This window comes from Coregonus clupeaformis, chromosome 3, assembly GCF_020615455.1.
Source record: "Coregonus clupeaformis isolate EN_2021a chromosome 3, ASM2061545v1, whole genome shotgun sequence".
Classification (NCBI taxonomy): domain Eukaryota; kingdom Metazoa; phylum Chordata; class Actinopteri; order Salmoniformes; family Salmonidae; genus Coregonus; species Coregonus clupeaformis.
Genome location: NC_059194.1, coordinates 6,386,838 through 6,457,677, shown reverse-complemented (window position 1 = coordinate 6,457,677; position 70,840 = coordinate 6,386,838). Strand labels below are relative to the sequence as shown.

The 70,840-nt window shown below is 45.2% G+C and overlaps 5 protein-coding genes across 5 annotated transcripts in view; 1 reads left to right on the top strand and 4 right to left on the bottom strand.

The window, feature by feature from the left end:
* The window catches only part of LOC121540215 (zinc finger protein ubi-d4), a 4,307-nt gene extending 1,603 nt beyond the window's left edge, over positions 1–2,704 (bottom strand). The window contains exons 1-8 of the mRNA XM_041848903.2: positions 2,637–2,704; positions 1,901–2,061; positions 1,700–1,807; positions 1,402–1,595; positions 1,103–1,280; positions 886–1,020; positions 407–538; positions 1–76 (exon numbers count right to left, since the gene is read on the bottom strand). The exon at positions 1–76 is cut by the window's left edge and continues 37 nt beyond it. Coding sequence (XP_041704837.1) covers positions 1–76; positions 407–538; positions 886–1,020; positions 1,103–1,280; positions 1,402–1,595; positions 1,700–1,807; positions 1,901–2,061; positions 2,637–2,668 — 1,016 coding nt within the window. The 5' untranslated portion in view covers positions 2,669–2,704. The remainder of the gene's footprint in view (positions 77–406; positions 539–885; positions 1,021–1,102; positions 1,281–1,401; positions 1,596–1,699; positions 1,808–1,900; positions 2,062–2,636) is intronic.
* A 149-nt stretch (positions 2,705–2,853) lies between these two features.
* pola2 (polymerase (DNA directed), alpha 2) lies at positions 2,854–8,236 on the bottom strand. Its single transcript, XM_041856908.2, has 17 exons — positions 7,807–8,236; positions 7,562–7,686; positions 7,378–7,469; positions 7,190–7,247; positions 6,874–6,983; positions 5,996–6,195; positions 5,739–5,827; positions 5,383–5,598; positions 5,163–5,226; positions 4,871–4,995; positions 4,738–4,776; positions 4,545–4,618; positions 4,297–4,405; positions 4,068–4,174; positions 3,882–3,938; positions 3,394–3,520; positions 2,854–3,250 (listed from the first exon to the last, which is right to left on the bottom strand). Exons 1-17 carry the CDS (start codon positions 7,892–7,894, stop codon positions 3,098–3,100), a joined length of 1,833 nt encoding a protein of 610 aa, XP_041712842.2. The 5' UTR covers positions 7,895–8,236; the 3' UTR covers positions 2,854–3,097.
* Positions 8,237–26,353: 18,117 nt separating this feature from the next.
* LOC121545968 (thiosulfate:glutathione sulfurtransferase) lies at positions 26,354–27,761 on the bottom strand. The gene is made up of 4 exons (XM_041856928.2): positions 27,655–27,761; positions 27,078–27,206; positions 26,675–26,837; positions 26,354–26,579 (listed from the first exon to the last, which is right to left on the bottom strand). Exons 1-4 carry the CDS (start codon positions 27,665–27,667, stop codon positions 26,525–26,527), a joined length of 360 nt encoding a protein of 119 aa, XP_041712862.1. The 5' UTR covers positions 27,668–27,761; the 3' UTR covers positions 26,354–26,524.
* Positions 27,762–27,979: 218 nt separating this feature from the next.
* On the bottom strand, positions 27,980–30,003 carry LOC121545978 (LRRN4 C-terminal-like protein). Its single transcript, XM_041856939.2, has 2 exons — positions 29,810–30,003; positions 27,980–29,186 (listed from the first exon to the last, which is right to left on the bottom strand). Exon 2 carries the CDS (start codon positions 29,179–29,181, stop codon positions 28,381–28,383), a length of 801 nt encoding a protein of 266 aa, XP_041712873.1. The 5' UTR covers positions 29,182–29,186; positions 29,810–30,003; the 3' UTR covers positions 27,980–28,380.
* A 7,326-nt stretch (positions 30,004–37,329) lies between these two features.
* LOC121540223 (monocarboxylate transporter 8) lies at positions 37,330–70,367 on the top strand. Its single transcript, XM_041848916.2, has 8 exons — positions 37,330–38,467; positions 58,469–58,613; positions 58,928–59,165; positions 59,308–59,562; positions 62,941–63,084; positions 63,547–63,775; positions 65,737–66,003; positions 66,130–70,367. The coding sequence occupies exons 1-7, from the start codon at positions 37,951–37,953 to the stop codon at positions 65,985–65,987; spliced, it is 1,779 nt and encodes a 592-aa protein (XP_041704850.2). The 5' UTR covers positions 37,330–37,950; the 3' UTR covers positions 65,988–66,003; positions 66,130–70,367.
* The last annotated feature ends 473 nt before the right edge of the window (positions 70,368–70,840 follow it).

The following is a 70,840-nucleotide window of genomic DNA, read 5'->3' as shown; positions in this document are numbered from 1 at the left end:
CACTCGATACACTGCCAGCGGTACGTCTTTACAGCTGCCATCATCACATCTGTGAACTGCAGGCAGGACGGGTGACCTGAAGGGAGACAGACACAGGTCTGTTGTCAATGACTTACCAACCTGGCAAAATAAAGGTTGAAATACATCCACAGAACACTCAAATAGAGCCAGAGGACTACACTAAGGAGTTATAGAGCAGCATTGATAACATCAGTTTGGCTGTTTACATTCATGAATTTTGACGATGCTAACTCCTGGCTGTGGCAGAAATAAATAATGGATTATTGTGGATTCTGTCACCCTGGGCCTTCAGACAACTCAAGGTAAGGGTCATTCCACCCAAATATAGGTTTTGCCTGAACTATCCCTTTGATGGAAATGTGGGGTGTGGGTAGGAGGTTCCTACCTGAGCGTCCGCAGTCTGAGCAGGACACCAGCTCCTCTGACTGGCCGGTCTTCTGGTTGTGGGCGGAGTCTCCCAGACAGAAGTCGCAGTAGTCGTTGGGCAGGGCCAGACCGTTAGGGCCTTTCTTAGGAGCTGAGATAAGAGAGGAGACAGAGAACAATGAGAATGAAATACACTCAACCTGCCCTAGAACACTGACATCCCTCTGAAACTAGAGTAGAGTGACTCTTTAACTTTGTAATAGTTTGACTCGCTCTTGAGGTGTGCTTCATTTAGCTTTGGGTATGCACTTTTGGGACTATTCCATTGATTCCATTGTAGTAAATGAAGCGCACCTCAACTGTTAAGACATGCATTTGACCCAGGTCTGGTATCATGAGATAAGCAGGAGTTTCTAGATCTATAATAGAAATGTGACCAGCTCTATAGTAGAATGTGACTCATGATTCCAGTAGCTATCATTCCAGACAGTGACTCACTCTTGTGCTCCTCAGGATGGCGCCGGGGGGGAGGGGAATCTATCTCCTCTCTGTCCTCCCCCTCTTCCTCCGCCAGATGGGAGTGTGTGTAGTGGTAGCTCAGGCCCGGACGGTTCTTATAGCGCTTCCCACAGACTGCAAACACACACATCATTATGGAGTAAGTCATCATACATGCACATACACCAGAATTTACATCGAATAAATCTATACTCACTGTCACAGGCGTAAGGTTTGTCCTGCTCCTCCAGGGCTGCAGCGGCTGCCTCCATTTTCTTCTTTCCATTGGCCACTCCACGACCCTTGGACTTGCCCTTCCCTCGTCTCTTTGGGGTCTCGTCCTCAAAGTCCTCATCGTCCAGATCATCCAGGTAGTCATCGTGGTCCAGCACCCTCTGAAAGCAGAGTAGAGTTCAAGATAAGACAGGTGCACTGACAGAGCCTCGTTTGTAAAATGTGCATTAAAAAATATATATTTGGTTCATTGATCTAGGGAGGTCAGAGGTTCCATCTAACCTTGCGGATGCGTCCAGAGGAGGTGTGGCTGGAGACTGTGGCGGCCACGGGTTCAGGTGTGGCTGGGTTGTCCTCCGGGGCCCGGGGGTCCGGCGGGCCCCTCCTCTCCAGGGGCTCCCCCTTCAGCAGGGCCTCTAGGCTGCTGCCGTCCACCGCGCCCACGACATCCCGTTTCAGACCCAGCTCCAGCTCCGCTACACAGAGCGGGAGAGGCTTATTCAATACTGAAGAGGCAGAAGACTACCGGGCCACACTGTGCCCTCTGACATTAAGAACAAACAATAAAAATGAATTGTACCTGATTTGATAGGGGGGAAGGCCAAACGGGGGTCCTCAGGAGGGTGGGACCGACGTCTCTTCCTCCAGCGTCGAGATGGATAGCTATACAGCTGCCCAGCAGCCATGCCTGAACAAAATATATATATGGATGAAAAAGTGTTGATCATTAAAGTGTGCTTTTGAGGGAGTGAATGTGTGTGTGTGTGTCTTCGCTACAGACCTGCACTCCTGTGTCTCTTCTCCATCCAGATGTAGCAATTGCTTTGAGCAACACCAGTCTGAGAGTCGATGAAAGGCATAAGGATGCTCCTCTCCGCACACAGACGAGCATTATAGCTGTGGCACTGTTCCATAGCATCCTTATAGTACTGCTCCCCGAGCCTGAATCAATAAAACACAAATCACACTCATGCTAGACTAGAAATGATCATAGTCGTTATTCTAACCATTTCAAAACGAATAATTATGTATAGTTGTACAGGACCACTCCGTTCACTGTAATATTACAGGATAATACCTAGCTACAGTAGGTAGACAATGCAGAACCGCAGACAGGGTGCGCTTCAATTGTTGGCAAGCTAGCTACGTTGGGCCTAGCTATAAAGCTAGCTACGTAGCTATTAGTTAACGTTAGGTGCAATTTAAATTCACACCATAATCTTTATGTCGACCGTTTATAAACTTCCGTCTTGTTTACAGTAAGTTAACAAAGGACAACCATTTTCAATTGAAGCATTGTTGTCTAACATAAGCTAGCTAAACTTGCTAGAGAAACAATAGCCACATAGCTAGTTGGCTAGCTACGTGTAGACAACGCTTTGCTGTAAAGATAACTAGACGGCAAATAGCCATGTTCTACATAGTTTCCAATACATTGTCAACTCCTACGTCGGGACTTAAATCTCTGAAAGTGTCAAATGCACCTACTCGTTAAAAATAAACAAAGGACAACTTACACTTTCACAACACTATCTACGGCCGCCGCCATGTTTGCTCAGTGCGGCTGTCAAAATATCCACTGCGCCTGCGCGTATAGCTGGGTTGAAGATCCGTTTCCATCTTATCAAAATGAAAGGCCCCCTTTTGAGCATTCTCATGTAAACTTAAACAAATTGCAGTGGAAAAAATCACTGGTTGAACAATGGCAGCTGAAAATAAATACAACACAATAAGAAGATTGAGAAATAATTATTTATTGACAAGAAGAGTGATAATCAGAATGGATGACTGATAATCAATATCATCTCTGGAAAACTCCACTGTAAAATAAGGAGTGATTCAGTAGAATACCAAGCACATACATGACTGAGCAAATTATCAAATTAAATTACAGTAAGAAGCTACATTGATAGTCGTTGTAGAATAGATCATTTTGTAATATGAAGAGGAATCAATCTTCAGTCAGTCTTCAATCAGGTTAGATCTTGACCACTTGGCCGGCCACACAGGGACTGACTCTCTTCCCATCTATCGATGTGGCGCTCCTCTGGATGAGCAGCCTGCCGTAAGTCCCTCCCACCTGCCCCTTGGTCAGGCGTCCAGGATTGACACATACGCAGCCAATCACATCCTGTGAAAAATTACATATTTTTTTAAAGCTTCATTGTAAATGTGTGTGATAGCGAGAAAGATGGAAAGAGAGAAAAAGATGGGAAAGAGAGAGAGAGCGAGAAAGAGTGAGTTTCCACTGTGTGAACCAGCCTTGTTGTTCACCTTGATGAAGAAGCGTAGCTCTGAGGGGACGATGAGCATATCAGGACTGAGGGGCATCTGGCCGTAACTCTGGAACTTCTCATAGTCCATGTTCACCTCCTCCACAGGTGGGTACAAGGGGTAGTAGCTATATATATTACACAGAGAACAGGGAAGAAATTAGTTGTTCTTGCCCTCAAACGAGTCCAAGAATAGCCAGGAAGTGAAATAATTACTGTGTGGACACAGGATAGTAGTGTGTTGAATCTATGCCCTTCAAGCTTAACACTCTCCTCCCATTATTTTGGCCATGCGGTGTTTACTACAATTCAGCTTTTAGCTTCTAATGTGTAACATGTTTTATGTTTTTGAACACAATGGAAGTTTAACTTTGTGTTATCCTAGACAAAACATTTTATGCATTTTATCCACATTTGTGGTTGTATTGTGTTTGTAAATTGTCAAATAGAATCAATCACTAAGACCCTTCTGTCCCTGTGCTCACTCACTTTCTCTGGGTCAGCATATGTTTTAAGATGCGTGAGAATCTGTCCGACCCAGCGGCACTGAAACACAGAACAGTATCACCATATAAACACTTTGATCGAAGGAGCAGTCATGGTAAGCAATATGAATCTGTGAACACCAAAAGAGATACAGTGTAGAGGTCTGGAGCCGAACACACATGCACTCACCAGCTGATCTCCTCTGCTCCCATGTGGAAAAGGATGTCTGTAGAGGTCAGGCCAAAGGTCACGCCCTCGATGAGCAGGGTGCAGGGGTCAGGCACCAGGGTCACACGCTGAAGAGCCAATGCAAAAACAATTTAACACATTATTGAGGTAGGGCATGCCGTTTTTCTATGACAGAAGATTTCCTGTATGATAAAAAAAATTCTGAGTGACATCATGTGGGCCATTTCACCTTTGCGTCGTCCTTGCTGAGGTCCGGCAGGGTGAAAGGGGGTTGTGGGTAAATGAAGTGATGGTGGACATCTCTCTGGGAGGGAACAAATACCAACCGACATCCAACTCTGAGGAGGAAGCAGAACTATGTTTACAAAAGCAAGGGAAGAGATTGAGCTAATGTGGTCGGGATGTAGGGGGTAAAATGAAGCAGTGTGTGGGTGGGGTAACAGTGTAGTGGATAGGTAAATATAAAGTCATATTTACCCTTTGGTGCCTTCCACAATGCTTCCCAAACATCTGGAGAAGATGGCATCAAACGTCTCAGTCACCAGAGATTTCTGTTACACACAAAAAAAGAAAAAACAATCAATTTCTGATAGAAAATACAAGTCAACATCCTAGATATGGAAAACTAACTCGAGAGTCAGTAGCCAAGACAGAGAGAAGGAAAAGGTACCTCTATCTGCTGATGTTTGGAGTCCACGAAGGGTCCCAGCTGTGGGTTAGAGAGGAGATGTGAGGGACAAACATACAAACTTTAGTCAGAGAGCAAAAAAGTGGGTCAGTGAGTGAGACCTCTTGATACTGACCAGTATGCAAACGTCAGGGCGGTCCCTGACGATGATGTTGATGAGGTCCACCAGGGGGTCAAAGATCAGGCCGTCAGAGGGGGTGTAGGGACCACAGGCCACCATCACCATCAGCTGCTCTGGTACTGAGGGACAGCAGGGACGTTAGGGTGTGTGTGAGTGTGTGCCTAAGAGAGCTGTCGGGGGGATGTAGGGGCCGCAGGCCACCATTACCATCAGCTGCTCTGGTAATGTGTTAGAGCAGGGACATTAGGGTGTGTGTGTGGTGTATACTCATAGTTCCCTTCCTTACCATCAGGAATGTCCATGTCCATTTCCTGTTTAATGGGATTAGAGTAGAATGGGAGAGGGACTCCCTAAGAGACAGAAAATATCAAACAATTAAACAAAGAAACAAGAACTTAGAAGTCATACTGGTCAGCTTGAGAATCTCCATCAGTTTTTAGTCCTGGAATAGGCTTGATCAGGATCCAGGAAATCGAACAAAGGTGTTTTAGAGGAATCCCACTGACCTCATAGAGTTTAGATGCCACCAACTTCCTCCCCGAGGTATTCATCCCCTCCATGACGACCACCTGTCCAGGGAAGAGTGAGTACTCTCTGAGTTCAGACAGGTCTACTGGCACCTGCCGCCCACCCTGATCAGGCCCTGCCTCCAACAGCACTGATTGGGCGTTAAGCTTCCCATTACTGTCACAGCACACCTGTCCCAGTACAGTCACACTGTCCTACAGAGAGGGAGAGAGAGAGAGAGAGCAGGAGAGAAATTAACAAACATACCCACACACAGCACTGAAAGTAACTGGGGGAACAGGAGGGAACATACTGTGTGAGTGACTGGGAGGCAGAGTGAGCTGCCTGTAAGTACCTGAGCAGGTAGAGACACAGGGGAGAACTCTTCTATGTTGAAGTTTGTCCTCAGTTCCTCTCCCAGCTCCTCAATCTTCTCTGTCAACACTGGCAAAGACAAAAGACAACATTCACGTCGGCACATAAAAAATGAAATGGACTGATCTAACAGTCAAGATTAATGATGGATAAGGAAGTAGTTGTGTCATCACAATTCTACTATAATCCAATAAAGATGTTTAAAATAACTACCGTAGTTGTAGTTTTGTTGCCTACCGTTGCGGACGTCCCTCAGCCTTTGGAACATGTACTTGTAGTTGTCAATCAGAGAGTCCTCTGATCCCTCCAGGAGCTCCAGCTGAACCCCGTTCTGCTGCCCTTTCCTCCCCGCCCAACGTGTGCCCTGGACGGCCCCGAATGTAGACACCACCTCCCCCCGACCTCCACGCTGACTGTACTTCTGAGAGGGGGTCACACTGCAGAGAGGAGGACACACATTTGGGGATAAGGGTGAGTGAGTGAGTGTGTATTCACAGATGATTGTAGCGGTGTATCCATGTACACTACATGACCAAAAGTATGTGGACACCTGCTTGTCGAACATCTCATTCCAAAATCACGGGCATTAATATGGAGTTGGTCCCCCCTTTGCTGCTATAACAGCCTCCAATCTTCTGGGAAGGCTTTCCACTAGATGTTGGAACATTGCTGCAGGGACATGCTTCCATTCAGCCACAAGATTATTAGTGAGGTCAGGCACTGATGTTGGGCGATTAGGTCTGGCTCGCAGTCGGCGTTCCAATTCATCCCAAAGGTGTTCGATGGGGTTGAGGTCAGGGCTCTGTGCAGGCCAGTCAAATTCTTCCACATGAACAGTTATTGTGCTGACGTTGCTTCCAGAGGCAGTTTGGAACTCAGGAACTGACTTGTTGGAAAGGTGGCATCCTATGACAGTGCCACTGTGAAAGTCACAGAGCTTCAGTAGGACCATTCTACTGCAAATGTTTGTCTATGGCGATTGCATGGCTGTGCACTCGATTTTTTACACCTGTCAGCAACAGGTGTGGCTGAAATAGCAGAATCCACTCATTTGAAGGGCTGTCCACATACTTTTGTATATATAGTGTCTGTAGTTGTGTGTGTGTGTGGTGTACCTGGGGGAGAAGCTGGCTGGGCACAGCAGCAGGCCAGGGCTGGCTATGAGAGCTGCACTCCTCTTAGACTGGGGGTGTTCTGGGGTGGTCAGGGCACGCTTCTGAGACCCCTAAAAACACACAGAGCAGAGATAATGCTTTGTACAGCACATACAATACCAACAAACAGACACCTCAACGAAAGGAGCATTCGCACAGAGACATACACACCGGACAGTTTATCAGGCACACCACTGGAGGCAAGGGGGTAGGGGGGTCCAACCCGGTACTAGATGGGTGTACCTAATAAACTGGCCGGTGAGTATGTGTAAAATACCTTAGCTGGGGTGGAATAGGTGTCCAGAAGACTCTCCTCTTCTTCTTCAGCTTTGATCCTGGAAAGGCAAAGTTAAGGGACACCACCAGAGTCCTGTATTGTTCCAACTGTCATACATATAAACACACTGAAATAGTTATTCATCAATCCTAAGCGAAACATAACACTGAGGTAGAGATTGTGGATACAGGTCCTGCAGCGAGTTGATATCCCTGGTTCTGTTGAGTGATTCCTCTCGCTTTGCGATGCCCGGTTTGGCCTTGTTTTTCTTGTTTAGAACCTGCAACACACCAAGACCAGACATGCAACAATGAACACCAAGCGAGTGTGTGTGAGAGTGAGAAAGGGGTCATGGGTCTTTCTTTCTCCCACCTCATGCTCAAACTGCTCCAGTGTGTTCAAACTGAGTTTCAATCCTCCCTTGGTGGTGCTGAAAGCCACCCACTCCAGGACTATCTCATTCCCCTGCAACCTGTTGCACAGACACTGCTCCAACACTGGGAGAGAAGTAGAGCATGCCAAGATCACTGGTAATTTGGCTAACAAAACATTCGCAAAGCAAGTTCGTTAGCTATCTTAATGGGATAAGTCTGAGGGCAGAAGAAAATTGCACCTACTCTTGTCCAATATTATGTCTTCGTCTCCACAAGAAATGCCGAACATTTCCAGCTCCGATTTGATGCTATCTGCATTTACTAATGCCATTTTATAAAACTAATTAACTGAGCTAATTAACGTGTGTAATACCTAATAAGAAAAAAAACGACAAATAAAAAAATCTAGTTAGCAAGAGCGATCAGCCACCTGCTGCCAAGAACAATGTTGTGATAGTTTCTTAGCCTGCTAGCTATTTTAACAGCCTTGCTATCACCTCCGACATCATTAATATGATTCCAATATGCTAACAACCAACTAAAAGTTGACTAGCTAACAGTTAAACAACATACAACGATAACTTAATCAATAACAATAGCTGCTGGCAAAATACCATTACTTTTCCCGTACACTTCTCATCGACTATATTTTGCCGCGAAATTTCGTCGCAGATGTTGGCGGCCGGATTATACGTCACAGATCAAACATAGAGCTACAAAACCTAGATAATCTAGGGGTGTTTGCTAAACTGCACTGCCATCTACTGTTTATTTTTGATAGTGGCGCTTAATTTTTTATCCATAAAATACATGAATACCGAGGAAAAAAGAAATGGTCAAAATAATGTCTCGGTGTGTCTTCCAGTTTTAATTTACCTTCATATCATAGAAAAATACATATCTATATTGCACTTAATAAATATCACAATATACAATCCAAAACAAATACAATGAATTGAGTGATACAAGAAAACTGAAATGTCAGCATGTTCAGATTTCATTCCCACTTGCAAAGTTTTTGGAAGGTCTGCTGCAGGTGAGCTTGTCCGCCTAAGGAACACAGTAGTTAGTGGTTAAGAGCGTTGTGCCAGTAACCGAAAGGTCGCTGGTTCTAAACCCCGAGCTGACTAGGTGAAAAATCTGTCTATGTGCCCTTGAGCAAGGTACTTAACCCTAATTGCTCCTGTAAGTCGCTCTGGATAAGAGTGTCTGCTAAATGACTAAAATGTAAACATAGGACTAGTAAATCATATGCTCACATGCCATGGCTACAAGGGTATTTATAATACTCAACTCCAGCACAATATGGAACATTTCAAAGCAGTAACACAGCCATAGTGTTAGGCTTGGCCACTTATCATGATAACACAACATATCATTTTATGAAATGTTTACATGGCAACATTTATCAGTGGACTTCCACAAGTACTGTATCATAAGTCATGATAATATGCCATCATTTAGGGCCCTGTGTTTTGCCCAATCATATGGCATGCCTGGATTTTAAGCTTTATTTAAAGCTTTTTCATCAAACTGTCCCCTTTTCTTTTCATGTCAGATGGTCCAGCTCCATCCTCAGACAACTGCTTTATTTTCTGGTGTAATTCACATCTCTGGATAAGGTTTAAAATAAAGGTTAAAATCTTGCTATGTCACATGATTGCGCAAAAAAGGGCCCTAGCATAATACACTGGACTCAACTCAACACCTGTAGAGAGTCATGGAGAGAGGCTGACAGCTCATAGGTGTCCTGCACCTAATACACACACACACACACACACACAGTGAGTCACCAGTCACATACTGTGAAATCGATCTAAATGTATTGATCAGGCTCTGTCACAGTACAGTAGTTGCAGTAGTTATGTAGCTACCATCATGCGGCCCAGACAGGCAGCTCTGAACTCCATGTTGGTGCTGCTGCTCACCACACAGCCTATAGATCGCAGCATCACCCCCAGGGCAGACCACATCTTCTCCTGAGCCTTACAGACCGACAGACAGGCAGGCAGACCGACAGAGAGACAGGCAGACCGACAGGCAGGCAGACCAACAGGCAGGCAGGCAGGCACACAGAGACAGACAGACAGGTTGGCAGAGAGACTGACAGACACACAGAGAGAAAGACAGACAGACAGACAGAGACAGACAGAGAGGCAGAGAGACAGACAGGTAAGCAGAGAGACTTACAGACACACAGAGAGAACACCAGAGAGACAGACAAGCAGGCAGAGAGACAGAAAGACAGACAGACAGTCATCCAAACATGTACATAGGTGTGGGAAATGCCATACATAAATTGATTAGATGAGAATCTCTGATAGTGAATTTTGTGCAATGTGTATAGATAGAGTCAGAGTACATAGTGCTTTTTGTGTGTGTGTGTGTGTGTGTGTGTGTGTCTGAGTGTGTGTGTGTGTTAGTATGCCTGCTTGTGTAAGTGGGTGAGTGTGTATAGACTCCGAGTACAGAGTGCTTGCCTTGTCTCTCTGCTGCTGCTGGTCTTTCAGTGTGCTCTGCAGCAGCGTGTTCAGGGCTGCTGTTACCACCTCCCTGTTGTAACTCAACACATCCTCCAGGTGGAGCTCTAACAGCTCCTCGCTGGCTACAGGGAAACATGTAACTTTCAGCCAAACCACTGTGATGAGATGAAAGACAATGTACATTTATATTTTTGCAATGTCACCCTGGAGTGAACCAAAATTGCTTCGAATGTCAGAATGCACGATTAAAATAACAATGAGGTCACTGAACTGGTCTTCTAAAGAAAGGGTGCTGACAGGTAATACATTTGGTATATGGGTAATCACAAATATGCCACTCCAACGGTGCTGTTCTTTTGATTACTCATCACATCAGAACACTATAATGCAACACTGGGTTTCAAATTTAAACACTCCAATCATAAACTAAGAGACAAACAGGAGTTTGACTGTGGTCTGCTTCCTATCTCCTGAGCACAGTGAGCTGTAACTGTCTGATAAATCATATTGTGTTGAAACAAGCCTGTGGTAAGACATAGACTAATCTTATCGTTGAGTGAACCACAGCTTCATCAGTCAGGGTAACTAAAGCAGAGGTTTTGTTTGTTGAGTTTATTTCCTCACCCATGAAGTCAGAGAGCTGGGAGTGGAAGGGGTCACTGTGCTGGAGGAACAGGAACAGAGAGAGGGTCTGATCCACAGCGGGGATCCATTCTGGCTCAGTTTCCTGACACTGTGCTCTGTCTATACTGTACACAGTGTCACTGCAGAGGGGATCTGTTGAGAGGTGGTAGCAAGGTAATGTTAATGTCAGATAGTGTTGAAAGAATGACTATGTTTGAAATTAGCAGTTGGATTGTTAACGTCATCACACACTAAATGAGTTTGTCAGCAAGGCCCCTGTCTGAACATAATAATGTGTACATAACAAGCCGTGTTGAGTGGTGTAGCGGGCGATTTGGACAGAGTCAGGCGCAGGAGGTGTTCATCACAGAATAAATGGTTTATTGCACTGGAAAAAAACAAAACACACTGGTGAATAACCAGGCGATACAGTACATAAAGCTCCACCAAGCTATCCACATGAAACAATCACACACAAAGACATGGGGGGCAGAGGGAATACTTATACAGGGACTGATGAGGGGATATGAACCAGGTGTGTGTAAAAACAAGACAAAACAAATGGAATGATGAGATGAGGAGCGGCAGTGGCTAGAAGGACGGTGACGACGAATGCCGAAGCCTGCCCGAACAAGGAGGGGAGGCAGCTTCGGAGGAAGTCATGACAAGTGGACTGGATGGCATTTCAAAACGACTGAAGAATGTAAACATTTCTAAATATTTAGGTCATTCTGATGATAATAATAGGCTAAATGCACCGAACGCCTCTTTGCATAATCATACATACTCAATGCTAAATTATGGAAATGTGGTTAATGCCCGATATACTGAACAGTATTTGCAAAACAATTGTCCAAACTTGACTCAAACCCCTCACTGCAAGGAGTGGGTATTTAACCTGTGTATCAGGACACATTTTACGTTGTATCTATGTTATAACATTACACTTAGATTGTATTTATTTATAATAAAACACTACAGGGTACTGTAGTTCACCCACCTGGAGGGAGAGAAGGAAGTGGAGAGGGCCGTAGATTTCGGTGAAGGCACACAGTTCCTCTGGGTCAGGGTCAGGGGCAGGGCATGGGGAGGCAGAGGGGCCCAGTCTCTGCCAGAACTCTAACACAATCCATTAGAGGGGAAGATAAACACAGGAACTCAGTTGGCAAACAGACAGAAAGCCAAGACACATTAAAGGGCCTGACTTCTTCCATATACTAAAGAACCTAAACACAGAGCTGCAGTTGTGAGTTAATGTGTGTGTGTGTGACACGAAGTCACCCAAAACAGGACCAACTTATCTCAACCTTCTGTGTAATATATGTACTAAACTATTCATACCCTTTGTAGTTCACAACCCACCTTGTTGGACTTCTTCCACTGGGACTCCTGAGCACCAGGTTCCTGCAGCTGCAACTGTACAAAGAAGACATTACCTAGACCCACGGCTAGTCTAACCTCATGTTTTTTTTAAATGATTTAGAAAAGCTTCTAGGTAATTCAGACCTGTCCATACCTGTGCAGTTGACCGCCTGGCCGCTGGGTGGCTGGCCGGGCGTGGCCCACCACAGGACCAGTAGACCCCCTCCATCTACGACTAAGGACCTTTCTAGCCGTTCCCTCCCCCAACGGGCCAGCAACATCAGTGACCGTAAAACCTAACACAAAACAAACGATTATTTGGGATAACAAACTCAAAGACAAAGATACATTGTGGTAGCTGAAGAAAAATGTTGCTCAGCTGGTAGAGCACGGCGCTTGTAACGCCAAAGTAGTGGGTTCGATCCCCGGGACCACCCATACACAAAAAAAATAAAATGTATGCACGCATGACTGTAAGTCGCTTTGGATAAAAGCGTCTGCTAAATGGCATATTATTATATATTCCCCGTAGAGGTTGGTTGTGTGGCGGTAGCTAGCTAGCCGCATGGAAGTGAAAACTGTGGCTAGCTAGCTAACTATAAATAAAAAATAATAATACATTGGTCATTTAGCAGACGCTCTTATCCAGAGCGACTTACAGGAGCAATTAGGGTTAAGTGCCTTGCTCAAAGGCACATCGACAGATTTTTCAACTAGTCGGCTCGGGGATTAGAACCAGCGACCTTTCGGTTACTGGCACAACGCTCTTAACCACCAAGCTACCTGTCAATTTTGGTTTATCTTTATATTTCAACAAATTCACCTGATGTATATTTTTCATCATCTTCACTCTTCACTGAGTTCCCCTCCCTAGCAGAGATGAGACAGGTATGGTAAAATGTGTCAAAGAGGTGCGGAGTTCCATGAATGCGGCTTGACTGGCAATGACTTCAGAACATTTGCACCGCGCCTTTCATCCCTTGGGATTGAAATCTCGCGCCACAAATGGATGCGCTTTGGGTTGCTGCACGTGCAAAGCTATCTGCACATTTTGCGTTCCCCATCCCCTTATCTCATGCTGCAATATTTCGAAATGACAAATCCCGAGTTTATTTAAAACAAGAATAGTTTAATTCAGTATACGACACATTGAGTTCAGGAGTGGTTTCATCCATTTACAAAATCAGCCCTATCATTTGTGTGGGTCATCAAGGGGTCAAGGGAAAATAACATGCTTTAAATTGTTATATGAAAAAGCCCGCTTACTCCTTGACAACCATGGACACCTACATGACTCACAGCCAGACATTTGGGTAAAACTTGATTTACTATGGACCGGTGATTTGCTTTCATTATAGGCCATCTCTTGCAATGATGGTCTGTCCATGTGTATTGTGTAGTCTAATTACTGCTCTCTCTTTTCCATCCTTCACTGCTTCTCTCTTTTTCTCCATGCAGAATACCTCTGTGGGTGGCACCACTGCTCCGCGCTGCCTCGCGCGCTAGGAGTGACCACGCACGGCGAAAGAAAGCCTACAAACTTATTCAGCGGAAACTGGTGAGTGGGATGCTGATCTTATCATACCATTAATTGTGTGTATTTAATATGGAGTGTGCCCTCAGGCCACTACTCTTCAACCACATATCTACAACAGAAAATCCATGTGTACATGTGTGTATAGTGCGTATTGCTACCACTGTATCATCAAAGGTATTATCTAAGTGCGTTTCAGAGATGGTCAGTATATGAATGTAATCTGTTACTAGCAAGTTATCGATTTCATTAACCTTGTTTCTTAGGCTACATATGTTAATATGGGATATTTTTTTTTGCACTTTTCTGGGATTCTTGATTGTTTTTATTGTTTGAATTGGAGGCTTATCAGAGGTAGACATGACAGTGATATTTATGTTTGAGCTGATAGCTCAGGGTGAGCTGCACACTGTGGACTTCCTACTAGGGCAAACCGCCTCAGTGCTAACAGTTCTCTTTGCTTATTTGAGCTGTTCTTGCCATAATATGGACTTGGTCTTTTACCAAATAGGGCTATCTTCTGTATACCCCGCTACCTTGTCACAGCACAACTGATTTGCTGAAACGCATTAAGAAGGAAAGAAATTCCACAAATTAACTTTTAAGAAGGCACACCTGTTAATTGAAATGCATTCCAGGTGACTACCTCATGAAGCTGGTTGAGAGAATGCCAAGAGTGTGCAAAGCTGTCATCAAGGCAAAGGGTGGCTATTTGAAGAATCTCAAATATATTTTGATTTGTTTAACACTTTTTTGGTTACTACATGATTCCATATGTGTTATTTCATACTTTTGATGTCTTCACTATTATTCTACAATGTAGAAAAAAAAAGAAAAAAAGAATACTTGAATGAGTAGGTGTTCTAAAACTTTTGACTGGTAGTGTAAGTATTCAGACCCTTTACTCAGTACTTTGTTGAAGCACATTTGGCAGGGATTACAGCCGCAAGTCTTCTTGGGTATGACGCTACAAGCTTGGCACACCTGTATTTGGAGAGTTTCTCCCATTCTTCTTTGCAGATCCTCTCAAGCTCTGTCAGGTTGGATGGGGAGCGTCACTGCACAGCTATTTTCAGGTCTCTCCAGAGATGTTCGATCGGGTTCAAGTCCGGGCTCTGGCTGGGCCACTCAAGGACATTCAGAGACTTGTCCCGAAGCCACTCCTGCGTTTTCTTGGCTGTGTGCTTAGGGTCGTTGTCCTGTTGGAAGGTGAACCTTCGCCCCAGTCTGAGGTCATGAGCGCTCTGGAGCAGGTTTTCATCAAGGATCTCTCTGGACTTTGCTCCGTTCATCTTTCCCTTGATCCGGACTAGTCTCACAGTCCCTGCTGTTGAAAAACATCCCTACAGCATGATGCTGCCACCACCATGCTTCACTGTCTAGATCATAAAAGAACAACTGTCCAGACAGAGGATTGAGTTTACGAATGGACGGTTTATTAAACCAACTTTACACAGGCTACTGTTTGGCCGTAGCCCACGCCAAATAAATGAAAGATAACCCACAAGCCAATCGTGACCTTCTCTTGTGAAGACCAGACGTAAAGAGAGAGAACAAAGGCTAAACTTGGTCTTAACTTCCCATGCTCCATCCCCCTGCCCAACCCCCCTCCACGCCACTCCGCCAACCGCCAGGATGCCCGGCATCAGAACATTCCAGGCATTCCCGTGATTGGCAGATAGCAGGTTGATTGACATGTCGGACCCCGCGAACACTGGGTACTGGTAGGTACAACACAACCATCTACTAGCCTAACACATAACACACAGCTGTCTGTGCGGGTCGCTACACAGCCCCCCCACCACAAAGTCCCTCGTCCCCGAGGGAACAAACAAAGTCTCTGAAGCGACCCGGAGGTCTCCTTTGCCTGCGTGGCTGTGATGGCCGCAGAGTGCCCCTCTGGGAACCAGGGGATGAAGGCAAGGACATGGGGGACAAGGAAGCGGGAACGGGTAATACAGTCCGTGGCTCTGGGGAACCACGCGGTGACACAGGGGGAGTGGGCTGTCTGGAGCCTTGTCTGCGGCACCTGGGGTTGGGTGCCTGGAGAATGTCATTGCCAGAGAGGGAAATTGTGGGGGTTCCTGGGGTTTGGGGAGAAGAGGCCCCTCTATATGGGGCTAACCTGTCCCGGTGCAGTGTCACCTTTCTCCCCCTGGGAGGAAGCTGCACCCGGTAAACAACCTCCCCTACCCTCTCCAGGACACTGCAGGGTCCCACCCAGTGACTGTCCAACTTGGGGCATCTGCCTTTTTCCTTAGTGGGCTGTAGACCCAGACCAGCTCCCCAGCCACAAAGTGCCTTCCCCGGGTGTGCACGTCATAGTTCCTCTTCTGCCTCACACCTGCATTCAGCAGCTGCTCTCTGGCGAAGGTGTGGGCTGTCTCCAGGCGGTCCTGGAGTCTCCGGGCATACTCCGGCCCCGGGGAAACATGAGGGCTATCCAGGGGCCGACCAAACGCCATCTCCGCAGGGGTACGGATCTCTCTCCCCCAGCATGAGGAGGGCAGGCGTGCAGGAGGTGGAGTCTTGGACAGCGGAGCGGCATGCCATGAGGACCATAGGCAGGTGCTTGTCCCAGTCACGCTGGTGTTTGGAAGAGACGATGGCCAGCTGCTGTCCAAGCGTTTTTGTTGAAGCGCTCCACAAGGCCATCACTTTGAGGATGGAGAGGAGTAGTGCGGGTCTTGTGCATACCCAGCCTCTCACACATGGTGGCGAACACACGGGACTCAAAGTTTCTGCCTTGGTCGCTGTGGATGGACTCTGCAGCTCCAAACCTGCTGAACATCCCCGCTGTCAGGGCGTCGACGATGGTCTCTGCCTCCTGGTCAGGCAGAGCATAGGCCTCGGGCCATTTTGTGAAATAGTCCATGGCCGTGAGCACCCAGCAGTTTCCACTGTCTGTGGTGGGGAACGGCCCAACTACATCCACTCCCACCCTCTCCATGGGAGCCCCCACTGGGAACTGTTGGAGCTGAGCATGAGAGCGGCCTGGGGGGCCCTTTCTCGCTGTGCAGTTGTCACAGCGGCGGCAAAAGTCTTCCACATCCCTCTTGTGCTGCCCCCAGTAAAAGCCCTGACGGAGGCGGCGCAGTGTTTTTGTGACCCCAAAGTGTCCAGTCCCCACCCCCCATGAGTACTCTGGAGCACAGCCTCCCGCAATGCTTTTGGGACCACCACCTGCCACCTCTCCTCCCCCGTAGCTGACTCCTTCCATGCCCGCTGTAACACGCCATCAGCCAGCCGCAGTCGCTCAAACTTTGACCACAACCCTTTGGTCGCGAGTGAGAGCGCTGTCACCTCTTCCCATGGTGGCCTCACCTGCGCCTCTACCCACTGTAGCACTGGCTGTAGGTCTGTGTCCCGTCCCTGCTGCTGCCCCCATTCAGCCACGTCGACAGTCTGCAGCTCACAGCAGACAGGCCCGCTGCGCCCGACACACTGTGGCACAGACCCCCTCCTCTGCACACAGCTCTCTCTCCCGTCCCTCTCTCCGTTCACAGTGGCGGCAGCCGTCTGCAGTACAGGGCCGACGGGACATGGCGTCGGCGTTGGAATTGGCGTGCCCCTGCCCTGTGCACCACCGTGAAGTCATACGGCTGAAGCTCCTCCAACCAGCGTGCCACCTGCCCCTCTGGCTCTCTGAAAGACATGAGCCACTGGAGAGCAGAGTGGTCAGTCCTTACAGTAAAGGGCAGACCACCCAGGTAGTACTTGAAGTGTTTGACGGAAGCCACAACAGCCAAGAGCTCCCGCCGGGTGACACAGTAGCGGCGCTCATGTTTGTCAAATGTTTTGCTGAAGTACGCCACCGCTCTCTCCCCCTCTGGCCCCACCTGGGCCAGCACCCCACCCATGCCCACATTGCTCGCGTCTGTGTCCAGGATAAAGGGCAATGTGAGGTCAGGGGGCGAGCACGGGGGCCTCGATCAGTGCACGTTTGAGGGTGTTGAACGCCTCCTCACACTCCACTGTCCAAGTGAAAGCCTTGTCCTTCGGCAGCAGGCGGTTCAGTGGAGCAGCAACGCTTGAGAAGCCCCGTACAAACCTCCTGTAGTACGAGGCCAGGCCCAGGAAGCTCTTCAGCTGACGCTGGTCGGTGGGGGGTGGGCCAGTCTCTGACAGCCGCTACCTTGTCCTCCATGGTGCTGATCCCCTCCTTCCCCACTCGGTGGCCCAAGAAGGACACCTCTCTCCTCATGAAGTGGCACTTCTCGGGGTGGAGCTTCAGACCTGCGGCAGCCACCCTCTCCAGCACACACCGTAGCGCCCCCCAGGGCTGACTGGAAGGAGCTGCCATGGGCCAGGATGTCATCGAGGTATACCAGACACTGCTGTCGGGGGATGCCATCCAGCACCCTGTCCATCAAACGCTCAAAAGTAGCTGGAGCGTTGCACAGGCCAAAGCACAGGACCTTGAACTGCCAGTGTCCTCTGTTAGTGGAGAACGCAGTTTTGGCTCTGGCCTCTGGGGAGAGGGGCACCTGCCAGTAGCCACTGCGGAGGTCTAGTGAGGAGAACCAGGAGGACCCCCTAACCAGGTCCAGCGACTCATCGATACGTGGTATGGGGTATGAGTCCTTCCTGGTTACCTCATTCAGCCGCCTGTAGTCCGCACAGAACCTCAGCTTGCCCCCTTCTTCGGAACCATGACGACTGGCGCCGCCCAGGGGCTGTCTGAGGGCTCAATGAAGTCTGCCCGCTGCATCTCCAACACAGCCTTGTCTGCCGCCTCCTGGCGTGCCAGCGGGATACGGCGGGGACGCATCTTGATAGGTCGAGCATCACCTGTGTCGATCTCATGCTGCACCAGATGAGTCTGACCCACCTCTTCCTCACTCAGCGCAAAGCTGTCTCTGAATTCAAACAGCAACTGCCTCAACCGTTCCTGCTGCTCGGGGTCAAGACCAACACAGTTCCTCCCCCATATCTCCCTCACTGCAGACAGTGTCCTCTCCCCTCCCATCTGGGGTAGCTGGGCTGGGGGGGCGCGGCCCGGGCTCACAGAGGGCTGTGTCGTGGAGGTAGCTGGGGGAATGTAACACAACGCCGTAGGTGACAGGGGAGCTGGGGAAAAGTCACACCCAGAGGTGGGGGAGGGGGGGCAGCCATGAGTCTCTGCTGCTTTAACTGTTGGAGTAAAGGGTTTGTTGGGTTGAGTGAATGTGACATTAGGGGCCATGGTGACCTCCGGCCCTCCCTGGAAGCTCAGTGTGCCCCTATTTAGGTCTAACTGGCAGCCTGTGCTCCTAAGAAAGTCCAACCCCAGGATACAAGGGTCCTGCACAGCCGCCACCCACACAGGGATGACGCACAGTCCTGCCCCCCTACTGTCAGAGTCATTATTCCCTTCCCTTTCATGGGTGCCAGCTCACCTGTGACTGTGCGGAGCTGCACAGTTGTAGGCTCACACTGAGTCCAACCTGGCACAATATCTGGCCTCACCAGGGTTACTGTGGACCCAGTGTCCACCAGGGCGGAGCAGGGCACCCCCTCCACAGTGACAGGGACATGACAAAAGTCCCCAACACAGGTCCGGCCCACCACAACAACAGGCTCCATCCGCTTGCCCTCGTCTGCTTCTGGGGGGAAGTGGAGCCTTGCTTCCCCGTCTGTGCCGGTGGGCTCCTCCTGAAGAAGATGGTGGTTGGGATAGAAAGCCAGGGGTCCGCACTACCCGGTCTATGTGGACCCCGAGCCGTTTCCCCTGAGCTCTGGGGGACATGGGGCAATCTCGGCGCAGATGGCCTGGCTGGCCACAACCCCAGCAGACCCTGGGACCAGGGCGTGTGTTTCGTGCCGCCTGTAGCGACACAGCACGAATGAGTTCTGTCATTTCAGCCACCCATGCAGGCTTTTCCAGCTCCGGGCTGCTCTGCCCTCCAGCTCGCACAGAGGGTCTGTCTCCTGCACCCCCCACCAAAGCCCCAGCTGAAGCCCCAGCCCACACCAGCTCCCTCTCCAAAGCCATCTCCAAGGCTACCTGCAATGACTCAGGATGAGCCAGCTGGGTCTGTATGCGCAGCTCCGTAGGAGAGAGCGCCTGTATGAACTGGTCCCGTGCTAGCTCGCTCTGCACGGAGGGGGGCATGTGAGCATATGCCCGCCGAGAGAGGCTCTCAATGTCATTAGCTAGCACCCGTAGAGGCTCTCCAGGCTGCCTGCGTCTATTACTCCGTTCGGAGCGCAGTAGCCCGGGCTGTACACACTGTCCATAGCGCCTCCTCAGTGCTCCCACTAAAGCACCATAATCACGTCTGTCCTCGGGGCTAATCAATATCAAACAGGCCAGAGCTTCATCCGTGAGGCATAAAGCCAACTGCAGTGCCCTATCTTCATCCGACCACCCCCTAAAATGAGCTAACAGTTCAAACTGAGCATGAAAAGCTTCCCAATCCGCCTTACCGGAATACTTCGGGGTCTTAACGGATACGGACGCAGCCGGGAACTGGGCGCCGCCATGTTTGTTTACATCCTGAGCCCCAGATTCCTCGTCCCGCCGCGTCGACGTCACCCCTTCGGTCCGCCCACCAGAATCCGCGCGAAACACAGTCGACGAAGCACTCATGCCCGCTTCAGCCGCCATCACTCTAACGTCCTCCCTCAAGCGGCCTCTGGGCTCCGATGCCCTGGCGATCTCCTCAGCCAGAACCCCCGACGTCCATGCACACGCACCTCCTTGGCCATAATCGTCCCCTACCTCCACCTTCACTTTCGGATTCCCTCGAATCATCTTCAACCCTCGTTCTCACCTACGGTAGCTAGCCACAGAAGTCAGCTAGCTAGCTGGCTAACTTTTATCAACGTTTTTACTTCTGACACCAATGTAATGACCTGACTAGATCATAAAAGAACAACTGTCCAGACAGAGGATTGAGTTTACGAATGGACGGTTTATTAAACCAACTTTACACAGGCTACTGTTTGGCCGTAGCCTACGCCAAATAAATTAAAGATAACCCACAAGCCAATCGTGACCTTCTCTTGTGAAGCCCAGACGTAAAGAGAGAGAACAAAGGCTAAACCTGGTCTTAACTTCCCATGCTCCATCCCCCTGCCCAACCCCCCTCCACGCCACTCCGCCAACCGCCAGGATGCCCGGCATCAGAACATTCCAGGCATTCCCGTGATTGGCAGATAGCAGGTTGATTGACATGTCGGACCCCGCGAACACTGGGTACTGGTAGGTACAACACAACCATCTACTAGCCTAACACATAACACACAGCTGTCTGTGCGGGTCGCTACAGTATTATCTAAGTGTGTTTCAGAGATGGTCAGTATATGAATGTAATCTGTTACTAGCAAGTTATCGATTTCATTAACCTTGTTTCTTAGGCTACATATGTTAATATGGGATATTTTTTTTGCACTTTTCTGGGATTCTTGATTGTTTTATTGTTTGAATTGGAGGCTTATCAGAGGTAGACATGACAGTGATATTTATGTTTGAGCTGATAGCTCAGGGTGAGCTGCACACTGTGGACTTCCTACTAGGGCAAACCGCCTCAGTGCTAACAGTTCTCTTTGCTTATTTGAGCTGTTCTTGCCATAATATGGACTTGGTCTTTTACCAAATAGGGCTATCTTCTGTATACCCCGCTACCTTGTCACAGCACAACTGATTTGCTGAAACGCATTAAGAAGGAAAGAAATTCCACAAATTAACTTTTAAGAAGGCACACCTGTTAATTGAAATGCATTCCAGGTGACTACCTCATGAAGCTGGTTGAGAGAATGCCAAGAGTGTGCAAAGCTGTCATCAAGGCAAAGGGTGGCTATTTGAAGAATCTCAAATATATTTTGATTTGTTTAACACTTTTTTGGTTACTACATGATTCCATATGTGTTATTTCATACTTTTGATGTCTTCACTATTATTCTACAATGTAGAAAAAAAAAGAAAAAAAGAATACTTGAATGAGTAGGTGTTCTAAAACTTTTGACTGGTAGTGTAAGTATTCAGACCCTTTACTCAGTACTTTGTTGAAGCACATTTGGCAGGGATTACAGCCTCAAGTCTTCTTGGGTATGGCGCTTTACAAGCTTGGCACACCTGTATTTGGAGAGTTTCTCCCATTCTTCTTTGCAGATCCTCTCAAGCTCTGTCAGGTTGGATGGGGAGCGTCGCTGCACAGCTATTTTCAGGTCTCTCCAGAGATGTTCGATCGGGTTCAAGTCCGGGCTCTGGCTGGGCCACTCAAGGACATTCAGAGACTTGTCCCGAAGCCACTCCTGCGTTTTCTTGGCTGTGTGCTTAGGGTCGTTGTCCTGTTGGAAGGTGAACCTTCGCCCCCAGTCTGAGGTCATGAGCGCTCTGGAGCAGGTTTTCATCAAGGATCTCTCTGGACTTTGCTCCGTTCATCTTTCCCTTGATCCGGACTAGTCTCACAGTCCCTGCTGTTGAAAAACATCCCTACAGCATGATGCTGCCACCACCATGCTTCACTGTAGGGATGGTGCCAGGTTTCCTCCAGACGTGACGCTTGGCATTCAGGCCAAAGAGTTCAATCTGGGTTTCATCAGACCAGAGAATCTTGTTTCTCATCGTCTGAGCGTCTTTTTGGCAAACTCCAAGCGGGCTGTCCTGTGCCTTTTACTGAGGAGTGGCTTCCGTCTGGCCATTCTACCATAAAGGCCTGATTGGTGGAGTGCTGCAGAGATGGTTGTCCTTCTGGAAGGCTCTCCCATCTCCACAGAGGAACTCTGGAGTTCTGTCAGAGTGACCATTGGGTTCTTAGTCACCTCCCTGACCAAGGCCCTTCTCCCCTGATTGCTCAGTTTGGCCAGGCGGCCAGCTCTAGGAAAAGTCTTGGTGGTTCCAAACTTCTTCCATTTAAGAATGATGGAGGCCGCTCTGTTCTTGGGGACCTTCAATGCTGCAGAAATGTTTTGGTACCCTTCCCCAGATCTGTGCCTCAACACAATCCTGTCTCGGAGCTCTACGGACAATTTCTTCAACCTCATGGCTTGGTTTTTACTCTGACATGCACTGTCAACTGAGAGACCTTATATAGATAGGTGTGTGCCTTTCCAAATCATGTCCAATCAATTGAATTTACCACAGGTAAAAAATGTATGCACTCATTAACTGTAAGTCAATCTGGATAAGAGCGTCTGCTAAATGACTAAAATGTAAATGTAAATGTATCTCTCCCATATATCTCCCCATACAGTATCACCAAGGGGTGGGCTGCCAGAAGGGTGACGGTGGCCATCCCACCTATGTCTACCCAACAGAGCTGAAGCAGTTGATGCGCGCTGTGTTCCCAGAGGACGTCTGTGACTACCCTGACCCCTGCCACGCACAGGTCAGACACAGAGGTTAAAGGTCAAATATTTGTTTGAAGCAAAAGCCTTTGCTATGGGTTCTGCTCTTGACTTGGATTGGTATTCACACTAGGTTTATAATGGGTTATATCAGTATTGATTTCCTTTACTTTACTATTTAAATGTTATTCTACATTATAGAATTCTGCTGCTGGCTTTATAAAAGTGCTCTGTTGTGTTCGGAGTATAAACACTCTTCTTCATGACCTACAGTGGGGGAAAAAAGTATTTAGTCAGCCACCAATTGTGCAAGTTCTCCCACTTAAAAAGATGAGAGAGGCCTGTAATTTTCATCATAGGTACACGTCAACTATGACAGACAAAATGAGAAAAAAAAAACCTGAAAATCACATTGTAGGATTTTTAATGAATTTATTTGCAAATGATGGTGGAAAATAAGTATTTGGTCAATAACAAAAGTTTCTCAATACTTTGTTATATACCCTTTGTTGGCAATGACACAGGTCAAACGTTTTCTGTATGTCTTCACAATGTTTTCACACACTGTTGCTGGTATTTTGGCCCATTCCTCCATGCAGATCTCCTCTAGAGCAGTGATGTTTTGGGGCTGTCGCTGGGCAACACGGACTTTCAACTCCCTCCAAAGATTTTCTATGGGGTTGAGATCTGGAGACTGGCTAGGCCACTCCAGGACCTTGAAATGCTTCTTACGAAGCCACTCCTTCGTTGCCCGGGCGGTGTGTTTGGGATCATTGTCATGCTGAAAGACCCAGGCACGTTTCATCTTCAATGCCCTTGCTGATGGAAGGAGGTTTTCACTCAAAATCTCACGATACATGGCCCATTCATTCTTTCCTTTACACGGATCAGTCGTCCTGGTCCCTTTGCAGAAAAACAGCCCCAAAGCATGATGTTTCCACCCTCATGCTTCACAGTAGGTATGGTGTTCTTTGGATGCAACTGAGCATTCTTTGTCCTCCAAACACGACGAGTTGAGTTTTTACCAAAAAGTTATATTTTGGTTTCATCTGACCATATGACATTCTCCCAATCCTCTTCTGGATCATCCAAATGCACTCTAGCAAACTTCAGACGGGCCTGGACATGTACTGTCTTAAGCAGGGGGACACGTCTGGCACTGCAGGATTTGAGTCCCTGGCGGCGTAGTGTGTTACTGATGGTAGGCTTTGTTACTTTGGTGCCAGCTCTCTGCAGGTCATTCACTAGGTCCCCCCGTGTGGTTCTGGGATTTTTGCTCTCCGTTCTTGTGATCATTTTGACCCCACGGGGTGAGATCTTGCGTGGAGCCCCAGATCGAGGGAGATTATCAGTGGTCTTGTATGTCTTCCATTTCTTAATAATTGCTCCCACAGTTGATTTCTTCAAACCAAGCTGCTTACCTATTGCAGATTCAGTCTTCCCAGCCTGGTGCAGGTCTACAATTTTGTTTCTGGTGTCCTTTGACAGCTCTTTGTTCTTGGCCATAGTGGAGTTTGGAGTGTGACTGTTTGAGGTTGTGGACAGGTGTCTTTTATACTGATAACAAGTTCAAACAGGTGCCATTAATACAGGTAACGAGTGGAGGACAGAGGAGCCTCTTAAAGAAGAAGTTACAGGTCTGTGAGAGCCAGAAATCTTGCTTGATTGTAGGTGACCAAATACTTATTTTCCACCATAATTTGCAAATAAATTCATTAAAAATCCTACAATGTGATTTTCTGGATTTTTTTCCCTCATTTTGTCTGTCATAGTTGACGTGTACCTATGATGAAAATTACAGGCCTCTCTCATCTTTTTAAGTGGGAGAACTTGCACAATTGGTGGCTGACTAAATACTTTTTTTCCCCACTGTATGTGTGTAGGTGGTGCAGGTGACTATGGAGGACCTTCAGGGAATTGAGTCCTCTTGACTGAAGAGGGCACTTACATAGCAACAGCATAGCTGCATAGCGATAGCATAGCTGCGTAGCGACAGCAAAGCTGCATAGTGACAGCGTCAGCAATGGGTAAATAAGTCAAAGGCCTTTTTTTGTTTGTCAAAGGCCTTTAAAGTTGTTACCACAAGCACTGTTATTAAAGCATTTTATCCCTCCTCATATTAAGACATCCATGTACTATGTGTGTTTTTGCTTTTGATGCATTTGATTCCAACTAAATCAAAATAAACTGGGAGAACAATAGGAAGTGCTGTGGTTTTTAAGCAAATATTTACATATTACGCATTGATCCAACTAAATATGAAGATGCAAACCAGTTTTAATGACATTTAACAAGATAAATAAGTGTTTTTCAGGTCAAACAGAGTGAGATTTGATCCATTCTGTGAGTGATAACGATGTTAGTAGAGAACAACACTGAACTGGAGAAATATGTAGTCAGTTACAGCTTGATGTCATGTTGGGGCCTCCAAACCTTATTCTAGTAGTATTCATACCTCTGACAGCTGTATGTCTGCCACACTGCAAAAGAGAGGACTATATGTCACACAGAGAGCATACTACTGTTTCAACGTAGTGAAATTATGTTTAAATACAACATGCAAACACAACTAACCACACAGTATTACACAGGCATTACTACTTTTATCTTTGGAGAGCAACTCACACAGAGTTTTATATTTACCATGAGAGCAGTCAGCGTTGGGGACATAGTAGTAGTATTAATGGTCAGAAGTTGTTGTGCCACATCTGTAGACAACTTGGCGATAAAAATGTAAAATAAGATTGTCATCAAAATGTATTCCTTCAATTTCTCTTACAATTTAAAATGCTTTTTGATAAAAACTGAGTGATGATGATAGCAGGCTTTTATGTTGGGATATACTATACTTCGTCTTGAGCACATATGCAGCGTCTGTGCGCAAATCAAAATATCTAATCAAAACCTCCATCACTGTGCACTGTATAAGACATGTATGAGGAACTTGCGCTGTGTGTTTCTGAGGCTATTCCTCTAGCTGCAAAATCTACTGTACGTTAATCAACATCATACTGGCATATCATATTTTTCAATTGCCAAGCCAATAGATGCAACGATCACTAAATTCCACTATGTTAACCAATCAGTCTCAGACAAGTATATTTTACGGTGCCCCTTTACGCTAAATTAGTGGAGAGGTTAATGGAGAATACCCACTCAGGGATTTGATAACAAAGGCATTTCACCATCATGCAAAAACACACATACACTACATGATTTTGAAAGGCACACACCCGTCTACAGTACACTACATGTCCGAAAACTGACTCACTTCAACCATCAGGCAAAGCCGGGGGTTTCCTTCTATGTCTGTGGGATGTAGATGTGTATCACATGGATAAGCCCTATGTGCCACGGTGCAGCCTCAGCGGTACAGGTGGTTTGGGGAAACGCTTACTGAAGGTAATAAGCAGTGTAAGGTTACAGCCGTGGTAGAGGTAGAAGATGGGAAACGTGGAGCTCTTTGGGGAAACATGTTTTTGTTGTTGTTGAAGAAACACAAAACAACTAATTGTACAATCTTATTCTCCATCTTTATTTTAAAACATATAGAACACACCTGTAATAACAAATACAAGAAGCAAAAAGGTGAGTGATATCCTAGTACTTTCATGTTTCAGCAGAATGTGAGCATCATTTGTGCGTGTTTATGCTCTGCTTTCACAATGCAGGCTAATCGTGCGCCTCATTTCCCCTCTTTCTCAGACCACTCCTGGTATCCTCCGGCATAGTTGACGGCCCTGAACCAGAGAAGGAAGATGTCATCATTTACAAAAAGTTCCCAAGGTATCAAACACAGAATACAGAGCAGTATTGTCAAAATGTACACTCATACTTTTGGAATCCCAGGCCTCGTGCCTTGTCTGTGGCCACGCCTCCTCGTCGGCCCATCTGACAGTGAAACACCAGCTCCGGGGCGTCCAGGGGGGGTTTGGGCACCCCATATTTGGCCTGGAACTCAGCAGGGTCCAGCGCTAGGGCACTCTCCACTGTATCAACTGGGAGAGGAGACACAGGAAGTTTGCAATACAGCTCCATTTAGAACGCAATAAATATACCAAAATAGCTGGCTCAGTGACGACAACAACAGTAAATCAAACCTGTTTTGCTCATATTTGGCTGAATTACACCCATGTGAATTGGGGTTCATTATGTTTCCAAAGGTTTGGTCTCCGGACAGCAAATTCCAATTGGACCTGAGAGTATAATTTCACTCCAGGACTCTGGCTGAAGCTCACCTGGAATATGGATTGATCCTGGAATGTGTCCACGGTCTACCTCCTCTTTGGTCCGTACGTCAACCACCAGAAGACCCTTGTTGCTCTTGGCCAGGAGGGCCTTAAGGTCAGAGTAGGATATATCCTTATCTGTGGAGAGGGGAGGTCAGTTTGCTACAGATAACACCATGATGACAAAGCTTTATTTAGCCTTGACCAAAATTAACATAAATGATTTACAACTAACTTCCTGTTGCTTCCTGGCTCTGACCATAACCTCTCTTTGAGGAAATAAACTCGTAAGAAAATATAATTTATTCTACTACAGAGCCAGACTGTGAGAATGCAGAAGTTGGCCAAAAAAATTACAGTAGAAAAGTGCTGTGTCACTGTATGATAACTTGCCCAGCAACTTTCAAACCCCACATAGCCTATCAAATCAACCTGGCGTTACACTGACAAAAATCAATCATTGACATTGTTCCAATGTATTGTCGTATTATGGCTCACAAAGACAGATGACCAGTAACGATCTAGCAGCGCTGCGAACTACACGAAGAAGTCAAATGCAGAATACAATCGTAGCATTCGCACTTACCTGAGTTTGCCATCTTGTTTACTGGTGCGCATTTGAATGGAATATTGATTGTCACATTATTTCCTCATTCGTTCCAAGGTGATTGTTTGAGCGGTAACCATTGGACGAAATTCTTAAAAAGGAGGGACTTTAGACAGTATTGTAGCTATAGCCAATCAGACCGATTCTTCATCTTCAACGGTTCAGCTTACTCAAGTTTCAAAATAAAAGTTGCATTACTGTAATAGGACATCACTTGTATTACTTCCAGCAATATTCATTTAGTTTCATCAAAATATTATGTTTCAGCCATGAAAAACAATCAGTCACACAAACTCAGGCAAAATTATGTAAACACTTTTATTAGAAAATAACAATTGCTTTTTTAAAATTCATAATGAGTATTCAGTCAGTTTTATTTATTCTACACATTAATTCGACTGCCATAACTTTTCCCTGTCATGATCCTATGGTACACAAGTTAATTTGCCAGCAAGCAACCTGCAGTCTCTTTAGTCACAAAGCCTCTTAAGCTTTTGTTAGGGTTATTTAGTCCACAAAAGTCAAAAGTTATTGTTTAATTTCTATATTCATAAGTGCAAGATTCTGAACAACCTGAGCACTATGCTGGTGAGTCAGTGGTGGGTGAAGCCATTTTGGCTCTGTCCCGTTGCTTAACTCCTACATTCTCTCTAAGGGTCGCCTGTGCTACTGAGTCACTGTACCGTGTGTAATCCCAAAACTGGATCACAGCGTTCCCTCTGTGCTGTAGGAGGGGTTCCCCAGTCCCTCTGCAGAGTTTTCCCCAGTTTTACACGTCTGTCGCCTCCAGAGGATCAGGGCGACCAGGGAGAGGAGCAGGAGAAATCCCAGCCCCCCTCCGATGACACCTGCCCTTAGGGCCAGGTTGGTGGCCTCAGGGGGGTCGTAGCGCAGGCAGGAGAGCTCTGAGGGGGCGCTGGTTCCCGCTATGTTCACTGCCTCCACACACACCTTGACACCTGCCTCTAGTTCCTCCAGCACCCCGCTCCGAGAATCACCCCTGAACTGGAGAGGCGCTCCCTTTCGATCTTCGATCACGACCCGGTACCCAGATACCACAGAGGCTGGGGCGCACCACCGTACCTCTGCCCCCCCATCAGAGCCTGGTACTAGCTTCTGGAGGTGTGGAGCGTGAGGGGGCTTGTCTGCCCCACTTAGCCCAGGGCAGAGGCACCCGGTCTGGGCAGAGAGCTGGGAGCAGGGGACCTGGTTGTCCTGGCAGGGGTGGTAGTCACAGGGCCTGGGCTGCATCGGAACCAGAGTAGAAGCTGATGAGGCTTTGCTGTAATTGGGAGGCAAATGGGAAGCATCCTCTTCAGTGTAGTCATCTTCGTCGTAGTTGAAGCCCACGCCGGTAACATATTGGATCTTGGGGAGTGTGACCGGCGGGTAGGTGGGGATGGCGTGTGTGAGGAGGGGGCGGGTGTTGATGAGGTTGGTGGGAAGCAGGTCAGGGGTCAGTAGTAGTAGAAGGAGCAGAGCAACCAAGTTCCAGCAGAATGACATCTTCTCTGTGGGACAGAAATGGAAAGATTATAACCACAAATAGGAATTAACTCCCGCATTATTACCATGTAAACCCATACAGGAGGAGGCACAGGATACAACAGACAGAAAGATACAGAAGGATAATGTACTGTAGGACAACCAGTTCACAGAGAGATAATGTACCGTAGGACAACTGATTCACAGAGAGATAATGTACTGTAGGACAACCGGTTCACAGAGAGATAATGTACGTAGGACAACTGGTTCACAGAGAAATAAACTAATAAGGCTGATTCTCAAGGACTTAAAAAAAGTATCCACCAGCTAGTGCTCTCTTCTCAGTTGGCAGGATGCCAGACAAATCTGTGGGAACCTAAGCTGAACTCTCAACATATGCTAGTCCTCCTTTTAGCTTCCACATACTTTCATCCATAGAATAACACATCAACCAATCTAAACTATTCAAGTTGTTGTATGGCTTTATCTGAGTTGATGTTGACTATGTTAATCAATCATTCATCATATTTTCCGTGGTTGTGAGAAAGTGAGAAACATTAGAACAGTCATGCTCTCAAACTTAGCACCATAGCAACCAAGTGAAAGAAAACTTAAACAAACCAATGCTAGTAGTACTCTTTTACTATACCTGAATTGAAGAATAATAGGATATCTAATGTCTCTTCCCGCTCTCCCTCTTCACTCTTCTTTGTTATTTTCTTAACTCTCACATTCTCTCTCTCTCTCTCTCTCTCTCTCTCTCTCTCTCTCCCTCTCTGTCTCTCTCCCACACCAGCTTCTTATTTTATTCTCACCAAACTTTCCCCTCCTTTTTAACACCCCCTAATTATCTCCCCTCTGTGCCTCTCTCTCTCTCTCTCTCTCTCTCTCTCTCTCTCTCTCTCTCTCTCTCTCTCTCTCCTTGGCTCTTTCAGGAGGGGGGAGGGTGTACTGTTCGTTTGTGTCCCTCCTTGCATACGAATTTACTCATCAGTAGCAGTAGGTTAGCTTGAGCTGGCTTGTTTGTGTGTGTCAGTGTGTTTTTGTATGAGTAGGTATATAGTGTGTTGGCTGTTCATGACATAATTGTATGACAAAGTGCCCATGCATTTCTGTGTGTAATGTATGTGTATAGAACACAAGTTTGGGATCAGATCATATTAAAGCATGTGACTCACATACTCACATTCAGGTGTGTACAGGAGTGTGTCAGCGTCTGTGAGGGTGAATGCTTGAGTGTGTGTGTGTGTGTGTGTGTGTGTGTGTGTGTGTGTGTGTGTGTGTGTGTGTGAGGGAGGGAGTGAATGTTTGAGCGTGCATGTTTATTGTCACAATCCCCATGGTGTGTATTGTTACAGACTTGAAGGAGAGGAGGAGGAGGACAGAGATTTGGCTCCAGTCCTTATACGGTGGAGAGCTGGCAAGGTGGACAAGCTGGGACATGTAACAGCATCTGACTGAGAAAGAGAGAGAGCGAGCCAGGAAACCCGAATCAGAGCGGGAATCACCTAGCTTTCTCTTTGTATTGTACTACATCCCAAAACACAATACTTCCCATTTGTCTTGTACTACATCCCAAAACACAATACTTCCCCTTTGTCTTGTACTACATCTCAAAACACAATACTTCCCCTTCGTCTTGTACTACATCCCAAAACACAATACTTCCCCTTTGTCTTGTACTACATCCCAAAACACAATACTTACCCTTTGTATTGTACTACATCCCAAAACACAATACTTACCCTTTGTCTTGTACTACATCCCAAAACACAATACTTCCCCTTCGTCTTGTACTACATCCCAAAACACAATACTTCCCCTTCGTCTTGTACTACATCCCAAAACACAATACTTCCCCTTTGTCTTGTACTACATCCCAAAACACAATACTTCCCCTTCGTCTTGTACTACACCCCAAATACTACTGCTACCCAACACCTCACCTCACCATACCCTGAAGTGCTATTGTTATCTAGTACTACTACAATCCACAACATGACACCTCATCTTGACTATAAGATGAAGTTACCTAATACTACCCCCAACATGTTACCTTAAGCCCAAAATATTATGAGTTGTAACTTTATTGGTGGGCATATGCAGGGGCTTGTCTATACTTATTTGAAGTTCAAGTGAATCATTTCTGTATGAAGAAATGGAATGTATGTATCATGAAGTGAGACTATAGGTGTTAACATGACATCACATAAATCATGCTAAAATGACAGCTTATAAACCATGCTAACATGAATCACATAAATCATGCTAACATGGCATCACATAAATCATGCAAACATGACATCACATAAATCATGCTAACATGACATCACATAAATCATGCTAACATGACTTCACATAAATCATGCTAACATGACTTCACATAAATCATGCAAACATGACATCAGATAAATCATGCTAACATGACATCACATAAATCATGCTAACATGACTTCACATAAATCATGCTAACATGACATCAGATAAATCATGCTAACATGACATCACATAAATCATGCTAACATGACTTCACATAAATCATGCTAACATGACATCAGATAAATCATGCTAACATAACTTCGCATAAATCATGCTAACATGACATCACATAAATCATGCTAACATGACATCTCTCACTGACAAGAATGGAAAAACACTGACAACACACACGGACACACTTTACCTTCAGCATTTCCTTGTGTTTGTTTTGTTGTTAACTTCTACTTGAGTCTGGTTCTAACCAGATGGAAACATGGCAAGCAGATGGAAACAGTAACTAGATGGAAACATGGCAAGCAGACGGAAACAGGGGACTAGATGTAAACAGGGGCCTAGATGGAAACAGAGAACCAGATGGAAACAGGGGACTAGATGGAAACAGGCGACTAGATGGAAACAGAGCACTATATGGAAACAGGAGACTAGATGGAAACAGGTCCCTAGATGGAAACAAGAGAGCAAATGGAAACAGGGAACTAGATGTAAACAGGGGCCTAGATGGAAACAGAGAACCAGATGGAAACAGGGGACTAGATGGAAACAGGGACCTAGATGGAAACAGGGGAGCAGATGGAAACAGGCGACTAGATGGAAACAGAGAACTATATGGAAACAGGAGACTAGATGGAAACAGGTCCCTAGATGGAAACAAGAGAGCAAATGGAAACAGGGGACTAGGTGGAAACAGGGGACTTGATGGAAACAGGGGACTAGATGGAAACAGGGACTAGATGGAAACATGGAACTAGATGGAAACAGGGCCCTAGATGGAAACGGGGAACTAGATGGAAACAGAACACTAGATGGAAAAAGAGGACTAGATGGAAACAGAGACTAGATGGAAACATGGAACTAGATGGAAACAGGGCCCTAGATGGAAACGGGGAACTAGATGGAAACAGTGAGGAAGATGGAAACAGGGTTCTAGATGGAAACAGGGGGGCAGATGGAAACAGGGGAGTAGATGGAAACAGAGAACTATATGGAAACAGGAGACTAGATGGAAACAGGTCCCTAGATGGAAACAAGAGAGCAAATGGAAACAGGGGAGCAGATGGAAACAGGAGGGTAGATGGAAACAGGGGATTAGATGGAAACAGGGGAGCAGATGGAAACAGGGGATTCGATGGAAACAGGTGACTAGATGGAAACAGAGAACCAGATAGAAACAGGGGTCTAGGTGGAAACAGGGGACTAGATGGAAACAGGGAACTAGATGGAAACAGGGGACTAGATGGAAACTAGATGGAAACAGGGGAGCAGATGGAAACAGAAGACTAGATGGAAACTAGATGGAAACAGGGGAGCAGATGGAAACAGGACATAGATCGAAACATGGGACTAGATGGAAACAGGGGACTAGATGGAAACAGGGGAGCAGATGGAAACAGGGAAGCATATGGAAACAGGGGACTAGATGGAAACAGAGAACCAGATGGAAACAGGGGACTAGATGGAAACAGGGAAATAGTTGGAAACAGTGAACCAGATGGAAACAGGGGAATAGATGGAAACAGGTAATGAAATATAGAAACAGGTAACCAGATGGAAACAGGCTCGCAGATGGAAACATGGCACATGTCAGACAATATCTACCTGCAGGGATCACTGGGTATGTGCATGTTGGTACTGCTAATGCAGCAGGCCTTGAACACTTCATTAAAAACAATAAACACCTATTCAGTCCATTTGTTTTCACATTGATGAACAGCCAACATGGACTTTTAAGTGGATAATTCATCATGTACATTTCCATGAGGGATATTAGATTGTCACAGACAATCATTGATAGCTGCTGTCTGGTCATGTACCCTGAGATGAAACCATACGTCACTTCAGGAAACTGTCTAGCACAGTGTATCACACAAAATATTGTTTTGTCTGAAAGTATTTTCCCCACTGCGTCACCGTGCCAATGACTACAGGTATGAGGGTTAGGGTGACACTTTTCGATAGAAGAGGTTTGCTTCCAATGTGAACCACACCAGGATCACAGACATCAGCTATGTAGTACAGCCAGAGAATATTGATTAGTTTTTGTTCCACTGACAGGCATAAACCAGTGAATTGAATTCTATAGAACAAACTGTATCACTTTCAGAAACCTGAGGGGAAATAATGTGGTGAGTCACAGCAGTGTGATAATGGTTCCGCCAGCACCACACTACCCCCGATGGCTGCTGCATGTTCAGGCATGCTGGACACTACTTACATTACCTCTCTCTCATCCTCTCTCTCTCTCTCACACTCTCTGTCTTACCCTCCCTCTCTCCCACTCACCCTCTCTTTCTTTCCCACTCACCCACCCACCCACCCTCTCTCTCTCTCTCTCACCCTCTGTCACCCACTCACCCTCTCCCACCCTTTCTCAGTCTGATCCCGTCTGATCCAGACAGCATACATCATTCAGCCCTGCTGAAATGAAATGTCTTCCTCCAGACTTCCCCCATATGGCTACATAACATCTCAGTCTTTTCTCTGCTGGGAGACCACCCGACTCCAGTCCCAGTCATTCCTCTGTGTTCTTGAGCCTGGACCACCTGCCCCCACCTCTCAGGGGAATTAAAGAATCCCAGAATCTACAGGAAATCATTGACCAACCTTCTCCTGGGCCCCCTGACCTTTGACCCCTTAAATGTGTGAACTGCCGGAAAGTTCTAAAAACAGTTGGTAGAGCATGGCGCTTGCAACGCCAGGTTGTGGGTTCGTTTCCCACGGGGGGCCAGTATGAAAATGTATGCACTCACTAACTGTAAGTCGCTCTGGATAAGAGCGTCTGCTAAATGACTAAAATGTAAAATGTAATAGGCCTCATAAAGGAGTGGGATGATGCTCCCACTGAGATAAATCCTATAATATAGGGATCTAATTATGAGATCTATGATTATAAAAGAAAGCCACCCATCAGTGCATCGACCCCAAAGGACTGTAAGATCAGGAGAGACAAAGGGTGCTTATCAATGACATCACATCATGCCATACACTGAGATAGGCCAGGTGAGGTATTCATTTCAAAAGCAATTCAGACAGGATGTTATTGGGTATTGGCTTAAGATGTTTTCGAAAGACATCCATAGGGATGCTACCCATGGACGTCGAACACTCGCTTGTTTCTACCTCGACATTGACCGCTTGAAGTGAGGTCTAATTAGACCTACATAAATTCAATCACAGCTAACCGAGAATCATAATTTGGCTAAAGAGTGGTTTCTCCAACTCCCAACATGAGTGGTCAATCAATCCTAACCACACTGGCAACTAAACACATCCTGTGTGTCAACTATTGCTTGTTGGCCCCATCCAATGGTGAAAGTTAGCTATTGTGTCACAGCTTTGGCCTATGATTAGACCAGTATTTTCAGCATTGTCCACTAGGTTTGCTGCAGGTAGAAAATCCTAGGAAATGCTCTATAATTGACACAAACTGTCTCCGATCAATCAATCGTCTGGTTGCGTGAGCATTTGGTGGGAGGTGTCGCTCTACGAATCTTAATTGCACAAAGCCTATTATTTGGCAGGGAATACCATTTGTAGATCAGTGATTCTACACCTCACTTTGCTCAAGCTGATCCTCTCCAGTTGACTTGGAAGTTGTAGCTAAAAATGTGTCAATTAGGGGAAGTTTAGAGCGGAAATAAGCAGCATAAACAATAACAAAGCGTACCTGTTTGAGTAAAAAGCTGAGGGATGGGGCTGGAGAAATGTAACCACTCTCAAATTCATAGAGAGCTATGGATGCAAGGACTGACCATCCATGATATCAAAATGATAGTTTACTTTTAACCATGTTTTGAGGCTATTTAATGTTTGTTTACATTTACTTTGTAAAACAAGCTTATTTTGGGTTCTGATGGGGTATGACCGTTGAACTAAGCTCATGAGGCATTTCTAAGTGATATTCTTGAAGAATATTGGGTACTTATAATTAATTAAGTCCAAAAATGGATATAGCAACTGCTGATTGTCCATTTTAAGGGGAGAGTCAATGAAACCAACTATGGAAGTATGTTGTAGCGAATTCGAGGGGTTTCCCCGACCGGGACTCGAAGGCCTCTAACCCAGATCCACCGACTGTCAAGCCAACACATTAACCTTTACGCCAAGAGGTTTGACAGGGGTTGCCTCTTTAAATGCAGTCATTGAAGAAGCCTGCTTTACATGCCTCAGTCTTCACCATTAGACGTAAATAGCATGTTTTAACAGCATTTTATTCTGGTCTAAAATCCCGATGTATGGGATGTGATGTATACTGTGCATATTTTCACTTAGCACAGGGGCCCCACAGGGTTGTGTGCTTAATCCCCTCCTGTACTCCCTGGTCAGTGACCTGACAGTGTGGTGCCGGAGCAACAACCTCTCCCTCAACGTCAGCAAGACCAAGGAGCTGATCGTGGACTACAGGAGAAGGGGGGGCGAGCACGCCCCCATCCACATCGACGGGGTGGCAGTGGAGCAGATAGACAGCTTCAAGTTCCTCGGTGTCCAAATCACTAAAGACTTAAAATGGTCCAAACACACACAGTCATGAAGAAGGCGCGACAGTGCCTCTTCCCCCTCAGGAGGTTGAAAAAGTTTGTCATGGGCCCTCAAATCCTGAAAAGGTTCTACAGCTGTACAATTGAGAGCATATTGACTGGCTGCATCACTGCTTGGGATGGCAATAGCACCGCCCTCGATCGCATGGTGCTACAGAGGGTTGTGCAGACAGCCCAGTACATCACTGGGCCGAGCTCCCTGCCATCCAGGACCTCTATATCACAGGACCTCTATATCAGGCGGTGTGAAAAGAAGGCCCGGAAAATCGTCAAAGACCCCAAGCCATAGACTATTTTCTCTGCCACACGACAAGAGGTACCGTTGCATCAAGTCTGACACCAACAGGCTCTTGAACAGCTTCTATCCCCAAGCAATAAGACTGATAAATAGCTAACAAAATAGCTACAAGTACCGAGTTTACCTTGTAGCTTTGACCTTTTATTTCAGTATTTGCACTCACTATGCACACTCACAGGGCCCTACACACTCACATACACTGTCACTCCAACACACACACACACAAACACTCACTCCATTATTTTCTCACTCACACATAATATGCACACACATTTATACTGACTGCAAGCTGCTGCTACTCTGTTTATCTTATATCCTGTTGCCTAGTCACCTTACCCCTATACATATTTCCCTCCATCACTCCAGTATCCCTGCACATGTAAATATGGTATTGGAACTGATTTTTTAAATATTTCCTGTATATAGTTGCTTACTTACTTACTTTATTATGTATTTAATATTTCTTATTCTTATTTCTCGTTTTTTTCTCTAGTAATACATTGTTATTGATTATTGCATTGTTGGGTTTTGAGTTTGCAAGAAAGGCATTTCATTGTACTTGTGCATGCGTCATTAAAACTGCATCATGGCGGAGTGAAGTTGAATCAGCTGCGAAACACCCGATACAAAGTTGCGCCGAGAAATTGTTACATTTACACTTTTCCGCGAGAAACTGTAGCCTTCTACAATTGCAACATTGTAACTATAGACCAGAGTTGCTACATTTTGGTGGAGAATGCTGGTCCACTCCATCAACATCGTTCATTGAGTTGCGGCTGCGCTTTCCAATGTAGTTCGAATAGCGTATGGAAGAGACAGCAGAAGGGGTGGGGCGACATTCGAGTCTTTCCGTAATCTCGTACTGCTGGAATTTTAAATCTGTCCCTGAGCTCGGTCATTGGTGACGGAAGGCGGGGGCAATCGTTGAATGAAGGTTATTTTCTGTGTTGACACGGTGGTCCTGAAAGCCCTCGGCGGAGAGATCCACATATTCCAATGTAACATTAAACCAATGAAAGAGGAGGAGTCGACACTCATTTGTTTACAGATTAGTCTACACGATGTGGACCGCGGAGACGAGATCGAGTTGAGGTTGGCGAGCAGCAGACGTTTTCACAGGTTGATGTACATTTTGCACGGAGCAGGAAAGCAAAAGTGAAATATTTTCTGGCGTCATAATTTCCCCTGGAAATAGGCTACGGGGAAATCTGCTGTATACCATGATAAATAAATAAGACCTGCCTGTCCTTTCACTATACAACCGATTTTATAGCCGCACTTCGGATACTGAAGTTGGTGCTGTGACTTCGCTTTGCCTATCATTCTTGGAAGAGCAAAGCTGAAAGAATCCTTTTTTTTGATTTTTTATATATATATATATATATATATATATATATATATATATATATACAATCCTTGTCAATCAATAGGCTACTGTCGCTGTCTGATGCATGAGCGATGCTCCCAGAACACAACAGTAACCCCTCTACTGGACAGGATAAAATGGGGGTCAACGGGATAGGAGAAAATCAGACTGAAGAGGAAGCATCGAGCCGCGAGCCGCCGACTGAAAACTGTGATGAGGCACCTGCAGACTCTGAAATGGAGCAGAAAGGTGGTTCTCCCCAAGACCAGGAGAACCAGCAAGCACAGAAGGAGGACCAGGGACAGGACCTGGGAGATAGCGAATGCAAGATCCCACATGAGGACACTACTATCCAGCTCATCGAGGCTGGATGTCTCGATAGTAAGCCCGGTGTATCCCCGGATTTCCAGTCTCAGTCCCCGGCACCGATGCCAGGGCAGAGCACCGGGTTCGTCCCACCCGAAGGCGGGTTCGGCTGGTTAGTCGTTTTCGCTGCTACCTGGTGTAATGGATCCATCTTCGGGATACAGAACTCCTTCGGTATCCTCCACATGATGCTGGTGATTGACCACGCAGACCCCAATGACCAAACGTCGCAGTTTAAAGTAGGTGAGTCTGTCCTGTAACTGTTGCACCTGTTAAAGTTAGCCTACTGATGCTTACTTACTGTTGAAGGTAAGCGAGAAGGGTCAAATAAACCCAGTCAGAACTATACTGAACAAAAATATAAATGCAACAATTTTACTGAGTTACAGTTCAAATAAGGAAATCAGTCAATTGAAATAAATTCATTAGGCCCTAATCTTTGGATTTCACATGACTGGGCAGGGGCGCAGCCAAGGGTGGGTCTGGAAGGGCATAGGCCCACCGACTTGGGAGCCAGGTCCACCCACTGGGAAGCCAGGCCCAGCCAATCAGAATTAGTTTTTCCCCACAAAAGTGCTTTATTACAGACAAAAATACTCCTCAGTTTCATCAGCTGTCTGGGTGTCTGATCTCAGACGATCCCGCAGGTGAAGAAGCCGGATGTGGAGGTCCTGGCCTGGCGTGGTTACACGTGGTCTGCGGTTGTGAGGCTGGTTGGACGTACTGCCAAATTTTCTAAAATGACGTTGGAGGCGGCTTATGGAGAGAAATTAACGTGAAATTATCTGGCAACAGTTCTGGTGGACATTCCTGCTGTCAGCATGCCAATTGCACGCTCGCTCAAAACTTGAGACATCTGTGGCATTGTGTTGTGTGACAAAACTGCACATTTTAGAGTGGCCTTTTACTGTCCCTTGCACAAGGTGCACCTGTGTAATTATCATGCTGTTTAATCAGCTTCTTGATATGCCACACCTGTCAGGTGGATGGGTTATCTTAACAAAGGAGAAATGCTCACTAACAGGCGACGTAAACACATTTGTTCACAAAATTTTAGACATTTCTGTGCGTATGGAAAATGTCTGGGATCTTTTATTTCAGCTCATGAAACATGGGACCAACACTTTACATGTTGCTCAGCATTGTCTCAAGAAGATATTGAAGTAAAACATAAATTACATTTTTGATTATTGATCATATCCATCTTTGCTCTTCAGATGTTTCAGAGAATTTAGGCTACTACTTCAGTCTCGGCATCATCTGTCTGAAGACTCTTCAGCCTACTTCAGCCTACCTCAAGTCAATGTATAGACAATACATAGACCTAGGCCATATAGCACCAGAGTTGCCTTACATTAACATTCTGGTCACGGCTCTAATTCTCTTATCATGCTTCCTTATGTTCTCCTCTTATGTTGTTAATTTATTTTCCATGTGACAAAGGCACTAGTGTGTGCCTCTATATTGTGGCCTCAATCTTCACCCCCAATCTGTTTAGGATTACTATCAGGCTTTTCTTTTATAGCACACTCACACACACACACACACACACACACACACACACACACACTCACACACACTCACACACACTCACACAGCTCTTTTGCTTCACTACATCAGGGCCGTCACAAAGCATCTCAGATTAGGAGTGATGATCTAGGATCAGGTCCCCCCTGTCCATGTGATCTAATTCATTATGATCTTTAAGGGAAAACTGAGGCTCTTTGTGTATACAGGCCCTGATGCAGGACAGGTGTGTGCTGTTAGTTTGCACTTCTATAAATTATTCACAATGGGTGAGGAGGGACGGGCATTGTGGGATAGGTGAGGCTATAGTCTGTCCACGGCTCAGTTATCATTGAGCTGCAGCTCAGTTAAAGAGTTTTAATGTTTAACAGCTTAGCAGCCACCACACACACTCACCGTGACACCTTGAGTTGTCTCAACCACTTATATTGTTAGGATTAAATGTTTGTGGCTTTAGGATGAAACATGTTTGTGGCTTTAGGATGAAACATGTTTGTTGCTAAAGATAAAGCCAATCGTCTTCTCTCTAACGCTCTCTCAATTCTCAGAAAGGGCCTGACGTAGGCCTAGGTTCATTTTTAGGACCGAGATATGTTTACCTATGTATACATTCTTGCTATGGAAGTGTACACGTTCTCAGGTTTTCAACTGAAACTTTTAGGCCTTCATCCACTGGAGAGGTTTTTCCTCTCTCCCAAAACAACAACCCCAGATGAATGAGTGCCAAGACATCTCCCTCTTATTTTTCCTTCGTTAAGACTTTTTAATGTTTGGGTCCAGCCAAGATCCTGATTTCTAACCTTGAAAAAGGCGTCCACTGTTCGCATATCAGAAGGGATTAGACTAGTGAGCTGTAGTCAGATCCCCCAGCTCGACTAGCTCGCCCAGGGAAATGGTACAGTGCAGAAGGGGCATATTAGTGGAGGCTTCTGAGGGGAGGACGGCTCATAATAATGTCTGGAACGGAGCAAATGGAATGGCATCAAACACATAGAAACCATGGAAACCATGTGTTTGACGTTGTTGATACCATTCCACTTATTTCCGCTCCAGCCATTACCACGTGCCCGTCCTCCCCAATTAAGGTGCCACCAACCTCCTGTGGGGCTTATAGACTGCCTGGCACATAATCACATCTCTCAGCTGAGCCCACACTGAGTGCAGTGCCCAGGCCTGTACCCACTCCAAGACATGAAGGAGAATTTACAGGCCCAGTCAAAACCATATCCACAGTAAGACACACTAGTTCTCCCCATAAGAGCTATGAGGAGGGAAATCAGGTACCAATCGCTGCCCAGTGGTGCTTGTTTTGATCATTGAGTCCGAATCTCTACGAAACAGACGTTATGTCATGTTTAGATTATTACTATGTAATTACACAGGTACAAATAATGGCCTGATATTTTCTGGGGGTATCAACAACAGTGGGCTAAGTGTGTAGAAGGATCCACATGTCAAGATGGAGGAAATCCTCATTTTTAAGTCTTTCATCAAAACAATAGTTTCATGATCTGAACCAGTTGGGCTAGAGGGGAATCCTTATCAACAAAGGAGTGCCTGAGGGGCGAGTTAGGTATCACGGTGAAGCGAAGGAAGGGAGTGAGGGACTTAAAGTAGAGGAAAGAGGGGTGGAAATAGTGAGGGAACATCCAGTTCCTTGAAGTTAACGCTGTCTGCGTCCCAAATGCAGGTTGGCATTTATTGTCATGAATCTTGCCCTGGAGGCAGCTCTGCAGAGTAGTCACTAGCTGGCACAGCCACAAAGTAACAAAATCTGATTTGAAACCTAACCTTAACCACACTGCTAACCCTAACCTCAAATTAAGACCAAAAAGCACATTTTTGGTTTCATGAATTTTTACGATATAGCCAATTTTCACTTTGCAGCTGGACCATCTAGCGGAAATCGCTGTTCTGCCTCCAGGGCAAGATTCATGACAATAAAAATCAAGGTGCGTCCCAAATGGCACCCTATTACCTTCATGATGCACTACTTTAGACCAGGGCAAATAGGGCTCTGGTCTAAACTAGGGCACTGAATAGGGAATAGTGTTCCATTTGGGAGGCGCTCACTGTAAATCTGAGGGCGTCGTCTTAGTGAAAGCAGAATGGTGGAAACTTTGCTTTCTCTTATCAAATCGCATACTGACCAGTGATTAATTACCTGAAGGAGAGAAGGAAGGAAAATGGATGCATTTTCGAACAGGGTATCAATCTAGGAGTGAGGGGAGGAAAGAGATGGAGAGGGTGATGGACATACAGAATGGGGTGAGTGATCCCAGGCCAGGGAATTGCTGAAAGAGATACAGACTTAGGCCTTGTGACCCACAAGGCTTGGAATGGCTATGGGTTCCAGTGAAATAGAGAGTGACAGTCAGTGATTTATTGAGGGGGTGTGTGTCCTGTTATTGTAGCTTTCTGGAGTCTAAAATAACTGTTATGGACGTGCTCATAAGGGTTATTTACTGTTAGCACTTATGCCTTTATTCCAAACCACCGGAAATGCATTTTATGTTGGCTGTATTTGGGGAGTTGATGCCCTCCAGATGTCCTACGGCCTGAAACATGAATAGAGAGCAGACATGACTGTCTGGCGTCATTCATTTACAGCACAACAAACAAGAATCCTCTTGCTCCATCTGTCTGGACCTGCTGGCTCAGTGCATTTTACTACATTTGATTTGCCCTGAAAACGAAATAGCGCATCTGGCTTACAGACTGAGGGAAACGTTTAAAATGCCTCAGATATCTTACGCCTGTTGATCAGGATTTAAACACTTGATGCTTAAAATATTGTTTGTACATAACATTCCTGCGTACAGTACACTACAGCAGTACTAGGACCCCTGGGGGTACTTGGCCTATCCACAGGGGGAACTTTAGAAGACTCATGAGTCCATAGGGTTATTGTTAAAATCCACATGAAGGGGTACTTCAGGGGTACTCCGGGCAGAGCAAAATTCAGTTGGTGGTACAGTAACCAAAAAAGGTTGGGAACCACTGCACTACAGTACAGTATTATGGTCAGTTAAGTAGGAATATAATACAGTAGGATGCAGTAGTGGAACTGTCCCTAAAATGGGCAGTTGGTCCATAATCTCTGGAATAAATCGATTGAACGCCATCTGTATGCGGTCTCTCTCCAATCCTTATAGGGCGTAGAAATATTCCACTCGGTATCCCTTTTGAACCCGATTTAAGGTTTATGATTGATGTGTTTTCTGGGACCTGACAAACATATTACACTAAAAGGAGATTCGATTTCAGATTTCATCTCAGTTTTTTATGTATAGCTGTAATTTGTTTCCGTTATTGAACAAGATACTGTTATTACAGTACTGTACGATAGACTAGCGTCCTGTCCAGGGGGTTTAGTTATACATCAAGCTGCCTCATGCTAGCAAAACAAGAAAAATAAAAACAGGCTCCTTCCTTATGGCTTGGTCAAGACTACTCACTTTGTAAGACAATACATTATCATTACCATGCCTGATCATTTACCCATGAGTAATTAGCTTGTTCCGATACTTCACCCTCTCTGTAGTCTCTCTGGTCTAGAGCAGTGGTCAGCTACAGTGTAAATCCTAACAATTTGCAGTCTAAGGAATAATGTGGCATGTTTGGCATTCCAGAAGGCTGTGGAATAGAATAGATCCCAATCGGATCAGGGCCCTTTGTCCAGTCCACTGCCTCCCCTTCCAACGCATTTTAGACCCAATCAAATACTTGTTGTGTCTGTGTTTGTACTTTAGGACACTTAATTGTGCACAGAAGCTGCAAGGTACAGTAGTTTCACTCCTCATAGTGTATTTAGGCCCATTGAACAACCTGTTTCTGAGTTCTCTATACTGGAACTCCAGGCCTAGGACCGCTTGTTTGTGTTGAAGCTAAGCTACGCAACACATTAGACCCATTGAGCAACTTGTTTCGAAAGCACACTATAGTGTGCAACTGTGCATATAGGCTACTTATGCATACAGTAAATAGTGTGTACACCCAGCAAACCAAAATTGGTTCTGTGAATGTTCCCAGAACATTAATTAGGTTGCCCAAAAACGCTATAATAACACAAAAACTGTCCAATTGTGCTGATGATTATATAACATTTGTCTGATGTTGCAAGAACATTCCCAGAACACATTTTGTTATTACATTACCTGGAAATCTAATAAGAACCTTAGGAGAATGTTCTGTGGTGGTTGTTACAGCATTTTAGCGAATGTTGGAGAACATTCCAAGGATATTTATTTAAAAAATAAAGTGTTTTTGGGATGTTATCCAGGGGTAGGAACAGAAAAATGGAAGATAACATCAATTTACAAGGAACAGAAACGGAACTGGGAACGAAAGTGATCCATACTGTTCTGGAACAGAACCGTTATTTTAAAAGCATGGGAACCGGTTAATAACGTTATTTTACGTTCCAGGCATATTTGTCTCACAGCAAAACACAACAAAGCGCCTATGCAAAGCCCTCACTGTGTCACTCAAAAACGTATTCCAGTGTCTGCCTGCAAGCTGAAAATCTTTGCCTGTGTGTGTTTAGGCTACCTGCCCCTTCCTCCTCCGAAGCATAGGCTACTGTACTGACGTTACAAGATAGGGAGAGAGATTTTTTATTAGCTAGAGAAGAATGGATTAACTTTTTCAATGCTAGTTAATGATACTATAGGCCTAGTGATTACGTTTCACGTTGGATTTATTAACTACAAAAAGGTAAGACGTCTTTTTAATTCTGGTGCCGCTCTGCACACACAAGCTTGTTAGCTAGCTAGCTCAAGCTTGTTAACTAGTTAGCTCAAAGGATATTCAAAGTTCCTCCATAGAAGCTGCTTCTCCTAGGTATAATTCTGTAGACCTAATTCATATAATGCATGTCATAATAAGATGCTCAGAGCTTCAAGCCTCCTCCTTAACCCTCTCTCGCTCTCGCCCCACCCACAAAATGTCAGTCCCATCTTGCGCCATAGGCTACACTTGTCTGTCCATCACGCATGTAAACAACTAGCTTGCCTGCTCTATCCACACTGATTGGTGAAGTAATTCATTGAGCTTAATGTAAAAAAACGGTTGATTTCAAAGGTTAAAAAAGGAACAATATAAACATACTTTTTTTTTTTTTTAACCGGTTCAGACCTTTATTTAGCTGGTCAGAACAGTGGAATGGATATTAATATGGAGTTGGTCCCCCCCTTTGCTGCTATAACAGCCTCCACTCTTCTGGGAGGGCTTTCCACTAGATGTTGAAACATTGCTGTGGGGACTTGCTTCCATTCAGCCACAAGATTATTAGTGAGGTCAGGCACTGATGTTGGGCGATTAGGCCTGGCTCGCAGTCGGCGTTCCAATTCATCCCAAAGGTGTTCGATGGGGTTGAGGTTAGGGCTCTGTGCAGTCAAATTCTTCCACACCGATCTCGACAAACCTTTTCTGTATGGACCTCGCTTTGTGCATGGGGGCATTGTCATGCTGAAACAGGGACAGGCCTTCCCCAAACTGTTGCCACAGTTGGAAGCACAGAATCGTCTAGAATGACATTGTTTGCTGTAGCGTTAAGATTTCCCTTAACTGGAACTAAGGGGCCTAGCCCGAACCATGAAAAACAGCCCCATACCATTATTCCTCCTACACCAAACTTTACAGTTGGCACTTTGCATCGGGGCAGTTAGCGTTCTCCTGGCATACGTCAAACCCAGATTTGTCCATTGGACTGCCAGATGAAGCGTTATTCATCGCTTTTCCACCGCTCCAGAGTCCAATGGCGGCGAGCTTTACACCACTCCAGCGGATGCTTGGCATTGCGCATGGTGATCTTAGGATTGTGTGCGACTGCTCGGCCATGGAAACCCATTTCATAAAGCTCCCGATGAACAGTTCTTGTGCTGACGTTGCTTCCAGAGGCAGTTTGGAACTCGGTACTGAGTGTTGCAACCGAGGACAGACGATTTTTACGCACTACGCGCTTCAGCACTCGGCGGTCCTGTTCTGTGAGCTGTGTGGCCTACCACTTCGCGGCTGAGCCGTTGTTGCTCCTAGACATTTCCACTTCACAATAACAGCACTTACAGTTGACCGGCAGGGCAGACATTTGACAAACTGACTTGTTGGAAAGGTGGCATCCTATGACGGTGCCACGTTGAAAGTCACGGAGCACTTCAGTAAGGCCATTCTACTGCCAATGTTTGTCTATGGAGATTGCATGGCTGTGTGCTCGATTTTATAAACCTGTCAGCAACGGGTGTAGCTGAAAGCCGAATCCACTAAATTGAAGGGGTGTCCACATACTTTTGGTGATGTAGTGTAATGTTGGTTCCAACCCTTGATGTTATCATCCTAATGTTGGATAAAACCTTAACTAGAACTTAATGTGAATGTTAGCTAATGTCCTGGAAATGTTCCCGGTTTGCTGGGACCACTTAATGCCTTGAGCAGAAGCTGCATGGTAGCTTACGTTCTCACATTGCATTAAGGCCAATTGAACAACGCATTGAACAACCTGTTTACTGCAACTATGCTAAGCCTAGTAGGACTGCTTTTTCAGCGAGGGGGAGAGAACAGTGTTGCATCAGGATCAGAAGAAAGTGGACTCTTTGTTTTCAGTTTAGACAAGCAGCAATACTCTGATCATTTAAATTCAACACTTGTGAATGGTATTACTTCCATCACAGTTGTAATAATGAATATGATATCATGAGATGTTCATTATTTAGGAGTTAGTTATGGGATTGTAATAGAATAACAATGTATTGCTGCTTGCTGCTCCACTTTCATTCCTTTCATCATTATTGTGAGTGTGTTCAGATACCCATGCTACATCCCAAATGGCTCCCTGTTTCCCATATAGTGCCCTGGTCAAAAGTAGTGCACTAAATAGGGAATAGGGTGTCATTTGGAACACACACCCTGTGATTCTGTTAATGAGGCCTCGTAAACAATGTTGTCATCACCGGCTTATCTCACACAATTAGTGTCTTCCGTGAGGTCACTGTCTCTTTAAATAGACAACAGCCTCACCCCTGGCATCTGAGGAACAATCATGCAGTCAGGGGCCTAAGAGGAGGGGAGGGGGGAGAGAGATCGAGTGGGAGAGAGAGGGGGAGAGGGGGGAGAGAAAGAGGGGTGTCTTCTCTTTCTGCCAGCCTGTCACTATGCGTCTGTCACTGCTACTGGATCATGCTCCTAGAAATAGTGTTTTTCTCTCCCTCCTCTGCATGTTTTTCACTCACTTTTCTATTCTCTCTCTCTCTCCTCTCTCTCTCTCTCTCTCTCTCTCTCTCTCTCTCTCTCTCTCTCTCTCTCTCTCTCTCTCTCTCTCTCTCTCTCTCTCTCTCTCTCTCTCTCTCTCTCTCTCTCTCTCTCTCTCTCTCTCTCTCTCTCTCTCTCTCTCTCGCTAGCTCTTTCTTTTTTGTTTTGAAGCGTTCATACCTAATTCTTTGAATGCATTCTGGCTGCTTTATTATTAAGACCCTGGGCTGCTGGGAGAGAGGGAGATAAGTGGGGGATGAGGGAGGGGGGGGTGGAGGTATAGAGGGATGGGGTGATGAGATGGAGGGGTGGAAGGTGGGCGAGAGGAAATGTTGAGAAGATTATAGGGCTCGGGCTGGATGGAATGAAGGGGTGTGGAGTTGGTCAAGCATCAAGGGTTTCTACTATATGCTTTCTGTGCCTGCCTCTGAAATGGCACCCTATTCCCTATATGGTGCACTACTTTTGACCAGGGCCTTGACCAAAAGTAGTGCACTACAGTGCCTTGCAAAAGTATTCATCCCCCTTGCCGTTTTTCCTATTTTGTTGCATTACAACCTGTAATTTAAATGGATTTTTATTTGGATTTCATGTAATGGACATACACTAAATAGTCCAAATTGGTGAAGTGAAATGAAAAAAATAACTTGTTTCAAATATTCTAAAAAATAAATAACGGAAAAGTGGTGCGTGCATATGTAATCAACCCCTTTGCTATGAAGCCCCTAAATAAGATCTGGTGCAACCAATTACCTTCAGAAGTCACATAATTAGTTAAATAAAATCCACCTGTGTGCAATCTAAGTGTCACATGATCTGTCACAGGATCTCAGTATATATATACCTGTTCTGAAAGGCCCCAGAGTCTGCAATACCACTAAGCAAGAGGCACCACCAAGCAAGCAGCACCATGAAGGCTAAGGAGCTCTCCAAACAGGTCAGGGTCAACGTTGTGGAGAAGCACAGATCAGGGTTGGGTTATAAAAAGATATCGGAAACTTTGAACATCCCACGGAGCACTATTTTAAAATCCATTATTATAAAATTGAAAGAATATGGCACCACAACAAACCTGCCAAGAGAGGGCCGCCCACCAAAACTCATGGACCAGGCAAGGAGGGCATTAATCAGAGGCAACAAAGAGACCAAAGATAACCCTGAAGGAGCTGCAAAGCTCCACAACGGAGATTGGAGTATCGGTCCATAGGACCAATTTAAGCCGTACACTCCACAGAGCTTTACGGAAGAGTGGCCAGAAAAAAGCCATTGCTTAAAGAATAAAATAAGCAAACACGTTTGGTGTTCGCCAAAAGCCATGTGGGAGACTCCCCAAACATATGGAAGAAGGTACTCTGGTCAGATGAGACTAAAATTGAGTTTTTTGGCCATCAAGGAAAACGCTATGTCTGGCGCAAACCCAACACCTCTCATCACCCCGAGAACACCATCCCCACAGTGAAGCATGGTGGTGGCAGCATCATGCTGTGGGGATGTTTTTCATCGGCAGGGACTGGGAAACTGGTCAGAATTGAAGGAATGATGGATGGCGCTAAATACAGGGAAATTCTTGAGGGAAACCTGTTTCAGTCTTCCAGAGATTTGAGACTGGGACGGAGGTTCACCTTCCAGCAGGACAATGACCCTAAGCATACTGCTAAATCAACACTCGAGTGGTTTAAGGGGAAACATTTAAATGTCTTGGAATGGCCTAGTCAAAGCCCAGACATCAATCCAATTGAGAATCTGTGGTATGACTTAAAGATTGCTGTACACCAGCAGAACCCATCCAACTTGAAGGAGCTGGAGCAGTTTTGCCTTGAAGAATGGGCAACAATCCCAGTGGCTAGATGTGGCAAGCTTATAGAGACATACCTCAAGAGACTTGCAGCTGTAATTGCTGCAAAAGGTGGCTCTACAAAGTATTGACTTTGGGGGGGGAGTGAATAGTTATGCACGCTCAAGTTGTCTGTTTTTTTGTCTTATTTGTTTCACAAGAAAAAATATTTTGCATCTTCAAAGTGGTAGGCATGTTGTGTAAATCAAATTATACAAATCCCCCCAAAATCCATTTTAATTCCAGGTTGTAAGGCAACAAAATAGGAAAAATGCCAAGGGGGGGTGAATACTTTCACAAGCCACTGTAGATAGGGAATAGGGTGCATCTTCAGACGCACTCAGTCTTTATTCCTCCTCTGGTCCGTTCTGGTTTGCTTCCTTTTGGCTGATGTGAGTTACAGTTAGCCCTTTGTCTTAAAACAAACACCAACTAACTGGAAGTTTTACTGTAAAACAGCATGTTGTATGGAAAACATGTTGGATGAATAATAGTCTCTTTCTTCTCATGTACTATATCAGTAAACCCCAGAGAGGCCTAACCTAACCTTTTTTGTATGTACTGTACATTCTTCATGTCTCCTACATTGTAACAAGTTAACTGATATATATTCTACTTTAACCTGGGCCGTGGTCCAGCGTATCACCTGTCAAATCGACAAATATCCATCTGGCATGTTTGCTTACTGCTTTGGCCGGGGAAGAAGAAACATTGAATGGCTGCCAAGGGCAATATGGGGTCTGCTCAGATTTCACATCATTCCGACTGTCCGTTCTAATGTGTAACCAATGACCCAGGACACGTCCCAAATGGAACCATATTCCCTATATGGTGCACTACTTTTTGACCAAAGCCCTATGAGTAGTGCAATATATAGGGAATAGGGTGCCTTTTGGGATGCATTCCTGTTCTGTTGGACCCAGAACAGACTGGAGACATTAAAGCTACCTTTGGCCCTTAAGACTCAGGGATGGTTTGCCCTGGAGGGCACAGCATGTCTCTGTGCACGGTAGTCTGAACACATTAACCCCACTGGGCACAGTAGTACAGCATGTTGTTATCATAGACCAATAGTTATTTTATAAGTTAAATAAGAAGGGTAGGGTACAACATGTTTCTATTCAGGTTAACCCCACTGGGCACAGTAGTACAGCATGGACCTGTATCTCTATCCATGGCTGAGTTTGCTGTCTTATCTAATAATAATAGATTTGATTTTATATAGCTCTTTTCATTACAAACAGAATCTCAAAGTTGCTTTAAAAACATGGTTATTATTAGAGCTGGGACAATAAACCGAAAATGATCGACACCGATCACTTATTGCAGGCATTCTGCTGATATCGTTCATTACGATAAGTAGCCTATACTAGAGAAATGTGAAGTTTGAAATGAAATAAGTTTGCTAATATGGTGGATTGTCAGCGGCGGAAAAAGTACCCAATTGTCATACTTGTCATAGTAAAAGTAAAGATACTTTAATAGAAAATGACTCAAGTAAAAGTGAAAGTCACCCAGTAAAATACTACTTGAGTAAAAGTCTAAAAGTATTTCGTTTTAAATATACTCAAGTATCAAAAGTAAATGTAATTGCTAAAATATACTTAAGTATCAAAAGGAAAAGTATAAATCATAAAAAAAATCTTTATATTAAGCAAACCAGACAGCACCATTTTCTTGTTTTTTATTTACTTACTGATATCCAGGGGCACACTCAACACTCAGACATCATTTATAAATAAAGCATGTGTGTTTAGTGAGTCCGCCAGATCAGAGGCAGTAGGGATGACCAGGGATGTTCTCTTGATAAGTCTGAATTTGACAATTTTCCTGTCCTGCTAAGCATTCAAAATGTAACGAGTACTTTTAGGTGTCAGGGAAAATGTATGGAGTAAAAAGTACATTATTTCCTTTAGGAATGTAGTGAAGTAAAAGTTGTACAAAATATAAATAGTATAATAAACCACAGATACACAGAAAAACTACTTAAGTAATACTTTCTAGTAATTTTACTTTAGTACTTTACACCACTGGTGAATTTTAATGGGACAATTGATGGCCTCAACCATCGAACTAATAGTAGTTGTTTAAAGGAGAATTTAAAAAAAATTGTGTTGTACATTGTTATAAACGTATCGTTCTATTTATCGTTATCGCATAAATTCAGGCAATTTATCGCGATATACATTTTTTTCCATATCACCCAGCTCTATTTAGTGCAGGTTACATAAGGTGGGGTACAACATGGTATTACTATCCCAGATCAGTGGTTATTAAATAGGTTACATAAGGTGGGGTACAACATGTTTCTACATGCAGATAAGCCATATTGAGAAGCCTACCACATGTTTTATACAGGTCCAACTAAGGAGGATTCTGCATGTTTCTATGCAGTGCAGGTTAACCCTATAGATCAATGGTTATTCTACAGGTTATATAAGGAGGGTACAACATTATATTATTATACTGCGCCATCTTGGCGCCGACGAAGATGGCGGCCTCGCGACTAGCTCTTAGGAAACTTTGCAGTATTTCTTTTTTTTTTTTATGTATTATTTTTTACATTATTAGCTCAGAAAGTGTTTTGCATCATTACATACAGCCGGGAAAAACTTTTGGATATCAGAGCGGCGGTAACTCACCAGCATTACGACCAGGAATACGACTTTCCCGAAGCAGATCCTTTGTTTGCTCTCCCAGGGCAACTGAACTGATTCCAGTGGCTGACCCAAAACATCGCCGGCGGAGGAGAGGCACTCAGAGCGGCCTGCTGGTCTGACTTAGGAGGCGCGCACACCACCCACCGCTTCCAAGTATTCTACTCGCTAATGTTCAATCTTTAGCTAACAAAGTCGACGAACTACGTGCAGGGATTTCTTTCCAGAGAGACATCAAGGCCTGTAACATACTCTGTTTCACGGAAACATGGCTCTCTTGGGATATTCTGTCGGAATCTGTCCAGCCAGATGGGTTCTCAGTTCATCGCGCAGACAGGAATAAATATCTCTCCGGGAAGCAGAAGGGCGGAGGTGTGTGTTTCATGATTAATGACTCGTGGTGTAATTGTAGTAACATAGAGGAACTCGAGTCCTTCTGTTCACCCGACCTAGAATATCTCACAATCAAATGCAGACCGTATTATCTCCCAAGATAATTTTCTTCGGTTATAGTCACGGCCGTGTATATCCACCCTCAAGCCGATACCACGACGGCCCTCAAATAACTTCACTGGACCTTATGCAAACTGGAAACCACATATCCTGAGGCTGCATTTATTGTAGCCGGGGATTTTAACAAAGCAAATTTGAGGACTAGGCTGCCGATGTTCTATCAACATATCGACTGTTGTACTCGCGCTGCTAAAATCCTCAACCATTGCTATTCAAACTTCCGGGATGGTTATAAGGCCCTCCCCCGCCCTCCTTTCGGCAAATCTGACCACGACTCCATTTTGCTTCTCCTTTCCTATAGGCAGAAACTCAAACAGGAAGTACCCGTGCTAAGGACTATTCAACGCTGGTCTGACCAATCGGAATCCACGCTTCAAGATTGTTTTGATCACGCAGACTGGGATATGTTCCGGGTAGCTTCCGAAAATAATTTAGACATATACACTGAAACAGTGACTGAGTTTATCAGGAAGTGTATAGGTGATGTTGTGCCCACTGTGACTATTAAAACCTACCCCTAACCAGAAACCGTGGATAGACGGCAGCATTCGCGCAAATCTGAAAGCGCGAACCACCGCATTCAACCATGGCAAGGTGACTTGGAATATGGCAGAATACAAACAGTGTAGCTACTCACTCCGCAAGGCAATTAAACTGGCAAAACATCAGTATAGAGACAAAGTGGAGTCGCAATTCAACGGCTCAGACACGAGACGTATGTGGCAGGGTCTACAGACAATCACGGACTACAAAAAGAAAACCAGCCACGTCGCCGACACCGACGTCTCGCTTCCAGACAAGCTAAACACCTTCTTCGCCCGCTTTGAGGATAACAAAGTGCCACTGACGAGGCCCACTACCAAGGACTGTGGCCTCTCCTTCTCCATGGCCGACGTGATTAAGACATTTAAGCATGTTAACCTCCGCAAGGCTGCCGGCCCAGACGGCATCCCTAGCCGCGTCCTCAGAGCATGCGCAGACCAGCTGGCTGGTGTGTGCATGGACATATTCAAATCTCTCCCTTTCCCAGTTTGCTGTTCCCACATGCTTCAAGAGGGCCACCATTGTTCCTGTACCCAAGAAAGCAAAGGTAACTGAACTAAATTACTATCGCCCTGTAGCACTCACCTCTGTCATCATGAAGTGCTTTGAGAGACTAGTCAAGGATCATATCACCTCTACCTTACCTGTCACCCTAGACCAACTTCAATTTGCCTACCGCCCCAATAGATCCACAGACGATGCAATTGCCATCACACTGCACACTGCCCTATCCCATCTGGACAAGAGGAATACCTATGTAAGAATGCTGTTCATTGACTATAGCTCAGCATTCAACACCATAGTACCCTCCAAGCTCATCATTAAGCTCGAGGCCCTGGGTCTGAACCCCGCCCTGTGCAACTGGGTCCTGGACTTCCTGACGGGCCGCCCCCAGGTGGTGAAGGTAGGAAACAACATCTCCACTTCGCTGATCCTCAACACTGGGGCCCCACAAGGGTGCGTGCTCAGCCCCCTCCTGTACTCCCTGTTCACCCATGACTGCGTGGCCAAGCACGCCAATTAAATCATGAAGTTTGCAGACGACACAACAGTAGTAGGCTTGATTACCAACAATGACGAGACCGCCTACAGGGAGGAGGTGAGGGCTCTGGGAGTGTTTTGCCAGGAAAATAACCTCTCACTCAACATCAACAAAACAAAGGAGATGATCGTTGACTTCAGGAAACAGCAGAGGGTGCACCCCCCTATCCACATCGACGGGACCGCAGTGGAGAAGGTGGAAAGCTTCAAGTTCCTTGGCGTACACATCACCGACAAACTGAAATGGTCCACCCACGCAGACAGTGTGGTGAAGAAGGCGCAACAGAGCCTCTTCAACCTCAGGAGGCTGAAGAAATGTGGCTTATCACCTAAAACCCTCACAAACCTTTACAGATGCACAATTGAGAGCATCCTGTCGGGCTGTATCACCGCCTGGTACGGCAACTGCACCGCCCACAACCGCAGGGCTCTCCAGAGGGTGGTGCGGTCTGCCGAACGCATTACCGGGGGCAAACTACCCGCCCTCCAAGACACATACAGCACCCGATGTCACAGGAAGGCCAAAAAGATCATCAAGGACATCAATCACCCGAGCAAATGCCTGTTCACCCCGCTATCATCCAGAAGGCGAGGTCAGTACAGGTGCATCAAAGCTGGGACCGAGAGAATGAAAAAACGCTTCTATCTCAAGGCCATCAGACTGTTAAATAGCCATCACTAGCACATTAGAGGCTGCTGCTGCCTATTGAAATCACTGGCCACTTAAAGAAATGGAACACTAGTCACTTTAATAATGTTTACATATCTTGCACTACTCATCTCATATGTATATACTGCATTCTATTCTATAATATTATTCTGTATCTTAGTCCATGCCGCTCTGTCATTGCTTGTCCATATATGTACAGTGAGGGAAAAAAGTATTTGATCCCCTGCTGATTTTGTACGTTTGCCCACTGACAAAGACATGATCAGTCTATAATTTTAATGGTAGGTTTATTTAAACAGTGAGACAGAATAACAACAAAAAAATCCAGAAAAACGCATGTCAAAAATTTTATAAATTGATTTGCATTTTAATGAGGGAAATAAATATTTGACCCCTCTGCAAAACATGACTTAGTACTTGGTGGCAAAACCCTTGTTGGCAATCACAGAGGTCAGACGTTTCTTGTAGTTGGCCACCAGGTTTGCACACGTCTCAGGAGGGATTTTGTCCTACTCCTCTTTGCAGATCTTCTCCAAGTCATTAAGGTTTCGACGCTGACGTTTGGCAACTCGAACATTCAGCTCCCTCCACAGATTTTCTATGGGATTAAGGTCTGGAGACTGGCTAGGCCACTCCAGGACCTTAATGTGCTTCTTCTTGAGATGCTCCTTTGTTGCCTTGGCCGTGTGTTTTGGGTCATTGTCATGCTGGAATACCCATCCACGACCCATTTTCAATGCCCTGGCTGAGGGAAGGAGGTTCTCACCCAAGATTTGACAGTACATGGCCCCGTCCATCGTCCCTTTGATGCGGTGAAATTGTCCTGTCTCCTTAGCAGAAAAACACCCCCAAAGCATAATGTTTCCACCTCCATTTTTGACGGTGGGGATGGTGTTCTTGGGGTCATAGGCAGCATTCCTCCTCCTCCAAACACGGCGAGTTGAGTTGATGCCAAAGAGCTCGATTTTGGTCTCATCTGACCACAACACTTTCACCCAGTTCTCTTCTGAATCATTCAGATGTTCATTGGCAAACTTCAGACGGGCCTGTATATGTGCTTTCTTGAGCAGGGGGACCTTGCGGGCGCTGCAGGATTTCAGTCCTTCACGGCGTAGTGTGTTACCAATTGTTTTCTTGGTGACTATGGTCCCAGCTGCATTGAGATCGTTGATAAGATCCTCCCGTGTAGTTCTGGGCTGATTCCTCACTGTTCTCATGATCATTGCAACTCCACGAGGTGAGATCTTGCATGGAGCCCCAGGCTGAGGGAGATTGACAGTTCTTCTGTGTTTCTTCCATTTGCGAATAATCGCACCAACTGTTGTCACCTTCACACCAAGCTGCTTGGCAATGGTCTTGTAGCCCATTCCAGCCTTGTGTAGGTCTACAATCTTGTCCCTGACATCCTTGGAGAGCTCTTTGGTCTTGGCCATGGTGGAGAGTTTGGAATCTGATTGATTGATTGCTTCTGTGGACAGGTGTATTTTATACAGGCAACAAACTGAGATTAGGAGCACTCCCTTTAAGAGTGTGCTTCTAATCTCAGCTCGTTACCTGTATAAAAGACACCTGGGAGCCCGAAATCTTTCTGATTGAGAGGGGGTCAAATACTTATTTCCCTCATTAAAATGCAAATCAATTTATAACATTTTTGACATGCGTTTTTCTGGATTGTTTTGTTGTTATTCTGTCTCGCACTGTTCAAATAGACCTACCATTAAAATTATAGACAGATCATTTCTTTGTCAGTGGGCAAACATACAAAATCAGCAGGGGATCAAATACTTTTTTCCCTCACTGTATATATTCTTAAATCTCATTCCTTACTTTTTTGTGTGTATTGGGTATATGTTGTGAAATTGTTAGATATTACTGCACTGTCGGAGCTAGTAGCACAAGCATTTCCCTACACCCGCTATAACATCTGCTAAACACATGTATGTGACAAATAACATTTTATTTTATTTATAGATACATGGTTATTCTACAGGTTATATAAGGAGGGTACAGCATGTTTCTACATGCAGATGAACCCTATTGAGAAGCCTACTTCATGTTTTATACAGGATATCAGTTACAGCATGTGTATAAATAGGTTAACCTTACTGCTGTGGTCATGAGCACCATGTAGAAGTTAACAGTTTAAATTGGGTTGATGTGTTCTGCTGAAGTGCACACATGTTGGCTTCTGGAGGTTGTCAACAGTTGGTTGTGAAAGGTTGCACAGAGGTTGTAAATATGTTGCAGACAGGGCATAGACAGGTAGTAGACATGTTGTACTTTAGACAGACATCACACATACAGTGCCTTCGGAAGGTATTCAGACCCCTTGACTTTTTCACATTTTGTTACGTTAGAGCCTTATTCTAAAATTGATTAAATTGTATTTTTTCCTTCATCAATCTACACATAATACCCCATAATGACAAAGCAAAAACAAGTTTTTATACATTTTTGCATATGTATAAAAAAAAAAAACGGAAATATGACATTTATATAAGTATTCAGACCCTTTACTCAGTACTTTGTTGAAGCACCTTTGGCAGCGATTACAGCCTCAAGTCTTCATGGGTATGACGCTACAAGCTTGGCACACCTGTATTTGGGGAGTTTCTCCCATTCTTCTCTTCAGATCCTCTCAAGCTCTGTCAGGTTGGATGGGGAGCGTCACTGCACAGCTATTTTCAGGTCTCTCTAGAGATGTTTGATCAGGTTCAAGTCCAGGCTCTGGCTGGGCCACTCAAGGACATTGAGACTTGTCCCGAAGCCACTCCTGTGTTGTCTTGGCTGTGTGCTTAGGGTCGTTGTCCTGTTGGAAGGTGAACCTTCGCCCCAGTCTGAGGTCATGAGCGCCCTGGAGCAGGTTTTCATCAAGGATCTCTCTGTACTTTGCTCCGTTCATCTTTCCCTCAATCCCGACTAGTCTCCCAGTCCTTGCTGCTGAAAAACACCCTGCCATCACCATTCTTCATCGTAGGGATGGTGCCAGGTTTCCTCCAGACGTGACGCTTGGCATTCAGGCCAAAGAGTTCAATCTTGGTTTCATCAGACCAGAGAATCTTGTTTCTCATGGTCTGAGAGTCCTTCAGGTGCCTTTTACTGAGGAGTGGCTTCCGTCTGGCCACTCTACCATAAAGGCCTGATTGGTGGAGTGCTGCAGAGATGGTTGTCCTTCTGGAAAGTTCTCCCATCTCCACAGAGGAACTCTGGAGCTCTGTCAGAGTGACCATTTGGTTCTTGGTCACCTCCCTGACCAAGGCCCTTCTCCCCCGATTGCTCAGTTTGGCCAGGCGGCCAGCTCTAGGACGAGTCTTGGTGGTTCCAAACTTCTTCCAATTATGAATGATGGAGGCCACAGTGTTCTTGGGGACCTTCAATGCTGCAGAAATGTTTTGGTACCCTTCCCCAGATCTGTGCCTCGACACAATTCTGTCTTGGAGCTCTACGGACAATTCCTTCAACCTCATGGCTTGGTTTTTGCTCTGACATGCACTGTCAACTATGGGACCTTTATATAGACAGGTGTGTGCCTTTCCAAATCATGTCCAATCAATTGAATTTACCACAGGTGGACGCCAATCAAGTTGTAGAAACATCTCAAGGATGATCAATAGAAACAGGATTCACCTGAGCTACATTTCGAGTCTCATAGCAAAGGGTCTGAATATTTATGTAAATAAGGTATTCGGTTTTTTATTTTTAATACATTAGCAAACATTTCTAAAAACCTGTTTTCGCTTTGTCATTATGGGGTATTGTGTGTAGATTGATGAGGAAATGTTTTTATTTAATCCATTTTAGAATAAGGCTGTAACGTAGCAAAATGTGGAAAAAGTCAAGGGGTCTGAATACTTTCTGAATGCACTGTACATGCACTGTAACAAGTACCATGTTGAAGGACACAGATTAAGGGATTCATCCTACTTTGTCCTTACTGTAGTTAATGACCCTCTTATCTAGGTAGCTCTCCTGTTGCTTGGAAACAAATTTGTGGTTACCTTACCTTTTGAGTGTATCAATATTGAAAATAACCTTGTATTCATGTGTGGATTATATGAACTATTTTCTCTGTCCCCCAACCTATCCCCTCTCCACCTGCCCTCCTTTTTCCTTACCTGTCCTCCATCCCATCTCACATGACCTTCAAACTCCCTCCCTCCCTCACTCTTCCTGACCTGTCCCTACCTCCCTCCCCCTCTCCTCCCTCCCTCCAGCCTGGGTGGGGGCTCTGGCGATGGGCATGATCTTCTTCTGTTCCCCGGTGGTCTCCATGTTCACCGATCACTTCGGCTGCATGAAGACAGCTGTGGGCGGGGCCACCATGGCCTTCATCGGACTCCTCAGCACCGCCTTCGCAACGTAAGAGAACCCTCCAAACATTCTAGAATCATTAGAACACTCCACACCTTCTAGAACTATTACAACCCATCTACTCTAGAGCCCTTATAGAATCCTCCACAATCTTATGAACTCTCTTTGTATGTTTTGCCACTCCTTTTGCCTATCATTTCTTTTACAAGTCCTGCCCTCAGTGACCTGAGCATTACACGTTCATGCTAGGGTGTCACAGGCTCTGTTCCCTATATTACTGCTCATAAGGAAGGAATGCATTCAATATATATTCTATTCTAGTTTTGCACAGTGTTTACTTACCGCTACCCCTGCCCGCCCAGGTCTCTCAGCCTGCGGTATTTCACCTATGGGATCCTGTTTGGCTGTGGCTCGTCCTTTGCCTTCCAGCCCTCCCTGGTGATCCTGGGCCACTACTTCCGGCGGCGGCTGGGCCTGGCCAACGGCGTGGTGACGGCTGGCAGCAGCCTGTTCTCCATGGGCCTCCCGGTGCTGCTCACCAAGGTGGTGGAGCCGCTGGGCCTCAGCAGAACCTTCCAGATCCTGAGCCTCTTCATGCTGGTACTTTTGTGATGTGTTCAGTGATCATCCATTACACATTGTTTACATCTTACTGTTAAAAAAAAAATGATGCGACTCGTTGAAGTAAATGTCAAATTCGACTTTGAACAAGTGTTTATTTTCATTCTTATCAACAAAACAGGTCCAGGCCCTGCTGGCCCTGACCTTCAGACCCCTGCTGCCCCAGGGAGCTCCAATAGGACCACCAGGACCAGGGGGCCCTGTCGGGTCCGCACCCCAGCCAGGAGCCACTGCCCGGGGAAGCCGCTGGAGCAGGACCCTGACCCAGGTCCGGAAGGCCTTTAACCTGAAGGTGTTCCACATCGTTACCTACCGGGTGTGGGCGTTCGGGGTGGCTACGGCCGTGCTGGGTTACTTTGTGCCCTACATCCACTTGGTAAGGGCTCAGGGACCATCAATATAAATTCTTGAAGATTTTACCATGTTCTTGGTATTGTGTTGTATTTAGGGCAACGTTTTCTGCTCGCAAAGACACCTGCGCTGTGAGTGAAATTATAATGATAGAATTATAATAATCTGCAGCACAACTTATGATGTGTAACTTTTCTTTAACAATTTCCATTTAGAATGTTGCTGTGTGTTAGATCACAGCGCAGCTGTTTTTGCAAGGGGAAAATAATGCCGCCCTTACTGCTTTTAGTGTCACCTTGATTGGCATGTTACAGTTTTTTAGTTCACCAAGTCGACTTCAGAGGAAATCTTCTGTAATATTGTGTTGTGTTAGGTTACATTGTGTGTTGGCATAGGTTGTGTCAGACAGACCCACTTATCTAAAATAAGTAGCTAGGGACATTGTTGCATGGAGACACCTTGTCACAGCAATATGTTGAGAGAGAGAGAGAGAGAGAGAGAGAGAGAGAGAGAGAGAGAGAGAGAGAGAGAGAGAGAGAGAGAGAGAGAGAGAGAGAGAGAGAGAGAGAGAGAGAGAGAGAGAGAGAGAGAGAGAGAGAGAGAGAGAGAGAGAGAGAGAGAGAGAGAGAGAGAGAGAGAGAGAGAGAGAGAGAGAGAGAGAGAGAGAGAGAGAGAGAGAGAGAGAGAGAGAGAGAGAGAGAGAGAGAGAGAGAGAGAGAGAGAGAGAGAGAGAGAGAGAGAGAGAGAGAGAGAGAGAGAGAGAGAGAGAGAGAGAGAGAGAGAGAGAGAGAGAGAGAGAGAGTTACACTTCAGATGTTTTAGGCAGCCTCCCCACTGCCTGTCCTGTTTTCTCAGGCCCAGATGTAAACAAAGCCACCGGCTTTTGTTGTGTGAGCGCCCATGCTGCCAAACTGACTCAGGAAGCTCTTTGCTTTAGGTCAGCCCTAAACATGGGTATCCTATGGCCCTTGATGTTATTCTGGTGCCATGTAGTGCAGTATCAAAGCAGAGGAAACATTTCACATGAACTTGAGAGGGGAGAGAAGCTTCTGGTCAGGAAAGGACTTCAGAGGGTTTTGTGTTTTGGATCAGATTCAGGTGTTCAGAGAAGAGAAGGGAAATCACTCACCTATAGCTCCGTCCCTTCCTGCTTCACTGTGTACAGGTCTTCTGAGGAGGAGGACGTGGATGAAAACATTTGTTATTCCAAAGAATGGTTATGGAAGTTTGAAATGTTATAAGGAGAATAAATTCCAGTTTCTCCATTGAAATCCCTTCACTAAGAATCCCATTGAAATCAATGTCCTCTATGTAAGGTGATTTCAACATGGGAATAACACACATGAAAGAATCCATGATGACATATCAAGAAATTACTACGCCTTTGACTTCCAACCCCTCAAGGTGTTTGTTTCCAGGGGGCTTGGTTTGGCTGCTTCCAACCCCTCAGGGTGTTTGTTTCAGGGGGCTTGGTTTGGCTGCTTCCAACCCCTCAGGGTGTTTGTTTCCAGGGGGCTTGGTTTGGCTGCTTCCAACCCCTCAGGGTGTTTGTTTCCAGGGGGCTTGGTTTGGCTGCTTCCAACCCCTCAGGGTGTTTGTTTCCAGGGGGCTTGGTTTGGCTGCTTCCAACCCCTCAGGGTGTGTTTCCAGGGGGCTTGGTTTGGCTGCTTCCAACCCCTCAAGGTGTGTGTTTCCAGGGGGCTTGGTTTGGCTGCTTCCAACCCCTCAAGGTGTGTGTTTCCAGGGGGCTTGGTTTGGCTGCTTCCAACCCCTCAGGGTGTGTGTTTCCAGGGGGCTTGGTTTGGCTGCTTCCAACCCCTCAGGGTGTGTTTCCAGGGGGCTTGGTTTGGCTGCTTCCAACCCTTCAGGGTGTTTGTTTCCAGGGGGCTTGGTTTGGCTGCTTCCAACCCCTCAGGGTGTGTGTTTCCAGGGGGCTTGGTTTGGCTGCTTCCAACCCCTCAGGGTGTGTTTCCAGGGGGCTTGGTTCGAAAGCAACAAGACACATTTCCGTCATCTTCAATTTAAGCCTACGAGAAAGTGTGTGCCCTCAGGCCTGGAGGGAAGCAAAAGTTATTCCCCTACTAAGAATAGTAAAGCCCCCATAACTGGCTCAAATAGCCAACCAATCAGCTTGTTACCAACCCTTAGTAAACTTTTGGAAATAATTGTGTTTGACCAGATACAATACTATTTTACAGTAAACAAATTGACAACAGACTTTCAGCACGCTTATAGGGAAGGACATTCAACAAGCACAGCACTTACACAAATGACTGATGATTGGCTGAGAGAAATTGATGATAAAAAGATTGTGGGGGCTGTTTTGTTAGACTTCAGTGTGGCTTTTGACATTATCAATCATAGTCTGTTGCTGGAAAAACTTATGTGTTATGGTTTTACACCCCCTGCTATATTGTGGATAAAGAGTTACCTGTCTAACAGAACACAGAGGGTGTTCTTTAATGGAAGCCTCTCCAACAAAATCCTGGTAGAATCAGGAATTCCCCAGGGCAGCTGTCTAGGCCCCTTACTTTTTTCAATCTTTACTAACGACATGCCACTGTCTTTGAGTAAAGCCAGTGTGTCTATGTATGTGGATGACTCAACACTATACACGTCAGCTACTACAGCGACTAAAATGACTGCAACACTTAACAAAGAGCTGCAGATAGTTTCAGAATGGGTGGCAAGGAATAAGTTAGTCCTAAATATTTCAAAAACTAAAAGCATTGTATTTGGGACAAATCATTCACTAAACCCTAAACCTCAACTAAATCTTGTAATGAATAATGTGGAAATTGAGCAAGTTGAGGAGACTAAACTGCTTGGAGTAACCCTAGATTGTAAACTGTCCTGGTCAAAACATATTGATACAGTAGCTGGGATGGGGAGAAGTCTGTCTATAATAAAGCGCTGCTCTGCCTTCTTAACAGCACAATCAACAAGGCAGGTCCTACAGGCCCTAGTTTTGTCGCACCTGGACTACTGTTCAGTCGTGTATCTATGGGAGGCGCACAGTACTACATAGAGCCATGACTACATGGAACTCTATTCCACATCAAGTAACTCATAAAATTAGATTAAAAAAAACAGATAAAAATATACCTTATGGAACAGCGTGGACTGCGAAGCAAAACAAACATGCACATGCATACAAACACACAATAACATACACATGTACACATGGATTTTGTGTTATAGATATGTGGTAGTAGAGTAGGGCACACACTTCATATGTTGTTAAATCTGTTATGAATGTATTGTAATGTTTTTAAAATGTATAACTGCCTTAATCTTGCTGGACCCCAGGAAGAGTAGCTGCTGCCTTGGCAGCAGCTAATGTGGATCCATAATAAATACAAATCTGAAAAGAAAATGGACATTAAATCTTCTTTCCCACCAGATGAACTTTGTGAAGGAGCAGTTCAAGGAGACCCAGAAGGACTGGATCTTGTTGGTGTGTATAGGAGCCTCATCTGGAGTGGGACGCCTCCTCTTCGGGAAAGTAGGAGACCTCATTCCCGGAGCCAAGAAGATCTGGATGCAGGTGAGGTAACCCTCTTCAGCATCCCATTGTCAGCCTAATTTTATCCAATTCAGATTTTAAATATCAGTTAGCACATCAGCCACGTCCCACATTTCCCATGAATGGTGATGGCTACTACATACTTCAAATCTATTACTATTTCTGGTCAAATCCATAGGTCAAATACTTGCTGCTCTTGATTTAGTTGTCCCCGTAAAATGGAACCAATGGAGTTGTTTGAAAGTATTTGACATGGATTTGACCCAAGTCAGTTGCTTTGTAGTTTCTGTATGAAGTGGAACAGTGTATAAGGGAAAAGGTGTCAGTCTGGAGAGATGTATTGGACAACATTAACCTAAGACAACTCTCTCTGACACGTTACACAATGCCAGTGTACTGTAAGTCACTTTGGATAAAAGCGTCTGCTTAATGGCATTCATTATTATGTCTTTATTATATTGTCTCTGCTCTTCTCTCCCCCAGTCGGTGTCGTTCATGGTGCTGGGGCTGATGTCCATGATGATCCCCCAGTGCACGGTGTTCGAGGGGCTGATCGTGGTGTGTGTGTTCCTGGGGCTGTGTGACGGCTGCTTCATCACCATCATGGCTCCTATAGCCTTCGAGCTGGTGGGCCCCATGCAGGCCTCCCAGGCTATAGGATACCTACTGGGACTCATGGCCCTGCCCATGACCGCAGGACCCCCCATCGCTGGTGAGTACTATCGGTTCCTCAGTTTACTAAATGCTGACCTCAAAGATTTTGAATGGCAGGTGATAAAGAGATGGTTGACTGCTATGTGACAGGCAATTGATACTGAGTATCACCTCAAAACTTTGGAGTGGAAGCCAAGGTGATAAAAATATGGTTGGTTTCTCTTCAACAGGATCTGAAAAGAAATGTATCTTCAATTGAGAAAAGTCAGGTCTGTAGCTAGCATAGTAGTACCATATAAGTCCTTTGAGGATAGCCACATTCCATAAGGAATTATAAACAGGGTAGGATTAGGATAATGTTTATCATGCCGTTGAGCTGACATGTCTCAGCCATATACATACGTATATTCACTGTATTTATGTACGTCATTGGTCTTAGCTCCGAATGTAGCTGGTCTATAGAGTAAATAGAGTGAGGTCTCATCCCAAATTGCACCCTATTCCCTTTATAGTGCACCCCATAGTGCAGGGCCCATAGAGCTATGGTCAAAAGTAGTGCACTATATAGGGAATAGGGTGCCATTTGGGGCGCACACTGAATAAAGTGGCCGAGTTCCAGGGCTGGTGATTTGTTACAGAGGGAATAAGATACAGAGGTAGTAGTAGTCTCGGATAGCGGATAGTTTAGCGATGGGTTGTTGACACTATGGCTGCATTTTTGGGGCTCTGCCACTCTTCACTGCCATCTTTCAGGCTCCACCGCCACTCCCCACATTCCTGTTCAGACCACCAGGGTGCTGTTCAGAGGGATGCAATGATTCTGATAGAAATGTATTACGTAGAACAAATATCATCAGTCATGTTGAAAAGGGAGTCATTTCAGGGAGTCTGTGTCTGTGCAACATTCAGAATAGTTTCCTCTGGCTGAATACACTCCAGAGGTCACAGTGAGGAGGAGGAATCCTGCCCCATCAGTCTGCAGCAGGAGCACCCAGACTGGACATAAGTCTGTCTGCTCGCCTCTCTGCATACCTGGGTTGAAATAGTATTCGATTTATTTTATGTACTTTGAGCTTTGCTTGAGTCTGCCTTGAGTGCCAGATGTGCAGGGCTTGTATGCTGCACTTTAGTGGACTATTCCATTGGTTACATCACGCCAGGCAAGCTCAATCAAGAACGGCTAAAGTATTTGAAAGATTCAGAATAGTATTTGAAACCAGGTCTGTCTCCCGGATCGGCTTCCTTCTCAGAGCCTCAATGTTCTGTATTATCATTGCGTCCTGTGAGGCCTGGCTGAATCTCTCTCTCTGCTTAGTTCCAGATGTTGGAGGAGTTATCTATCTTGTTTTCAGGTCTTGTTTATGGCAGGCCCACTTAGCTAGCTAGCACCTGACTGAATATTTTGGCCGGGGTTGCCCATCACCCTGGACACAAAGTAGACACACTTTACTGAGGATTTGTTTTACAAAATGTTCCCCAATCTAGTGGTAGTCATGGTTTCTATGGTTACCCTATAATAATAAAGCGTCTGACTGGCATTTCTTAGTCCACATTCACTCTTCACACATACAGAGCAACATTTTGGACTGCAAGGTATTGTTTCTTGGAAGAACAGGCAAACCGCTAAACTGACTTGAACAATCTCTCACAGTGAGTAGAGATGCAGATGCTGTACCACCTGACAGCCCTCGAGACTAATAAACTATTTCTTATCTTCTTAGACATTTTTATGACCGCTAATTATTAGTTCTGAGCTAGTTCCTGGAAGTAAAACAGACAAACAGGTAAAACAACTTGAATCACCAAGATAGTGGGTGAATCTCAAAGCACATTGGAGCAAAATATCTAAAGCTCCTCCCCACAGATCTTCTCCACCAATGAATTTTGAGAAAGAGGCGTTGAGAGTGGACACGAGGAATCAAGGAAATACAATTGACATTCGCTCAGTGATTCTCTCTTGAATAACGAGTAGTGGTTCTATACACTACATCTGAAACCTCTCCCTCCCTTGTCCCCCAGGACTCCTGCGTGACTACTGTGGTGATTACAACATGGCCTTCTACCTGGCAGGGTGCCCTCCCATCGTGGGGGGCATGGTGCTGTTCTTTGTGCCCCTGATACACCGGCGGCAGCAGAGAGCCTTTGAGGGCCAGGGTGGGGGGCCGGAGGACCCCAGCACAGGTCACATGCTGCCCCCGGCAGGGGGCCCCAAGGCCTGCTCTAACGGAGACATGCTGCCTGGATACACCGACGTGGAGACACACATCTGAGTAGCACTACACAAAGGTATGAGAGGGGAGATGTGTGTGTGTGTACACACACGAAGGCATGCATGCACACACACACACACACACACACACACAATGATCCTTGATTGAAATCTTCTCATGTTTTCGTTCTTCCTTCTCTCAGGGATTCTATTCACCAGCACTTGAGATCTGTCCGTCCCTGCACCTCCTCCTTTCCCCTGACCCCTGACCCCCGGCCCCTAACCACGGACTACCTGCTGATGTACCTCTCAACCTCTGACACAGTTTCTATAGGAAGCCCCCTCCTGTCTATAGGAACCCCCCTCCTCTCCGAACGCCATTAGTTCCTTATAGTGGTCCCTGTGGTCTAAGGAGAGAGGGGAAGAAGGAGGAACACATCGCTGACCAACCTCCTTGAACAAAGAGGGAGACGATTGGCATCATCATAGGACCTGGGCGTCACACAATCCAAAACAGTGTTCTCTTTCCCTATGGCTTTAAGCTCATCTAAAATGGTTTTAGGCTTAAAAACGTGAATGCACACTAAGTGTGTACCATATAGAGCTGGCCGCCTGAAAAAAAGTATTTTTTAAATCCTGTAGCGTCTGGAATCAGAGTATGTAAATTATTTAATATGCTTCAGTAGGTTTTTAAATGACAAATTATTCAGAAAGATAAACAGTAATAGAGTAATTGAATGGAGTACGTTGTTCTTCTCTGTCTAGACCACAAGCATCTCACACTTTATTTCATGTCATATGTTCCTTCTGTCTGTAGGTGTTTCATTAGATAGGTCTAGGGCATAAAATAGGACATTTGAAAGATTTCAGTTATAATGACAACTTATTGCAGTTACATTTTACAAGTCTAAATTTATTTTGTTTATGATTGATCAAGGAAGAACACATACTGTATCAGTTTTGTATTATACTATAGGTCTCCATGGTGATTCCCCCTTGGAAAAGCCACTAAAATGAAATCACCTCAACCACATACGTACTTATGCAGTTTTTCCATATGTAACCCGTGCCACGGTGGTGCTACGGATCGAGAGCGCCAGACCAGACAGAACAGATGATTTACCAGCTTCAGACTTTGTAGTCTTAAATCTATTTTTGTAACAGTTACATTTCTAAGTCTTTAAGTCAATCAGATCTTTTTCATACACAATTTTAATTGAAAGTAAATACATCTCTCTGAGATGTTTTGCCAATATTTTCTTTACTCTGCAGATTTGTTTTTATTGTTTTAAGTTTCTAAACGTTTTTTATTTGTTTTTACCGTCTGTTTCTTACAATGGCATTGTGATCTTGTTATTCCCATGGGGTTGAATCCTAACTTCCACTTTGAGACTGTGAAAATTCAACTTAAGTGAAATGTTGACTTATTAAGTTAGGATTCACCCCATTGTCAGTCAAGAATTGAGCCATAGGTCTCGACGGTCCGTTGTCTGAAATCTAGTGATGCTAATAATTATAATTAATTATCCACTGATATACAGTAGTTGAGAAATAAGACTGGTAGTTTATTAGAAAGAAAAATTACCTTTAGTCTGCCAGGTTTTTTTGTAAACAATCAAAATCTACATTAAGGGCATTGAGCTTAATTGTGAATCGAAAGGCCATAGTTTTTGCTGTGTGTGTGTGGATTTGTGTTTGTGTGTGTGTGTGTTAGTTTGGGCATTGATCCACAGACCACAGAATGATTGCCATTACATGCATGCACTCATTGGCTAGATCCTTTTTTCAGCCTGATCCCCATTGGTCCACATCAAACTGATGACTCTTTGTTGATGAGTTTGCTGCTTCTTATCTTCAGATGACATACTGGTTGTTGGGGTCATACGTCGTCACGGTAATAACCAGATACTGCCTCATGGAGATTTTCACTCTAGTAGAGAAATTCATTAAATTGCAGTTGCTGTTACGGTTCGTAAATGTTAAACAGACCACTTACCTCCTTGAGATTACATTTTCCGCACGACAGAAAGGTTGAATAGTCCACCACTTTTGACCAGAGCCCTATGGTCACTGGTCAAAAGTACCGCACTATTAAGGGAATAGGGTGCCATTTGGGACACAGTCTAGGCCTAATGGAGGACAGAGAGGGAAACCGAGAGAGGACAAAGACGTCAACACCTCAGTAATCTAGTTAAATATGTTGGCGTTCTTCAAATCATGACATCATACTTCCAAGTGAAATGAAATGGTTGCTATTTTTTTTTCTACAGCTGTTAGCTTCAGCGCCACAGTGCTGCACATACCGCCAAAAACATCCAAAAAACCTATTCTCAATCTACAATACTTCACTCCAATTATTAATACTCGTTAGTACTTATGTGTGTGTGTGTCTGTCTGTGCGTTCACTGTTTGTGTTTCTGTGTGAGTTCGCTGTGTCTGTGTGTGTGTCAGTGTGTGGGTGTGCACTCAGATTTATGAGATTTACCTTCCCTCTCCCCCATCTGGCCATACTTTTTAAACTCTTTATTTTTCCTTCCTGCTGCTCTAAATGTCATTCCCTCTGACAGTTCAGTCCCAGTCATATAATATAGCTATTATCACTATGGTCCCAGCCTCCATTAAGGCTGCATACTGAGTGGACTAGGGTCACCCGGTTATCTCTACTCTTACTGTTACCTCATTAAGTTCCTCCGTCTCTTCTCTCTTCTGTTGAGCTCACCGCCATGCTGCTCCTATATCTCCTATAGTTGGTCTGAAAGCCTGCTAGCTCACCATGCATTATCATCCTTAGGCTATAGAGGAAAAGAGGAAACCTTGTTTGATCAAGCAAGCTGTAATACAACATGTACTTTTTGATCATTCATTTTGATCATTCTCCTATAGTTGGTCAGAGAGCTTGCTGTCTCTAGCCTGGTTAAACCAGATTGAACCATTTGTGAGTGCAGCATTCAGTCTGGTCCACCAGGCTATGCTGCTGGCTCACCAAACATTGTTATCTGTATACTGTAGATGCAGAGTAAACTGTGCTGTTTGCCATCTGTAAGCAAACACTACAAGACTTTTGATCATTCTCGTTTAGTTTGGCAGTTGTCATTGTTCTGTTTGTGTTTTGATGACATAGGCTATTGAAATATTAGATTTTTAACTACTGAGATGGAAAGGAGAGGTTCATGACTGATAGTGAAACATGCAGCCTTCATGGTGTTGTTTGCTAGTCAAAGTCCTGTTGTCTATGCAGCCTTGGTGGCCCACCGGGGACAGTGGTTTCTGAGTGGGCAGTAGTGCAGATTGCACCCTAAATCTCTAGGTCCTGTACCAGTTCAAGGACCGGTCACATGTTACATAGGCTTACATGAGAGTACAATCTCATCATAAATCTACATATTTACACAGCTTAAATAACTACTTTTTGTTTATTTGATGTTTCCTAATATTGTTGGTATTTTATTTGTATCTCGCCCCATAGCATTCTAAACCAGTGATCTTTTGGGAGTTTTCTCCCATTTTTCTTTTGTCAAGATGCATTTTTTTTGTCCAATCCACCCCAGTGTGTGTTCGACAGGGCTGTTAGATAAGGTCAGATACAGTCTTCTTTCTGTTACATCCTTGGTCTGGTGTACACCATGCCTCTGTTACATCCTTGGTCTGGTGTACACCATGCCTCTGTTACATCCTTGGTCTGGTGGACTACTTTTGACCAGAGCCTTATGGACCCTGGTCAAAAAAAGCACACTATATAGGGAATAGGGTACCATTTGGGATGTATCCCATGTCTGTATACTTCTGACCCCACCTGTCTACCTTACCTACAGTCTCTTCTATAGCTTTTGCTGTATCACCCATAGACTGTACACCACCCTGACTGTATCACCTGTAGACTGGTCATCACCCTGACTGTATCACCCATAGACTGTACACCACCCTGACTGTATCACCCGTATATTGGTCATCACCCTGACTGTATCACCCATATAATGTACATCACCCTGACTGTATCACCCGTAGATTGGTCATCACCCTGACTGTATCACTCGTAGACTGACTGTGCATCCCCCTGACTGTATCACCCATAGACTACATCACCCTGACTGTATCACCCGTAGACTGTACATCACCCTGACTGTGCTGCTCTTGTTTAATCTTTTAACTCATCTCTCCCTCTTATCTTTTGTGCAATGTTTCTGCTGTTATTTTCATCACAATTCTCACCTCAGATTTTCTACCAACTGTCACCAATCTTTTCCTGAACCTCAACTTTTCAGATATATATTTTTCGTTGTATTTTTTCAAGAAATGTTATAACAATAGGAATCACAATATTTGAAATGAAGACTTATGCTGCTAGATAAATGTAATTTTTTTGGTGACGTTATTTTGGATCTGTAGTAAAACACAATTTGTTATCGTTTTCTATTAAACCAACAATAAATGTTTAATATGATGAGAACTGCATGAGTTTTCTTTGGCCAGCTGAGTAAAACCATCCACCACATTATTATACTGTGTGCCTCATGATATAGCATACTGCCTGTAACACTGTGTGTGTGTGTGTGTGTGTGTGTGTGTGTGTGAACATTATGGTGTATATTAGCTGCCCCTTGACTAACTGCCATGTTTGCATATGGTCTAGTTTAAATGATGTAATATTACGTTAGGTCTGACTAATTGGGAAACAGTGTATATGTTAGCCCTGTGACTAACTGCCATATTCGCATATGAACATAGTTTAGTTAGGTCCAACAGTAGCTATGACTCTATTACCATAAATGTGTTATGTGATGTTAAATGATGTGATGTTCTTTTAGCTCGGTCTCAGTATGACTCAGGGGGAAATTAAATGATGCTTATGTTATCCGGCCCCCGACTGCCATATATTTCCATATGAACACGGCTCAGTGCACCAGGCGTCAAGCT

Excerpts from the sequence above, each read along its gene's own strand:
- pola2 (XM_041856908.2), bottom strand. The coding sequence starts at position 7,894 with ATGGCATTAGTAAATGCAGATAGCATCAAATCGGAGCTGGAAATGTTC. Across the intron at positions 4,406-4,544 it reads ATTGTGGAAGGCACCAAAGG|AGTTGGATGTCGGTTGGTAT; the intron begins GTAAATATGACT and ends CTTCCTCCTCAG. Across the intron at positions 4,175-4,296 it reads TCAGCAAGGACGACGCAAAG|CGTGTGACCCTGGTGCCTGA; the intron begins GTGAAATGGCCC and ends TTGGCTCTTCAG.
- LOC121545968 (XM_041856928.2), bottom strand. Across the intron at positions 26,838-27,077 it reads AGGATCAATCCATATTCCAG|TTGATACAGTGGAGAGTGCC; the intron begins GTGAGCTTCAGC and ends CTCCTCTCCCAG. Across the intron at positions 26,580-26,674 it reads CGAGGCCTGGGATTCCAAAA|GGCCGTCAACTATGCCGGAG; the intron begins GTATGAGTGTAC and ends TCTCTGGTTCAG.
- LOC121545978 (XM_041856939.2), bottom strand. The coding sequence starts at position 29,181 with ATGTCATTCTGCTGGAACTTGGTTGCTCTGCTCCTTCTACTACTACTG.
- LOC121540223 (XM_041848916.2), top strand. The coding sequence starts at position 37,951 with ATGCTCCCAGAACACAACAGTAACCCCTCTACTGGACAGGATAAAATG. Across the intron at positions 59,166-59,307 it reads TCCTGAGCCTCTTCATGCTG|GTCCAGGCCCTGCTGGCCCT; the intron begins GTACTTTTGTGA and ends TCAACAAAACAG. Across the intron at positions 59,563-62,940 it reads TTGTGCCCTACATCCACTTG|ATGAACTTTGTGAAGGAGCA; the intron begins GTAAGGGCTCAG and ends CTTTCCCACCAG.